The 71,709-nt window shown below is 47.3% G+C and overlaps 3 protein-coding genes, 1 long non-coding RNA gene and 3 other non-coding genes across 8 annotated transcripts; 3 read left to right on the forward strand and 4 right to left on the reverse strand.

Moving 5' to 3' along the window:
- Positions 1-7,140: 7,140 nt before the first annotated feature.
- On the forward strand, positions 7,141-14,511 carry LOC119182110 (uncharacterized). The gene is made up of 4 exons (XM_075886957.1): positions 7,141-7,297; positions 10,859-11,076; positions 12,330-12,613; positions 13,813-14,511. Exons 1-4 carry the CDS (start codon positions 7,252-7,254, stop codon positions 14,240-14,242), a joined length of 978 nt encoding a protein of 325 aa, XP_075743072.1. The 5' UTR covers positions 7,141-7,251; the 3' UTR covers positions 14,243-14,511.
- Positions 9,828-24,208, reverse strand: LOC142796422 (uncharacterized). 2 transcript variants are annotated; one of them, XR_012893830.1, is made up of 3 exons: positions 23,947-24,208; positions 13,798-14,222; positions 9,828-10,106 (listed from the first exon to the last, which is right to left on the reverse strand). It is a non-coding gene; the product is annotated as an uncharacterized LOC142796422 (long non-coding RNA). The 2 variants fall into 2 exon arrangements; XR_012893829.1 differs by lacking the exon at positions 9,828-10,106 and having other exon boundaries at positions 13,346-14,222.
- On the reverse strand, positions 18,650-18,731 carry TRNAL-AAG (transfer RNA leucine (anticodon AAG)). Its single transcript has one exon. It is a non-coding gene; the product is annotated as a tRNA-Leu (tRNA).
- TRNAL-AAG (transfer RNA leucine (anticodon AAG)) lies at positions 21,381-21,462 on the reverse strand. The gene has a single exon. It is a non-coding gene; the product is annotated as a tRNA-Leu (tRNA).
- Positions 24,209-52,188: 27,980 nt separating the features above from the next.
- On the reverse strand, positions 52,189-52,270 carry TRNAL-UAG (transfer RNA leucine (anticodon UAG)). The gene has a single exon. It is a non-coding gene; the product is annotated as a tRNA-Leu (tRNA).
- A 5,895-nt stretch (positions 52,271-58,165) lies between these two features.
- Positions 58,166-59,878, forward strand: LOC119185893 (sperm-specific sodium:proton exchanger). Its single transcript, XM_037434739.2, has one exon. The coding sequence runs from the start codon at positions 58,166-58,168 to the stop codon at positions 59,876-59,878; it is 1,713 nt and encodes a 570-aa protein (XP_037290636.2).
- A 9,230-nt stretch (positions 59,879-69,108) lies between these two features.
- Positions 69,109-70,696, forward strand: bora (aurora kinase A activator-like protein bora). The gene has a single exon (XM_075884222.1). It carries the CDS (start codon positions 69,427-69,429, stop codon positions 70,423-70,425), a length of 999 nt encoding a protein of 332 aa, XP_075740337.1. The 5' UTR covers positions 69,109-69,426; the 3' UTR covers positions 70,426-70,696.
- Positions 70,697-71,709: the final 1,013 nt, after the last annotated feature.

Genomic DNA, 71,709 nt, shown 5'->3' on the forward strand with positions numbered 1-71,709 from the left:
TTTTCTGCCATTCTCATGTCCCGACATGTCTGCCCTCTTTTGCTGTCTGCCGCGCTGGGAAGGGCGGAGTGACGTTTAACTCCCTCACCCGGTAGCGGATGTTGACTGTGGCGCCGCGCGGGGAGCCTCCCGAGAGGTTTTCGCGCGCTGCGTCGGGAGCGGGGAGTACAGTCCGGGACTTCAAACGGTGAGCCACGCATTCTTTTCCGTCCGTCGAGTCCCGTCGCTCGGGGCTCGTCGGACTTCGCTGACGGCGCCTCGCGCCCGATGCGAACGCTCACCTTTTGTTGCCCCGCTGCGTACTCACGGCCGAAGGGCAGTACGGTGTCCTAGTGCGTGGCCTAGCTACGCCGACCCGTCTCCCTTCGAAGCCAACGCGAGCGCCTTTGCCCTCGCTCGAGCAACCGGGCCCCTTTGTCCCGGTGTCTCCGTGGATCACCTTTACCGCGGAGATGTGCTCGTGGCACCCTGTGTAGTACTTTGTGCCCGTGGCGTGGATAAGCCTACTTGCTTTCCCGTCGCGCCTTTTTGCAACGGGCTGTACTGCGTTTGGTGTTGCCACAATAAAGTGTTGCGACTTGAGCAGTATCGTGTTTCCCGCCACGGCGACGGTTAACGCGTGCCCTGCGGCTCGCTAAGACCGGACCCACGCTGGTGGCCGTACTCCTTCGGGATACGTGTACACCACACTGGCGCCCAACGCGGTATCAAAAGCTCTAGCTTTTGATTGCTCTTAGCGAGTCAGTTCGCCTGCGCGATTCGGGCTCGTCGCAACATGGCTGCTTCGCGGGACTTTTGTCCGCTGTCCCTTTTTAGCGGATGCCGCGTTGCACACGGAGGCCATTGCCTCTATTGATGGGAACCCTTCTGCACCCGTCTGTGTCGGCACCCCCTATTGCGGTGACGACACGAGGCGCCTAGCCGCTCCCTTTGGAGATGGCGCGTCGCTTCGGAATGGGCCTCTTGCCCTACCCGAACGTTACGCACAAGCGCCTCCGACGCCCGTCCGTGTCGGCACCCCCTATTGCGGTGACGACACGAGGCGCCTAGCCGCTCCCTTTGGAGATGGCGCGTCGCTTCGGAATGGGCCTCTTGCCCTACCCGAACGTTACGCACAAGCGCCTCCGACGCCCGTCCGTGTCGGCACCCCCTATTGCGGTGACGACACGAGGCGCCTAGCCGCTCCCTTTGGAGATGGCGCGTCGCTTCGGAATGGGCCTCTTGCCCTACCCGAACGTTATGTCTGCTTCGTGGCATGCCGCGTTGCACCAAGAGGCCACCGCCTCTATCGACGGGCGCCCTTCGGCGCTCGCCTGTGTCGTCACCCCTTTTTGTGGTGAATACACTCCTACGTGGTAGCTGACGCGCTATCTCGTGCCCCTTGTTGTCTGCCGAGAACCTGGATTTCGGTGCGACGGCCGCTCGCGGTGCCTTAGCACATGCAAGCGTCGGGGGCGAAACAGCAGCTTCGCCGCCATTCGGCGAGAAGGGTGAGTCCCCATGCGGACAAACCTTAGCTGCTAACCAGGTAAGCGGCGCACCGCGAAGCGGCCGAGCGGGGGAGCTTTCCGAAGGCCACGAGGCCGAGAGTGAACCCGTAACGCCGACTCACGCGGCGGTTGCTGCGGTCCTGAGTGGGCGCGATACCAGACTCCCCCATTTGGGAGAATGGGAATTGCTTTCGGCAGCGAAGAGCTACTGAAGGCTCAGCAGAGGGATCCGTTTCGAGTCTCGGAGGGACGGAGCGCCGTATACGCTGCTTGCTTTGCGGCGGGCGCCGTTAAACCGTCTTGACGAGGCGCGGAGCGCCGTTACGCTGCTTGTTCTGCGGCGGGCGCGATTAGGGGGCTGAAACAGCGTGTGTCGCTGAGTCCCCGGCGGATTCATTTTGCTGGACCATGACGGGCTCCTGCTGAAATATATAGCCACTGACGACGAGTCCATAGACCCGTTTGAGGTGGTTATGCCCAAAAAGTCTGAGAGCCGCACTGTTGCGATCCTCTCACGACGAACCCATGGCCGGTCACCTGAGTGGCTCGAAAGTTTTTGCAAACTGAGCAATGTTGTGACCTGGCCCGGCACGAAGCGTGGCTTTTATCGCTATTCCGTGCCTGCCACGTCTGACAAACGGTTGAGCCAAGGGTTGGAAAGCCGCCCGGTCTTATGAACCGATTGTCAGTGAGCGTCCGTGGCGCGTACTAGCTGAAAGATCCCCTTTGGGAAAACTCAGCCGTGCCCACATCGCAGACCTGAAGCCCTTTGTCATGGTCTGACGAGCTTGCGCCAGTGCCCTGCGGCACTTCGCGCAAGCAACGGGCACACCCGGAGCGGCGGACCGCATTCGGACCCCGCACCGGTATAATCTGAGGAAGCGGTCACCTTTGTGATTTCGCGCCGGACGGCGGACTTCTCCGCAACCGAAGGCCCTCAGTTTACTGTCTAGCCTCAGTATAGGTTAGCTTCTTTACGGCCTTTTCTCGTAAAGAAGTTGACCCCGCCCTGTCTGCTGCCAGTGTTTCTTTTTTTTTTTGAAGTGTTCATGTGTATTTTATGTTTTTGTCTAATATTAAGTGTTATTTGTGTTTTATGTTGTTGCCAGATGTTAAGTGTCGTTCTTGCGCTGTTTAGTTTTTGTCGTGTTCGTTTCGTCTACCGCGAAGGGAGCTGTGCGTGACCTTGAGTGTCGGTGCTTGCCGGGAGGGAGAGAGACGAAGGGCTTTGCGCCTACGCTCGCGCAGCTGTCGGCGGTGTGTGTGCGTGTGTAAGTGCGTGACGCTTCAGTGCGAGCCCGCGAAGAGTGCGTGATGGCTTCCCCCCATCGATGCGGACGCTGGAGGTGCTGGGGGGTCATTGACCCATTGACATCAGACTGTCTGGCTGTGCTCTGCTCTCGGCCGCCGTCGAAGAAGCCCTGCTGCCGTTCCCACCATGGCTCCTGCGCGTGGCCAGCTGAAAGCAGCTATATGCTGCTGGCCAACGCCAGGGCGCCTCGCAGCCAATTCGGGTTCGGCCTCCCTGACCACTGGAGAGGCCCGGCTTCCCGCAACGTCCAGCTCCGTCATCGAGCCAGAAATGCGGGGCGGCCCCGAACAACCGAAGCGGCTTTCGTCGGACTCGCGGCTTATCAAGAGCAGCAACGAGCCATCAGTGAGCCCCCTTCCGGTACCTCTGACCTCGCACTCGGGCATCGCACCCAGCGGACACTGTCACGCCTTTCCGCACCTCCGCGCAGTGGACGCTATCCCCCTTCAGCACCACGAACACTACTGCCACGTTTCTGTGCTCCCTTCCGCAGTTATTTGTATAGTGCCATGTGGTTACTTCGTTATTTATGGTTTGTTTCTCATCTGTGATCTTTTTTTAGCAGCAGTAACAGGGCTGGACTGAGGTTAGCTGTCGCTCATAGCAGTGTCATTTTAACTGCATGGGTGACGTCCGGCTGCCTTTTGCGGACCGGTAAAGGGCAAATTTAGGAGAGGGGGATGTGGGAATTGAGGCTAGCCCGCTGCCTTTGCGCGGGCTTTGCCGCCTTTTCTGCCGTTCTCATGTCCCGACATGTCTGCCCTCCTTCGCTGTCTGCCGTGGTGGGAGAGCGGAGTGACGTTTAACTCCCTCACCCGGTAGCGGATGTTGACGGTGGCGCCGCGCGCGGGGACTCCCAAGAGAGGTTTTCGCGCGCTGCGTCGGGGGCGGTCAGATACTCTCCGGGACAGCAAACGGTGAGCCACGCTATCTTTTCGTCCGTCGACTCCCGTCAGTCGGGGGCTCGTCGGACTTCGCTGACGGCGCCTCGCGCCCAAGGCGAACGCTCACCCGCTGTTTGCCCCGCTGCGTACGCACGGCCGAAGGGCGGTACGGTGTCCTAGTGCGTGGCCTCGCTACGCCGACCCGTCTCCCTTCGAAGCCAACGCGAGCGCCTTTGCCCTCGCTCGAGCAACCGGGCCTTTGCTCCGGTGTCTCCGTGGATCGGCTTTACCGCGGAGACGTGCTCGTGGCACCCCTGTGTAGTACTTTGTGCCCGTGGCGTGGATAAGCCTACTTGCTTTCCCGCCGCGCCTATTTGCAACGGGCTGTACTGCGTTTGGTGTTGCCACAATAAAGTGTTGCGACTTGAGCAGTATCGTGTTTCCCGCCACGGCGACGGTTGACGCGTGCCCTGCGGCTCGCTAAGACCGGACCCACGCTGGTGGCCGTACTCCTTCGGGATACGTGTACACCACAATGGTCAGGTGGCAGTGACGGCAAGCGCCACACGTGAGACTGAAGGCCTTTTTGCATGTCCTTGCGATCTGGTTGCGAGTACCGCAGCGAAAACAGCAGTTGTTATTCCGTAGCCTTACTCACTTTTCATCCGCTGACAGATTCGTAGTGCACGACATAATGCTGTGCTCTTGGCTGTTGCAAAGTGGTCAGACTTGATTGATCGATGCAGTGAAACCAGTAATAGCTGAACCTGATTGAATGAATTCCGTGCCGTCTGGGCTTTCTGTCGCCATGCTATCTTCACCTTCGTAGAAGCGGTGACGTGGCTGCTGGTGACCTGCCTTCCGCACTTCTACTTGGATGCGAAGAAATGTCAACAGGTTCTTCGCTCGGCGCAGGCTGTGTTCGGAAGTCGCCGTCCTATTATTGACGCAGTAATCCTCTTTCATCCTCTGTTGGTACATGATAGCAAGATCGTCCGGCAAGCAGCGCATCATGATCCGATTCAGAATACCAATGCATTGATCCGGAGACACGCCGAGGCCTTCTGACGGGCTCACTCAGAACAGCACATTGTCGTGAAGTATGCGAAGTTTAGCAACTTCTTACAACCTCTTCACAGGAGTCAATGCCAAAAGATTATCCATGTGCTCATTGATGAGGAGATCTCGCCGTCCGTACCGATCCGTGAGCGTTTTAATAGAGATGTCATAATTCTGTTCGGCTGACCGGATTCCTTTGATCGACCGTTTAGCGCTGCCAGTTAAGTACGTAAGCAAATAATTGAATTTTCGCGTGCGTGGTAGGTCGAGGTTTTGGTGGATCGTGGCGTCGTAAAGATCCCAAAAGGCCTTTCAGTCGCGCAGGTTGCCGTCGAAGATAGGTATCTATAACCTGGGCAGTACAACCGATCTGTGACGTGTCCGGCACATCGACGAATCTCGGGAGGTCTGTGTTACTCGATCCTGATCCGAAACTTGCAGCATGCGTCGTCGTAGCTTGCTGACAACCTTGCAACCAGTACTTCACGCGCGCGATGGCGTAGCTGATCTTGTCGCTATATTCCTGCGCCGTTCCGATTTCGCAGTCAACATCATCTTCAACTGTTAGCGGAAGAATTGCGTCGTTCAGTATTGACAATATAAGCTCCTTGTCCTTGAGGTAGTCAAGATGTACTTGAACTTCCGAGAGGTCATGATCCCTTTGCTGCAGAAGATCCGTCAGCTGGGTTAGGGCTCGCATGACGCCAGCCCTGAGTGCACCTCACTTCCTCCGCAGCTCTTCCGAGTTCGCCATGTCCGTGACGTGAAGGCGTTTCTCGAGGGGCAGTCCGGGGTTTCGTGGCACCAAATGTTACGAAACGACTGGCTCCCAAACCGTAAGAGGAAACGTGACTTTGTTCGGTGGTCATGGCGAACTATCTGTTTTGCCGTCCCTCGCCAGCTCTGTGTCCTCGGCTTTCGCTTCTTCCCTTCCGGTGTCACGTGTTCGAGTTGATCCGTCCGGGCTCATTTTTTACAACAAACGACGGAAAATGGCAGTTGTAGAAGGAACGAACAGACCTGAGGCTGTGGGCTTGCTCTCATGTGTTTCGACAGGGCTGCAGAACAGACAATGATAAGCAGTGGGAGGCTGTAGTGTTTAGCTCGAATTCTGAAGAGTATATCTGAGCAGTCAAGCAAGTCGGCAACGCCACCATGGCCCAAAAGCTACTGGCTGCCACTTAGGAGTGGACTCCGTCCCTAAAGAACTGGATCAAATAAGGTTATTCATCTATCTGTGTGTTTTTACGTCCTTTATTCTAACGTTACCCAACACAAAGTTCAAATATGAAGCCTGCATCTCTTAAAACAGGTGAAAGGTAAATCAAAGGCTACAACGTATACGAAATGCACTTCGATAAACTCCAGCTTGTGATTAACAAGAGGCTCGCACGTTTCAATTTTGCTGAGTAGCCTCCTGCCCGGAGTTTTTGGGTGGTGAGTTTCGCTAGCGTATGTATCGGGTATTTCCTTTAGTAGACCATGGAATTTTTATAACAATCCTGTGAAAACAAGGCTCGGGTCGTGTTCGCACACGAATTCCACCTAAATTTAAAAAGTTCTATGCCCTGGCTAGAACGACAAAGCTGCGAGTAGTTACCAATATTTGTCAATCAGCTTCTAAATCTTCGATTTGAAAGAAGTTATTTGCATTAAAAAGTAGATGTGAATGACAATACTTATGGCATAGAGATAGAGAAAACATTCATTGTATAAAGGCTTGTGATTGGTGGAGAGAGGATTCCTTATATCAGAAACTTTTCCACCTGGACTACCTGCCAGACTCGAACAGCAATTATGGCACACCCTCAGTTTACAATAGGGAAGTTTTCATGTTATTCGAGATATTTATCGCCAAATTATCACAGCAATATCGCAACAAATCACGTTTTGTATACATGGAAAAAGACCCCTCTGTTACGTGTATACTGAACTACCGTTAACCAACAAAGTGACAGCACCCTGAGGGAATTGGATTTAAATATCTGTAGTGTTAAGAAAACATGATGTGCAGGTAACATTCACTCATACAAGCAGAGACGTGTGTACAAGTGCATAGTTCCGTCGGAGACTAGCTTGCAATAAACTCCTGACTACGCCCCGACAATTGATAATGTAACTTGGCTGTTCCAAAGCGATTTACCTCACTTGTCACACTCTGAAAGTGCGCGCCTTGGTAATTTTTCCTAACCAGACGTACGCGCTGCCGCGCGTTAGCACATAGCGCCGGCACTCTACCTATGGGGAGGGAGAAGGTGCACGGCTACTCGAAGCTGCGCGCCTTCTCTTAGGTAGAGGGCCCGGCACCGCGTCAGAAAGGCACGCGCTGGCGTGCTGCAGCGCCTACGTGTGGTCAGGCGTTTTACACTTTAGGGGACCAACGTGTTCTGTGACGCCTCTCTTGCAGGTATGGTTAGTCCTCCTCGCCACAATTCCGGTGGTGTCCGCGGCTCTCGCGTTCGTCGAGAAGCGAAGACCTCGCACTGGCGGCCGCTTCGTGTGGGAAATGTATGAGAATGCGTGGGACATCTTGCGTTCTTTTACCTACGAAGGTGTGTATGCACGTACCTTAGAATTCGGAAATTGGGGAGCTTTCTTGGCCCTCAAGGGTTATAATGCTTCATGTCTGAAGGCATATCTTCACGCATACGCACCCGGTCCCCGCGTGGTTGTTAAAGGGCCCGTAAACCACCCAGAGGTTGAAATTAAGTTGTTGTGGAGAAATTGAGCACGAGTGCTCGCCGAACACGGAGCCGTGAGAATTCGTTTGAAACGGTGCAGTAATAGCGACGTTAGACGCGTTTGATTATCAAAACCGTGAGGACCACACCTTTCACTCTCTCCTGCGCTTCCCTCCACTAGTAACCTCTCCCACGCCGCTTCACCCTCTCACCGAGCGCCCCTCCCAACCTCGCGTGGCATACGTCATCGTTAACGCGCTGCTTGAAACACCATCTACTTCCGGTTCCCGTGACTCCATCACATGCATGCTTGTTGAGGAACCGTGGCTGCTGTAGTCGTACTGTTATGAAACCTGCGCTGCGCACATGCCTTCGAAAGATTGCCAACGCGGTGGACCCGTCACGTGTTTTACGCGCGCAGGCAACACAAGGAACAACAACCAGCAGAGCGGACAGCTGCTTGCAGACTGGAAAGCTTCGGGAGGCGGGGTCCATCAACACAGCCCAGTGATATAAACAGATATAGAAAAAAAACACGTCCGATTGACCTACATCCCATATCTCTCACGTCGTGCGTGGGCAAAGTGGCTGAGCACGTCATCCTCAACAAGGTTGGACGTTACCTCGAAGATAACGACTGCATCCCGCATCACATGATTGGCTTCCGACCAGGCTTTCCTCTCAAGAGGCCATGTTACTCCTAAAGCATCAAATTCTAGACGGCGCAAACACTCGGGACACTCATGCAATATTTGGTCTCGATTCAGAAAAGGCCTTCGATACAATAACGCACTCGTCAATCTTGAAAGCGATCACAGCCCTCGGCCTAGGTCATCGATTTTACTACTTTATCCGCTCTTTTCTCACTCGACGCAGAGCCGTCCTCCACGTAGGAGATCTAGTGTCGAAAGAAGTGGAGCTCAGACAGCGGGGCACTCCTCAGGGATCCGTCCTTTCGCCCACGCTCTTCAACCTCGTGATGATCGGGCTTTCCGAACGACTTTCGAAAATCGGCGGGCTAAATCACACTATCTATGCGGATGATGTAACGATATGGTGCTCCGCAGGGTCGCATGGCTTCATTGAGTCCGCCTTGAAAGAGGCTGTCGACACCGCCGAGTCTTACCTTGACCATACCGGTCTCAGGTGCTCACCTGCGAAGTGAAAGCTGTTGATATATTTGCCCAAACGCCGGGGTGCCAATCCCAAAGGGTGGAAACCACCGGCGGAACGCAATACCACCCTCCACACCAGAGATGGTCGTACTGTACCTAGGTTAGACACCATCAAGGTCCTCGGCATGATGATAGAGTACCGCGGAACCAACACCCAAGCAGTACACAAGCTCAGGACTAAGACTGAGAATGCCATACGAATCGCACGTAGAGTAGCCAACAGGCACCATGGCCTCAAAGAAGACAACCTGCTGCGTCTAGTACATGCGTTTGTTTTGTGACATTTTACCCATGTTGCCGCTATACACAAATGGCTACGTGCTGAGCGCGATCAACCCAATGCGCTTATTCGCAAGGTGGTCAAACGAGCCCTTGGCCTCCCTATCACCAATCCAACGTACAAACACCTCGAGCTTGGCGTACTTAAAACGCTAGAAGAGATCACCGAAGCTCAGGAACCGACTCATCACCACCAAGGCGGGCCGCCATATTCTGCGCGAGCTCGGCTTCTTCTCCTCGAGGGCCAGGGACCCCCCTAGTTGACTCTAATTCCCCGTCGAATCCGTGACCTTATCACGATCACTCCCATTCCACGAAATGTACACCCCGAACACTACAGAGGCAGGCCCCTTGCGCGGGCGACCGCCATTCTCAAGCGCATAGACATGGAAGCGGACAACGTCTCGTTCGAGGACGCCGCTGCCTATCGCAACAACCAAGCCTTCGCCCCGGTCGCAGTATCATCCGCGCAGCAGACTCTTAACTCTGCCACAATCCTCACCCGAAACCCCGAAGTAGCGGAGCAAGTTGCTATAGCTATTGCTATGCTCGACAGCAAACGGTAATTCATCTATAGCGACTCCAGGCCGGCCATCAAAGCCTTCGAACGCGGAGTCATCTCCGACCAGGCGTTACGTATCCTGCGCAAAGCGGACCGGAGTGTCCTGAAGCACCACACTGTCATCTGGTTCCCCGCCCATCTCGGCCAGGTCCCGGGTGCCCTATCCAACCTCAACGAGATCGCCCATGATGCAGCGCGCGCACTTACCGACCGCACTGCCACAGGGCAACCCCTTCTTGCTGGGTTAGATACCAATCGGGATGCACCAATCACGTACAACGAAATTACAAAGCACTTTTATCTTGGACGCCGCATTTTTCCACCCCCACATCCGAAACTTAACCGACCGCAGGCATTAACCCTACGCCTATTACAGACACACACGTACCCAAACCTTGCCACGCTTCACGTTTATTATCCCGATGCATACCCCAGCGACACATGCCCATCACGTGCACACACAGCGACACTCGCACACATGCTCAGGGAGTGTAGAACAACTCCTCCCAATTCTACCTCAAGCAAGTGGGAGAGGTCCCTCAGGAGCTCACTTCTCGCCGACCAGCAATGGGCCGTCCAGCAGGCCAACGAAGCCGCCGCCAGGTACTCCGTGTTGGTCCCTACGTGGGAGACGCCCGCTACGCGCTAAGCGCGTCCTGCAAGACTGAAATAAAGTTTTTTTTTCATTCCATTCCATTCCGATTGTCTTATTCGAGTGAACAATAGAGCGTGTGGCTTCTACGCGTGAGACTGTAGTTTATAAGATGTACTATATAGTTAATGTACCTTAAAGGGGACACTCAAACGCTTTTTTCCAAGTAACCATGTAACGAATTCACTGGAAAAGGTTATCGCTTCACGAATTCAACGCCGCAAAAATTTTAAGAATCCGTCCAGTCTGAGTGGAGTCAAAAAGGTTTCTCGCATGCTGCAATTGCAATTTCTCTTCTGTCGTCCCAACGAGTGCGCTGGAATCTAAGCAGGGAGGGATGGCAGGGCGACAGAAAAACGTCACACGCGCCTCGTGGCCTTGAGCACTTTTTCTTCTTTTTTTTTTTGAATGCGCCGCTTTTATGGTGTGATCGCGCTCACACGCGTGGACAAGTCGCAGCATCCCGCGGCGATCTCTGTAACGAGCGATCGCGCCATGGTTAAATCAGCCAATGGCTGGTAGAGGGTTAATACGTGTGATTTTTGGGATTATTTTGCCATTTGTCGAGAGAAGATAAAGCACTTTTTAGCTGACTTTGGTAATTTATTGTGAATTCCAGGCCGCGTGTTGTGGTATATTATTTGGCTCGAGTGATGTAACGAGCCTCTACTACCGAAAGGCAGCGTGTTTTCTGACCATGCAGAAAACGTGTTGCAGGGCCCCTTTAAATGAGTCAACCTGAAAGAAGCTTGGTTACAACACAGGACACACGGCAAAGACGACAAGCCACTGTGGTCGTCTCCTCTACTCGATCTGGTGGCTGACCGTTCTCGTGCTGACCAATGGTTTTGCGGGACAACTCAAAGCCAGCATGGCCATCAAGACAGAGCCACCGCGGTTTCGTTCTGCCGACGAAGTAGTGTACCGACCAGCCATAAGACCTATGGTGTGGAGACACACCGTGTACGAAACTTACATACGGGTGAGTTCATCTAACCTCCCGTACCACCTGTATCACCGCTTCAGTTATACGAAAGCTTCTCTTAAACGTATACTGTCAGTACTATAAAATGGCATTCTCTGAATGCTATAATGCTATTTTAACTTTAAGCGATGCCATTCAAGAATCTCCAGTGATTGCGTATTATTTCAATAATTTAGATTCCAATGACCTCCCCACCCTTCAAAAATTATAATACAACCTGCTGCGAGCCGAGTCCATCTAATAGCACATGGACTTGTTTGCAAGCTTCCAGCGGTTGCGTATATGTTGGCTTCTTGGGTATGTGATGATTGACCGTGTAATAATGTTGCCTTTCTTCTTATATGTACAACATTGTCTTGGTTCAGCACTTTATCAGCCTTTCTTTTTTTTTCGTAAACTTCATACGCCTAACATTGTGCGTGCCTTTAGGTTCTCGGGAAAAATGGGTAACCCCGAAGGCAACGAGAAAACTCGCCTTAACACTTGAGATTACGGCTAGATTCTAATACAAGGCATAGGCGTGAAGGGACGGCAGAAAATACGTGGAGAGATGAGATTATAAAGCTCGTATAGGCGTAACGTGGCAGCAGAAAGTACAGGACGGTGTCGGTAAGCAGGACATGGGATAGACCTCTGCCCTGCAGTGGGCGTAGTCAGGTTCATGATGAAAATGGTGACTCAAGTTAGCAAAATTTGGATAACAGTCAAGCTGCAAAAAAAGGGGGGGGGGGTGGGGGGGGTCTCTGATCGTTCATTTATTCCAAGGTTCGGATGCTGTTATCGAGGAAGAAAATATATCTCCGTGGAAGATGCCAAAAAATAAGCGTCATTTTTTGTTGTCGTTAGTGTGTACGTTGGCTTGACATGCATCGTAGTAAAGAAGAATGGCGATTTGGGCGATTCGTGCTCGCGCTGCAGCCCTTATTACTATGCATCGTAGTGCAGGCAATAAGATTTTCGCTATGTGTACACGGTTTGTCAGAAGAAGGTGTACTTTGAAGTAAGTATTTGCGATGACTAGACACATCTCTAAGCGCACATTGTATTTTTAAAGCCAACGTGAAAAGCGTAGAAAAGTACTTGGACTTGTTTAGAGTAGATTAATCAAGCTGTATGGACTGTAATCACCATTGTCTACATTCGTTCATTAGTGCCCACCTGGCGTAGGTGCATGACGTGCCTCTATTTCCCTGGCAACACGTACGCGCCTTTAGGTGACAACTTGCTTTGCCCTTGTTGCTGGCTCGCAGACATCCGAGAGACCATCACTGCGAGACCTGACCCGCCAGGTACATAGACACGATGGTTTCGTGCCCATCGCCGACATGTACTCCCCAACAGCCATGGAACAACTGTACAGCGGCCGTGCGGTCATCGTGAGCGACCATTATGTCACCATGCACATGTTGGCCAAGCAGTGCCGATTGAGCGGAGGCAAGCTGTACGTGGCGCCGGAGGTACTCTTCTCTCGCTTCTTCACGGTGGCTCACTCGAAGCGCTTACCTCCCGGACTGGAGCGCAGGATCCACGCTAAGTACGTATTCGCTCTCGTTCTGTAGGTATTCATGAGCGTAATTGGGCATCTCTCTCTTTATCTGCTCCTTGGTTTCGCAGGATAACGCACGTGTTACCACTAGACGAAAGCGACGCCCGAATGAATCAGAACATCATCGAATGTATTGGAATTTTCTAATCTGATCGCATACACATCCAAAATGAATAGACATATTCTACTCTAAAACCAACATGCATGATCATTATTATGCACCAGTAGTGTAACTTGATGACCTGCGCGCGCGCGCGCGCGTGTGTGTGTGTGTGTGTGTGTGTGTGTGCGTGTGTGTGTGTGTGTGTGTGTGTGTTTTGTAGGCCAATACCCCGATACTATTATGAGGCCCGCCGTTGCGGTGGACTCCGAAATAGTTTTTCGGCACGCCGGGTTTTTTATAGCACACCTGCATCCAAGCACGCCAGTGTTCTCCAGTTTACGATGATGCATTCGTAAAAGCCCACACATTCCTCCCGCAGTTCTTAGTTCGACGGCCATGCTCCGCAGTGTCGCTGTATTGTTCATATTGGTTTCCTGTCACAAGCTCGTCCTATAGTTTACCCGCAGAATTCGTTCTCGTCACAAACACAGGATATTTAGTGGAGGCACGAAATATCCACAGCGGCATTGGCGTTTCCATACAAGCTCGCTCTTGGTTCGCATACTGTGACGCCGTATTATCTTAATCGGTAGCAGCGAAATGCATAACCTTCAGAGTTGAGGTGGGTTTTCCAAAGCTCTTTTTATACAACGAGGCCAAAATGTGAAATGTTTAAGACATGATACTTACAACAAAGTTAATTGAATCTCAACATCTGCCTTATAATTATCCTTTTATATGATGCAGCAATGACTGTGTAGTTATACAAAAATATTTTACCAGCCTAAAAAAATTTCCTTTTTTATCAGCTTATTTCCTAGGTAAGAATCCTTCCCACTGCTTAATTTCTTCAGTATTTGATTTTGTTTGTTTTTGTTTTCGCTTTTTGTTTAGGCTGCTTCTGTTTCTACAATGCGCTCATTGATGTTTCATTCCTTATCAATGATCTATATAATTTCTTCTGATCATTCGTGACCCATTTCGTTCTCCCCGTCTCCAAACCCCGATTCCATCGCCTACGTCCTGTCTGCTGTGGGTTTTCTTATCAAACAATACTAACAGCCCTCACTCTCTGTGCCAGCAGAATTACATCCATCATGGAGTCCGGCCTGAACCTCAAGTGGGAGGGCGACGGCATGCAGGAGTGGTTCCACTGCCAGGCCATGCAGCAGGCGGGCAGCTCGCAGGCCGGCGAGCTGTCGTTCAAGGTGCTCCGTTACGACGACATGGCGGCCATCTTCTCCCTCTGGGCGATCATGGCGGCCCTCTCGCTCACCGTCTTTCTGCTCGAGCTGTGCTTGCGCAAGACTTCGGCACAGCGCCACCGCAGGCTGCCCCGCATGAACGCCAGGCGGATCGCGCGCCTCACGAGACAAGACGCGGCGAGGATCGCTGCGCCTCCCGAAAGCAAGAAAGAAGAAAATTTAGCCGGACGCACGCGAGCACGTCGTGTTTCCGATCGTGTGATTTATGAGGGCGCTCCAGTCAGGAGTTCTGAAAGAGAAACGCAATAATAAATATAGATTTTCAAGTAATGGTAGGCTAGAATTACCGAATTCAGAAACAGGCGTACTAGTTCGCAGAGAGCACTCAATGTAACTCGTTGTAGTTCTGTTTAGCACAAAATAAAGAACAATGTACCGGATGCACCACGCATAAAAACCAGTTAGCTTGGAGAAGTCAAGTGCGTTAGTAAAACTCACAACAACCGGGCCCTGCCCACCCAGATGCCAGTGATTTACTGCTGAAATAAGTGATACAATAAAAGCACGTACTAAGTGAACTGCTATCTTGAAATTTTCTAATGATAGCTCTTGTGACCTAGGGGTTGGCATGCGTCTCATTCACAGTGGTATTTTTTCGCTCACTAACTCAGCAAGATTCAATGCGCAAGTAGTCTTATTCAGTACATTGCACAGAAAAAAAAAGCAATAGAGTGATGCCATATCAAAGTCAAGTTTTCATTACGCGAATGTAGAATGAATTAGGAAAGGAAATACACAGAAAAAGGATAGTTTGGAAACGAATGGAAACGCGCATCCCGCTATTTGGAGTATTTTATTTGTCGTAGGGCATACTAGCCCCAATAGAAAGATTAATAATAATAAAGTAATTTATTTAGCGAACGAAAGTGATGCGCAATTAAAACACTTGAGTATATTTTCAATAGTATTATGATTATGTCTCGATCGTTACAATATTTTTGTTTTCTTTTCAATTTTTAAGAATTGGCTTGCTGACAGAAATATAATTACACTAATCAGACATGGTTTTTGCGATGAGCCACCTTGAGCACGTGATGGCAGTAGTACAGATTGACAAGAGCCGAAAACCGCGCATGACGCTTGAACTAAGGCATTTTTTTGGTGGAAAGCATGGTCGCTGGTTCGATTCCCAGCATCGACGTCCGCACTGCGGCTACGTTGGAAGGCTATTTCACTGACGTACATTGGGTGGTCATAATTAATTCGGTGCATCCATTATACAGCCTCTCTGAAAGGCAGCACATGCCGTAGTATATCACATTTTGTACTATTTTTTTCGATTTACTTCTTTTTTTATGACTTTGCTATTTTTATATATAGCCTTTTATTTACTATGCTCTAGTGCTTTGATTTTTTATTCTTTTATTTTTTCTTCTTTTCCTATAGCCCACTTAGGTCACAAACATTCGCTGCACACATTTGCAGAACCTCTCAAAATTAAAAAACAAATAATATACAAAACTCCAAATCTTAGCTTTAATGAAGACGATATTGTTGTTGTAAAAGTGCATATACAACACTAGACGCCATAAGCCAAACCCCCCTCAATTTATGTCATCATTTACAAGTTAGCCGCTGTTGATCATGTGCAACCAACCACGTTAGCTGCTCTCATACGACCAAGCGAGTAAAAATTTATCACACATGTGAAAAGCCCACTATATGCTAGTCGCGTCTCGCAATAAAGTTTTACCCAACCAACTAAGCAACCCATTGCCGAATGGGCCTAAAAGAATTTTAGGCAGAGAACATTTTCTTATAAGCGGACATGTACTCTCTCTCTCTATCTCTATCTCTCTGTTTTTCACTTGCTTTGTCCTAAAGGCAGCAAGAAAATAGCAACTTTGTGATACGAAAAGGCCCAAGATATTTCTTAAGAATTAATGACATATCGAACGACATTTCACCGGGTATATTTCTTTTCTGCACGTATACATTTCTTCATGCGGGCTCCATAATCCTCAATCATTCACCCGTTCATATAATGTTCCGCTTTCTAGAGCATCGTGTGAGGGGGAGGAGGGAGGTGTTACTGTAAATACAGGTCTAATAAAGTTACGCAAGACATAATAAAATTTAATACTTAGGGAACGTAACGTAAATAAATATTAAAGACTGAACAACAATATTCGAGGGACACGAACGAGGACAGAAACGTGCGTGTGTAACTACACTTATGTGCAAAACAAAATTATGTAGAAATACACCTTATACAATAATATATTAGTAAACAAACGTTGTTCAACTTCATACAGCGAAAACTAGTTTCAATGGAACATAAAGATAGCATGAATCTATATCACACAGCACTTATTGTACGAAAACTCTAATAAGAAAATAAGAAAGTTAGCTTGTTTCTAAAAACTATTTAACCACGTATATTACCAATCAAACCAGGAACACCAAAATTGGACATCACGTAGAAAATACGTCTTGTTATTAGAACGGCTTGTGAAGTGACGTGGTCTTACATGAAGCATTGCAGTGTGAAGGTGACTGTGTATAAGTGTTTAAGCTGACAGCCTTAGATGCCTTCATCAAAACCGAAGACTAGCTGTCGTCGTCGCACCATAGATGCACAAAATTATCACTTTGCGATGTCGCCGTGCAACGGAAATTTTTGTGACGCCACTACGATGTCACATAAGATGACGTCACAGTGACGCTGCTGCGATGTCACAGAATACTAACTCATAGTAAGGTCAACATAACGTCACATAATATGACGTCACATTGACGCCACTGCAATGTCACAGAAGATAAAGTCATAGCGAGGTTACTGTTACGTGACGTAGGATGACGTCCTAGGGATTACGTCATTACGTGACATCGTTGCTTGGTCGTAATTGGGCTGGCCGATCACGGATTCCATGCAGAACCAGCTGTGGGGCAGAAATTTCGCAGCGCCTGCGACACGGGTGGAAGGCCGAAGACACATTCGACGCAGAGAGCTTTCGGAGGGAACCGAAAGAAGGCCAACATATAATAAACTGAACGGACAAGAAGCAGATGGATGTCGACTTTCGTACAGCTTCAAACTTCGAGAGATTTGGTAACCAGTGCGTATTTAGGAGAACACAAGAAGAATGCGTCTTGTAGCTGAGGGTACACGAGGTTTCGGTAGGATAGCTTGAGAGTAGGTCCAGGCGTCCTCGGAAGATTATGACCGAGATAGCTCAGGTTTTCAGTCTTACCCTTCACATTTGTACAGTCGTGTGCTGCGATGCAAAAACGTCCGCCATGGTTCGAGTTAAAACAGCAACAGGTAATTATACTCATTACTCAAAGTACGGAGTTGTATGCATCATATAAGCCATCATTTTCAGTGTGAACAATATTAGTTTAATCATTCGGGGAGCACTTTGTGATGTATCCGATATATCCGACCTTGTCATCCGGAATACTTAAACAGGCGGATACTGATTCCACGATGAACTCGATTACGGAAGAACAAATAAAAAAATGTGATTGCCATTTCACTATCCACTTCGCAGCACCTGCAGTGAGGACCGGTTTGAAAAATAACCGTATTTAACCTTTATGTCTGCCGCTCTCGAGGTCCTCGACTGATATTGAACAAGTAAAGGGCCTGAAAACCTCAGAGGTAATTCGATTAATATATTTTTACCATTTGTGTTTTGTTACATTTTACATCATGTGCAATCGAGATAGTTCAGCACTCTTCTGCCCGGCACTGAAATTGAACAATTAGCAGCGGCTGAAACTTTGGTAAAAGGCGATGGCTCCCCTCCTTGCTTCACATGATGGCACACACGCTATAGAATAATGGCGGTCGCCGATGGTAGGGAGGGCTTGTAGTCACTGACTTATAAAAGGCAGTGGCATAGCCAGAGGGCGTCAACACAAAGCTTGTGCCCCCCTCAAAAAAGAAAATGACTGCCTAGGCCCCTGCCTTTACAGCTCCATAATCTTTTACGGCTCACTTTTGATTGTTAGATTAGAAAAACAGCGCAGAGAAGACGAGGACCCGGAAACACAGCGCACATACGAGCGCTGAGTTTCTGGGCCCTCATTTTTTTTGCGCGGTTTTTTCCACCTAACAATGTACCCACTCGCTCACATCAAAGTCCTGCTTGAGACCACTTTTCACATATGTATAGGCATAACCTACTCTCTACTTCTAGTTGTAGCTGTAAACCCCGAATTGTTTGGGGACCGTGTCACGGCCTCTTTGTGGAATGGGTGCAGATGTGGTTTCGATGCAACAGCAACCCATCCGCAGACTCACGCCTCATGAATTCAGTACATTGGTGTATTCATCTATGAAGAAGAGACTGGTGACTACATATCCACAAAAAAGTGTGAAAATAAAAGTGAGGCAAACGGCAGAAGTAATGGAACGGGACATTTTAGTGTTACAGAGCCTAAAATTTTGTTCTGTACTGCAGAAAGCAAGAATGGTACCACGCAGCGCTGGCACTCACGACTGCATTTATGCACTTGGAGGCGCACGTTTGATCGGTGGTAAACGAGGGGGAGGAGGGGTCGGAAGTCAGTAAAAGATCTGTGGGAATAATTGTAGCCTGTCCACGGAGGGATGTCGTTAAACATATGTAAATTTCGTTCTCCGGACAACTCACGTCTAAGTGATTTACGCTACGAAAAAGGAAACATTGACAGAGTAAAAAAGAGTTGTGGCAGCTGTGGGATTCAAACCCACGCCCCCGAAGAGACTGGTGCCTTAAACCAGCGCCTTGGACCGCTCGGCCACGCTACCGATGGCGGAGATGCTGCCGCACTTTTAATTATTGCATCGATCTTCCCGTTTTGAATACATGCTTTACTTTTTCCCTCGCCTTGTTTCAGGCCTTGAGAAGCAACGTACATACTTCGCAGCTCTCCGCACGCAGCCGTTGAATAACAAAAAACATATTTCAACAAGCCTACTAAAGCGTGTTTAGTCCGGCCGCGGTGGTCGCATAGGGGGGATTTAGTTGCATAGGTAATGGCGTGACATGAGAATAAAACAAAAGAAAGAAAGAAACAATTCGCTCCACAACAATAACCCTACGAATAATCGCTTCCTCTCCCCTGATCCCCCTCAATTTTTTTTTCTCGCTGCAGCACTTTCGGCTTCATGTCTCTCCTTTGTTGTTAATCCTTTTTTGTTATGATTATTTTTCACCTCTCTGAATTGTGTACATAGGAAATACAACGACGCAGATGAAATAAGCCGGGAACCAACTGACAACTGCCACCTGAAGGGGCAATGCACTTCTTGGCGCTTTCATCAAGGGTAGACATGGTTACGAAGAAAGAAGAGGGATAAAAAGAGGAACGAAAAAAGAAATAACACAGACATGAGCACAACTATAGCCACGGCAACGCTGCTCCATACATAGGCGCCGAGTCACATACGGGAAAGCGGTGATTGGAAATGTGCGCAATGTCTTTCCTTTCTTTATCCTTATTTTTCTTTCGAGGAGGTTGAACAATATTACGAAAAATAGTTCTGTCGTAAAGTCTGTGCTGTTTTTAAACAACCTAGTAAATTCAAAACACCTAAAACAGGCACACTGAAATCGGGAACATCACCATAAGTTGAATGCGCCATGCAATGACACTTATACATGACCACGAAAGCCCCTGTCACATGTCGCAACCTGTCCGAATAAATATGGTGTATATATGTGACGCCAATATCTTAAAATTACCTCATACAAACTAGCTTAGCAACATGGCTTTTTTGCAGATATATCTATATTGGCGTTATATCTTGCTTTTATTAAACTTTATATCGCATTCACTCCACCGATGTTTACATATTTATGCAGTTCAGGCTTTTATAAACTTTCCTCGAATTGTGTATTCCTGTTTCCGCTACCTTGCTTATTGATAGTGTTTTTTGTTGTATATTTTCCTCAGAAACGCACTGCAAGCCCCTTGAGTGCATTTCAAGAACAATAGCTTAAATATACTATAAAACCAAAATTTTCTATAATCATAATTATGGAAGCATCTGAACGCATTGGCCCTGTTTGCATTGTTACTCAAAAAAGTTTTTTTATTGCTGTTACGGTGAATATTATATGCATTGCCATGAAAAAAAAAGTACTTTGCCAGCGGTGGGATTCGAACCCACGCCCCCGAAGAGACTGATGCCTTAAAGCAGCGCCTTAGACCGCTCGGCCACGCTACCGACAGTTCTCGCAAGAAATAACGCTTTGTTATCAGTATGAATGCCCAAACGTCTTTTCCTTTCGAGCTAATGTTTTGTTGCTTTGGGTATTTTTTTTTCATTGTTATAGATAAATAAAATTCAGACAATGAATTTATATATTTCTGTAAACACTTTTTATAAGTCGCTATCACAAAGATTATTAAGTCATCGGGGCCCTAATACGATGGATAGATAGATAGATAGATTTGATTGATTGATTGATTGATTGATTGATTGATTGATCGATTGATTGATTGATTGATTGATATGTTGGGTTTACCGTCCCAAAACGACCATATGATAAAGAGAGACGCCGTAATGGAGGGCTCCGGAAATTTCGACCACCTAGGGTTCTTTAACGTGCACCCAAATCTGAGCACCCGGGCCTACAACATTTCCGTCTCCATCGGAAATGCAGCCGCCGCACCCAGGATTCAATCCCGCGACCTGCGGATCAGCAGCCGAGTATACCTTAGCCATTAGACCACCGCGGTGGGGCAGATAGATAGATAGATAGATAGATAGATAGATAGATAGATAGATAGATAGATAGATAGATAGATAGATAGATAGATAGACAGATAGACAGATAGATAGATAGATAGATAGATAGATAGATAGATAGATAGATAGATAGATAGATAGATAGATAGATAGATAGATAGATAGATAGATAGATTATAAACCTTTAATGATACTCGAGTATTTGACACTCGTAATCGGAGTTTGTTGGCAGGAGCCCCTCTTCCGCAAATTGTCCTAAAAGCAAGGACCTATATTAATGTTGTACTTTCTTATTATATTATTGTTATTATTATTTTATATTATTATTATTATTATTATTATTATTATTATTATTATTATTATTATTATTATTATTATTATTATTATTATTATTATTATTATTATTATTATTATTATTCATCAGGTGGCTCATTCCTCATCAATATATTTGTTTGTTGACAACGTGCTCCTCACAGCGGCAAAGGGTCGCTTTTCATTTTAATTCTTTGTTTCGGTGTGTCGATGAGAGCAAACGACTGAAAAGTTGCAATGGCATTATACTTATGGTAGCGGCCGTGAAAAAAAGACGCCAGTTTAGATAATATCCACGGTGTCCTGCGCACTACTGAAAACGCGGTGAAAGCAAAAATTTTAGATATTACCTGAAGTTGAAAATAAAATGAGATAACAGTAAAAAATCTTTGGCAGCGGTGGGATTCGAACCCACGCCCCCGAAGAGACTGGTGCCTTAAACCAGCGCCTTAGACCGCTCGGCCACGCTACCGACAACTTTGCCGTGCTAATCACGTAATCGGGTTCTATCTGCATGTAGTCGATAGGCGACCTACTTTATTTCCAGCTGTGAGCCATGCTCCCTCTTCGGCTGCCGCCTGGATTTAACGAGGTTGAATAGCGTTTCGGCTGAGGGCGGCGTTAAACAATGCACAACGTGTATTATCTTGTTAAACAGAACTCGTGCACATTATGCCTAAGGAAAGGTAGCCACCTCGCAAAGGACAGCGGATATGTCTGTGCGAACGATGAAACGACATATATAACAACAAGGTGTCTGTTTTTCCGCGAACAGTTTTCTAACGAAAGTCCTAAACTCTATAAACTCCTATAAACTATAAGCCATCAAAATTAGACAAAAACCATTGCTAATCACTGGTCGATTAAAAGTAAATAAATAAATAAATGTCAAAATAAGTAAATAACCTGCGCACTGCAATTATGGCTTTGCATTTACTGGTAATCAAGCTTACCGCTATGGATGTGGCCATTTCCTCGAGTTCTGCTTTCCCTTTTGTTGCTTACTCTGCTCTCAATATATTTTTGTTCCCTTCAACGTACTGCTTTATCGAAACTTTTTAGTCATTCAGCCTTTTGCTTTAGCAAGTAAAGCTGCTCTGACATGCTTTCACCGCCAAAAGCAACGCTGACCACCAGAAGGTTCTATCCCTTCATTCGGCGTTCGCATACAATGGAGTGCTGACAGAGAAAATTGGTGCCGTATAAATACATTGGATGGGCCGTAAAGGCTCAGCAATAGATAAATCAATGGCACGCCTGATAAATGAAAGCCACTCCACCACCACGACAAGTGCGATCACATCGACACAGTTGGTACTTAACTGGAACCATCTCTATCGCCAATGGCTCGGACCATGCTCCAGCTAATCAAGTGTTTTATGCCTCTAAAACATAAGTAGTGGGCATCAACCTCTGAACAATGCTTCCGTTTTGGCGGAACGTTTTCCAAGGTCATTTCATACTTAGTTTACACTGAACACACGGTCTCTCCGCATTCGAAAGCGTAACTAGGCATTTTCTTTCTTTCATTTGAAGTAACTTGTGAGATAGGCGGCTAACGGGCCCGGGTTAAAACATAGGGTATGCTCACCAACCTCGCAATCGCTTGAAATGGTGAAAAGTGGCACGGCTCAAGGAAGGACACAAAAATACAATGAAAAGATTACATCAACTCTTGATGTTATGTAACATTCAACAGAACATCTGTGTAGTGGTCTTGATGATGATCATTATTGGCATGCTCTTCAAAACGACATCCGAAACGGAATGGCTGTTACCTAAAATCACGATTACTTCATTTGTTTTCTGAGTACCTTTTTTTCTTCGTAGAATCAATTGTCTTTCTAACACACTGCTATATACGACATAGTGGCCTTTGTTATACTTATTTCATGCCTGCTAATATGCGTTGTATAGTGCGCGCAATCAGGCGGCAACCAGACCAAGCGTATACGCTTTCATGAACGAGTCAAGGCCATGCCACCCCGCATGACGCGTGCCACTTATCGGGCATGCTGCTGCAGACAACTAGTTCTCAGCAGCTAGGTATCTCGTACCGTTGACCTCTGAGAGATTAAAAAAAAAAACGCATGCTCAGAGCCAAGGTCTTTTGTTATGCCCAACGTAATACAAATCTCGAATGCTCTCGAGAAACAGCCAATAGCTTCAGCCAGTGATCCTGAATGCGTCTTGCTGTGTCCTGAGCCCTGTAAACTTCTACCGGCCATTGCGTAAATAGGCTGCCGTGGGAAGTGGCTCATCATAATTGTGGAGAAATGTCAGAGTGTCAATTTCTAACTGTCTTTTCACTGTGCTTCTCAAGTCCAATAGAGTAACAGCTTAAACTGAAGAACAGCGCATGCTTGCCTTCATACCTCAAACGCTGAGGTGAAGCTTGCTTGCCTCAGCTGTTAAATTCTGCGCAAGATATAGTTACGCGTATAGTTAAGTAATTGCTGCGTTTAATTTTGTGATGAAAGTAAATCAGGCCCAAGTTGTCATGCTGGAGCTGATTATCAAGGCATACTTGTCACTGGGGCTATCTGCGTTGAATGTTAGATCTTTGAGAAGTATGTCAAAAAAAAAAAAAATTCCAGGACAGCAGTGTTTTCTTTTTCTTGCTTGCAGAAATTTCGAGTCACCTTCTGTGTACAAGCTGTGTACAAGCCCCTCCCCCTCGGTTATCATTGATCGTCAATCAACCCAATCACTGCTAACAAAGCGCAGAAGACAGTAAAATGTTTACTAATTATTGCCACAGCAAACAATTTTCATGCCCGACAGACAAGAAAGAAAATCATGCAATTTGAGTGCGTCGCCTTTCTTGCTCGCATATTCGACACAAGATATCAAGGTGACGCGAATGGTGATATAGATTAGTGTGGACCTTGTCACATAAACACCCACATTCATTTTACAGGATGGTGACGGCATATATAGCCTCTAGCATGCATACTCATCTATGTAGGTTGGTGAGACTCGAGCGAGAGCAAACCGCAGTCCTCCACGTTTTCGGAATCGTTGTCGGAATCGCGTTATCGGAAGGAGCCAAGAGACGTTTTCGAACGATGATGATAACGTGAAGCACGTGTAAGCATGACAGACAGACACGCCGCACTCGCCTATACTTGAGGGACAATATTGTGCACAAACTACTTCTCTGTTTAAGGCCGGCATGGCATATATACGAGACTGTTTATAAGTCTCTGCCACCCGAACGTGCACCTGCAAGCTTTTTGCGTTGTACAAAGTCACTCGCGCTTTTATCTTGGGAGAGAAGACCCATGCCACGTTCTTTGTGGAACGAAGTTGGTATTCGCACGTTTCTTTTTTTTTTCAGTAAACCTAAAGCTGCGAGCGAGAAAGTGTCATGATTGTCCTTTCTCTGAGTCATCTGTACTTGTTTGAGGGCCTTTTTACAACAATAATAATACACATTAGTCAGCCCAAACGTCCACTTTATGGTTGATAAGTTAAAGCGCTGAGGTAACAGACTCTCCAGATTCCTACGTTGGTTCTCAGACAAAACGATGAACGCTCACTGGCGCAGTGTGCATTCATTCTTCACACCGTGGCACACTATGATTGTTTACACTCGCAGCTGCAGCGACAGCTGTGGAGATATTCGCGCCAGCCACACTGACCTACATATGCGACGAATGTCATGTGAGGGCGACAGTTTCTTTGTCCATGGAAAATCGCTCTTAACCCAGGCAGGGGCTACTTGTCTGTGAGTGTTTCTGTAGGTGCTGGAAGTATGTACTTGAGCCTGTTTTCGCTACCGAAGAAGCAGTGACGCACTAAAGTACAAGAGTAATAAGCGAAAGAACACTATAAAAGAAAGACCGTTACATCGGTATTATTAATAAATCTATTGACGTGGTGAAGAATCGTGTTGAGTTCGGCCAGGGCCAGCTGTTAATAATGTAGTAATTAAACTAAAATATAAAAATAGCCGTTACACTGTATTATTTCATAACCATTTCGATGGTGAGCTTACCAGAGATCATCTTTATTTTTAAGAAATACATCTTCTTTCCATTGAGATTTATAGTAAACTGCTCCCGTTTAAAACGCTGGCTTCTGTTAGCTGTGACTTCAACTACACAACAGAGAATAACAAAACACTCATTTAATACAGAAAAATTATAGCAGCGGTGGAAGCCACGCCTCTGAAGAGACTAATGCCTAAAACAAGCGCCTGAGACCACTCTGCCACGCTACCGGCACACTGAAATACACTGCTGCCTTTGCTGTGCATCGACAGCTACACAACAAAAACAAACGCCGTATTTTCTTATTAGATACTCGTTGCAAAAGTTGTCTTGCGATTCCGTAAATTCAGCCAAAAAACACTTCACCAATACCAATTTCTGGAAGCCTAAAGAACAGCTCAAGCTGATCCACAGAGTTTGCCAGATGATAACGGCAACGCAGTGAAGGTGGAGCCCCCTGGATTGCGGGCGTCACTTTCACAGAGAAATTTGTTTGCAAAAATAAAGTTTTTCGTGCTTTCATTTCCGTAGACCTATACAATAAAAATCAAGAGTCACTTCGCTTAAAAGGTGATTCCAGTTGGCGTAGCGTCGTAACTAGTAGCACGAAACTGTAAGAAGAAGAAAAAAAAATAGAGAAGGGCGAAAATGGAGAGTGGTGGACCTTCTTTAGGTGTGTGTGAACAGCGAAGTCTAAAAATGAATTGCATATTGTTATGCCAGCGAGTCCTCGTCCAACGTCCGTGCCTCGGAAAAAGGCAATCTGGGTCAAGGCCAGCCCGCAGTCCGCCTGGCGCGATCAACTCGACGGAGTGAACACGCGCGGCGCCTCCCTGGCCCACGTGCATTGAGTCAGCTGCGCGCGTGACAGCGAGCCGGCGTCCGCGTGTCTGGTGGTCTGACGCATGGCGCGGCGACCCCCATTGGCGGAATCTGCCCTGACGACCAGCGGCGCTTCTGATTGGACATTTTGGTTGGACCCGGTGTAAATAAAAGAAGCCCTGCGGCGCGTCGCGATCGGAGGTCCTAGGAGAGGAGTCCCCGTGTCGGAGAGCCGACATGTGTGTGAGTCAGCGGTCTTAGGCGAAAGGCTGATCTATGTGTTAGAGAGGAGAGCTCGGCTCTTCGAGTCTCTGTCGGCCCCAGTGCCAAAATTGTAACGCCTCTGTATATATGCTGTACATAAACCTTGTTTAACTCACCGTCGTCTGTTCCGCTCGTCTTATCAGCTCTGCGCAGAAGCAGTCGCGAGCTGAGAAACATACGCTACCAAACGGCTGGTGACCTTCCCGGCGGAGTTGAAAGCAGTGGCGCCTTCGGGGCCGTGTTGGCGTCGCCGTCTTTCGCAACAGTGGTTGGCAGCTGCGGGATCGGCCGGCGTCAGCGACATCGATGCGGTGAGTGCCTGATGTTTTCCCCTCAGTTCACCAGACTACTCTAGCTCAGGTTGTAGTAGTTTAGAGAAGGGCTGTGTGAATCATTAGAGTGAGCTTTGATCGTTTCAAGCAAAGTCGAAGTGCTTTGAAACCAAAGTTAATGCGGAGGGGGTAAACACGGGAGAGTGAAAAATTGCTTGCGCGTCTTGCTAGTTGACTTATAGTGGGTACGGCAAGTAAATTGTTAACAGGGGCAAACAGCAAGAGGCTAGTGTGAACGATGGAGAACCTTAAAGTGAAGGAACTCATCGAAATTTGTGAGGAACTCGGCATTACTTTGGGCCGCGCGAAACGAAAGCAAGCGATCCTGGATATCATGAAGGATGAGGGAGTGTCGGCTGAGGAAGTCGATGAGGCCTGGGTGGATATTAAAGCACGCCGAGAGGAGGCTGAAAGGCGAGAAGTAGAACGTCGCGAGCGCGAGGAGGCCGAGAGACAGGAGCGCCTTGAGATGAAACGACTAGAATTGGCAATCCTACAGTGTTCGCAGGCGCCTAGCGTAGCTTCCCCGACGATTCAGGTCAGCGGTTTTAGAATTCGGGACCAACTGCCACCGTTCGTAGTAGGCGAGGACATGGCGAAGTACCTCGTCAAGTTTGAACACGTCTGTGAGCGAAACGCTTTGGAGCGGCCTCTTTGGGCGCGGAACCTGCTAGCTCTTCTTCCCGGCGAAGTGTCCGACGCGATAACTTGCTTGTCGAGGGAAGCGTTTGAGAGCTATGACGAGGTTAAGGAAGTGCTTTTGAGACGTTATAAGTTGTCACCCGAGGCTTTCAGGCAAAGGTTCCGGTATGCTAAAAAGGGGAATGAGTCACACGTTGACTTCGCGTTTCGTCTTAAAGCCGATTTGATTGAATGGCTCAAGGGCGAAGGTGTTTATGACGACCGCGATAAAGTGGTGGAATGCGTTGCATTGGAGCAATTCTACCGCTGCATCGAGGAGGATGTCAAACTTTGGCTGCAGGACAAACTTGGTGAAGTACAGCTAAACAAGGCAGCAGAGTTAGCTGAGGAGTATTATACTCGCCGAAAGTTGCATAGCAGGGCAGTGCGCGTTGAAAAGGATGAAAGAAAAGAGGGCTTTTCAAAGAAACCGGATCAACGGAAACCCGCTCCGCACCGTAATTTCAAAAAGGACCCGTCTCTTACGAAGGACAGTGTAGGGGAAGGGCAAACAGAAGCGGAGAAATCGAGTGAGGTTTCTACCACACAGGCATTAGAACCGGAAAACAAACGGAAGCCGCTAATCTGCTACAACTGTAAAAAGGAAGGGCACATCGCGAGAAACTGTCAGGAAAAGTTTGCCTTCGCAACGATCCGAGAATCAGAAAAAAACATTCGGTTGTTGAAGCCGTATCTCCAAGAAATTAGGGTCAATGAGAAAACGTGCCGAGCACTTAGAGACTCAGCGGCAACCATGGACGTTGTCCATCCTTCATTGGTGTCTCCGGATGACTTCACAGGAGAATGCGCGTGGATTAGGCAAGTCGCCGAGGTGCAGAGTGTTCGCTTACCAATCGCCACGGTTGTCATTGAAGGCCCGTTCGGTAAGCTTCGCACCGAAGCAGCTGTGTCTGCCGCGCTAAATGATCGTTTTCCTTATCTTTTCTCCAACAACTCGGAGCAGCTTCTCAAAGAGCAGGGCAAATCGTTCTTCCCCAACTTAGCGTGCATGGCTCTCACGCGATCGCAAGCGCGAAAGCTTTCGCGGAAGCTTGACCTGGTTCCATGCGGTGAACTCTCAAGTGACCTTGTCGGCGGGTCGACGGAACCCCAGAAAGGAAAGTTTCCGCATGAGTCATGTGAGCAGTCACGCGAGCGGCCCGTCGCCGAACCTAGCTGCGCGGTTTCCGGAGAAAGGGGAGACGACATGGCGCCATTGAGTCAGAGCGAGAGGGTTGCAACGCTCTCGCCTGTAGCGGAAAGTTGGAGCGAGCTGCCGAGAGTTGATCGAGAGACGCTCATTCGAGAGCAGAGTGAGGATCTCTCGATTGAAGCGCTAGTGGAAAGCCAAATTGAAGCGCTAGTGGAAAGCCAGAAAAACGCGGCAAAAGTGCTGTCGAAGGAGCACTACGAGAAATCGGGGAAGAAGCGCGCTTTTGAAGTTGATAATCAGGTAATGCGGCTGCAGCCATCCAAAAGGAACAAGCTTGAGGTTGATTGGGAAGGGCCCGCAAAAGTAGTATCGAAGCTTTCTGATACCAATTGTGAAGAGAAATTAGGAAGGCGGCCGAACAAAATTTATCACAGTAACTTGAAAGCAGTCGTAAATTTACTCTTAAGTGCTTCAGAGGAAGAGGAAGCAGAAATTTTTAGTTCTAGTGAGGTAATCGAAAGGAGATCGAAAGTAATCTGGGAACAGCTGAACCTAGAGCCTAGCTTAAGTGACGGAGGACCTGAGAAAGAGGACCTGAGAAAGATTGGTTCCGAGTTTGGAGACGTGTTTTCGGACCGCCCCGGAAACACGAGGATGATCGAACACGATATCGAGCTAAGCGGTGAGGAGTCAATCCGTAGCAAGCCGTACCGTTGTTCCCCTGTGGAACGTCGCAAGTGTGAGCCGCTCTTGGTGCCGCATAGGTATCGTCGCCTAAAAGTGGCCGGTTACTGAGATGGAGCATGTTGCTCCACAGCGCAACTTTGACGTTCGCTATCAAAACAAAAAAAAAAAATAAAGGAAAGGTAAACGCTAATGCAGGTGCATTGAGCAGTGCGTTCCAGTTAGTACCTTCTCAACCTTTCGGTTTCTGGCTGGCGATTTGGGGCAAAATTTTGACCTCATCACGACCTGGGCTGAGCGCTCTCGTTTAGAGTGATCTCAAGGGGCCAACTTCGTGGTATTCTAATTCGTTACGTTGTTGTACGTGGGAAAAAAAATAATTGGGTTGTCATTTTAAGAGTCTTGTGTCCCACATGTGCCTCTTGATGTAGAGGGAACAAAATTCCGATAGACACGTAGATAGGTATATGTTGTACTATACTTTGTCTGGTGTTCTGTCGGGTGACCGAAGGCACTTGCGTGTGTCGTGTGTTGTCTGTTGTCGATCCGTTCTTGGCAAGTTGCAGAACCATCGACAAGTGCTGAAACCGAAGGTGGTCAGAAGAGACGAGTGAAGCTGGTCGACAAGTTGTGGCGACAAGCCAGTGGAGCTGGGATCCGTCGTCAAAAATGGGACGTGTTCCCGGAACAGTCTGGAGCTGTATTCTCCCCATGGCCCTGGAGGCGAACCTGGAGGGACCTGGCGAACGAGCGCACCTGACATCCGAGCCCCGTGGAAGCAGCTCGTCTTTCCGGTGCATTGTCTGGCGGCGGGGGTGCGGTTATGCCAGCGAGTCCTCGTCAAACGTCCGTGCCTCGGAAAAAGGCAATCTGGGTCAAGGCCAGCCCGCAGTCCGCCTGGCGCGATCAACTCGACGGAGTGAACACGCGCGGCGCCTCCCTGGCCCACGTGCATTGAGTCAGCTGCGCGCGTGACAGCGAGCCGGCGTCCGCGTGTCTGGTGGTCTGACGCATGGCGCGGCGACCCCCATTGGCGGAATCTGCCCTGACGACCAGCGGCGCTTCTGATTGGACATTTTGGTTGGACCCGGTGTAAATAAAAGAAGCCCTGCGGCGCGTCGCGATCGGAGGTCCTAGGAGAGGAGTCCCCGTGTCGGAGAGCCGACATGTGTGTGAGTCAGCGGTCTTAGGCGAAAGGCTGATCTATGTGTTAGAGAGGAGAGCTCGGCTCTTCGAGTCTCTGTCGGCCCCAGTGCCGAAATTGTAACGCCTCTGTATATATGCTGTACATAAACCTTGTTTAACTCACCGTCGTCTCGTCCGCTCGTCTTATCAGCTCTGCGCAGAAGCAGTCGCGAGCTGAGAAACATACGCTACCAAACGGCTGGTGACCTTCCCGGCGGAGTTGAAAGCAGTGGCGCCTTCGGGGCCGTGTTGGCGTCGCCGTCTTTCGCAACAATATGTAGATAAGAGAGCCCATGCGAAATCGAACACGAATACGTGTAGAAAACTGTGATGAAGCAACCATCTTCAAAATAGGGCCCAAAATTATGCAACTTATGTCCAAAAAAAAAAACTTCACAAACTTTGGTAAAGGGCCATTACCATTACGCTGAACCAACAAAAAAAAATCATGATTGGGTAAATTGAGGTGCCCCGCCATGGTGGTCAAGTGGCTAAGGTATTCGGCTGCTGACCCGCAGGTCACGGGATCAAATCACGGCTGCGGCGGCTGCATTTCCGATGGAGGCGGAAATGTTGTAGGCCCGTGTACTCAAATGTGGGTGCACGTTAAAAAACCCCAGGTAGTCGAAATTTCCGGAGCCCTCCACTACGGCGTCTCTCATATTCATATGGTGGTTTTTGGACGTTAAACACCACAAATTGAAATCATGCCTAAATTGAGGTAAGTTCGAACACAGGAATGATAAAACCTTAAAGGTATCTTCAATTGTATTGTGAATGCGGAAGTTATGTCAGCATGCGAAGTGGTACGTTGTCATCGGCTTCCAAGTACTGCTAAAGCATTATGTTTAATTTCGTAAATTAAGTTCATGGAGCTCTAACAGTAAACAGAATTTATTGTTCAGTCACTGATATCCTGCATGAATAGCTACAACAAGCACTGATGTCTGCAATGAGCCTTAATTTCGAAATATATCCCAATATTTATTCTCCAAAACGTTTATTTTTACATGGCAGAGAAAACGCAATCACATTCAAAAGTAATCAGTCATTCGCATTTGCTTACGTTTCTTACGTCACGACTCTATGAGTATCATTCGCAGGTTGCCCAAGAGGTACAGCGCCGCGTAAAGTGCCTTGTAGAGGTTCTTAAAGAAAAAAGGAAGAAATAAGCATAGTGCCGTTACTGTCTCTCTCCATGGAGGACCCCTCCACAGCACCACGGAGGGGATGGGGGAATGGGAATGAAAGGGACAGAAAAAAAAGGTAAGGGTTGAACGTCTGAATTTTCCCCTGAGAATTGAAAATTTACTTCGCTGTGTCGGCTACTGCTTTGTGTTTTGCACATATACAGTAAATTTAGTTTGATTTCGCTTTGCAAAATAGTGTGATCACTCCGGGGTGACTACGGGGGGGGGGGGGGGAGGCGATGCAAAAAGAGGCTTCTGGTAAGATGTAACCCCTCTTAATATTGACGCTTTCGAATAATAAATAGTTTCCAGCCCCCGTATAAAAGTAGACTGGGCTGTGCCAGGACAACGGTGTCTGTTCAAATTACCTTTAAGTTTGAAGTAACCGAGTTCGGGATAACGAGCTTTTAGTGCATTTATCATTAAAACAAAAAAAGACAGCGGTCTTTTTTTGTTTTACAAAAACAGACAAAAAAAGAATCGCTGTCTTGCCGGTGGCAAGTTATAATTTCATCCACTTCTCCTTCTTCACATTTACATCACAATTACGCTTCCCGTCCCATTAACCTGGGGGCGAATACGGTGGAGCCGGCACAAACAAATACAAACAAATGCTTCGTATGTACATTGTAAGCCACGGCTTACTGTTTTCTCTTTTTTTGTATCGCGCCCCGCCGTGGTGGTATAGTGGCTAAGGTACTCGTCGGCTGACCCGCAGGTCATAGGATCGAATCTCGGCTGCGGCGGCCAAGTTTTCTATGCAGGCAAAAATGCGTAGGCCCGTGTGCTCAGACTGGGGAGCACTTTAAAAAACCCCACGTAGTCATTATTTTCGGAGTCCTTTACTGTGTTGTCTCTAATAACCATATAGTGATTTTGGGACGTGAAACCCCACATATCAATTGATCTGAAGGCACAGCTGAAGAAATATTCGCTTCATAATGCGCTGGCTTGCAAGTGTGTACAACAAATGTTACGCTCGTGATAGTTTTCTTGTCTGCGGACAGCTGCTCACAACCCTGGCAGTGGTTGCATGCATGTGAGTGCTACTGTAGTAATCGCAGGCCTGTCCACCAGCCTGCAGCAACTACTGAAAAAGCAGTGATGCACTAATTGTCAACATTGATTACATGAAGCAAAAAAAAAGGTGGAACGAAAACTGTTACATCGTAGTTACAGATATTTCCACCACGATCAAGCTATATCCGGCAACAGGAAGCAATGAAAATCAATAACGTAATGATCGAACTGCGAAATCACGAAATACAGTTAGCCTTTTTCATTTCACGACCGTTTTCTGGTAAACTTAACACGTGCCAGACTTTCTTTTTTTTTCATTCTTACGATTACACCCTGGTTTCATCGCACAAGGTAATAAATTGCTCTTTTTTATGCATACCCACTTCTCTCAGCTGTGGCTTGCACAGTGCTCCGAAAAATGATGCAACACAGAAGTTTACTCTGGCAGCGGTGGGATTCAAACCCACGGCCCCGAAGAAACTTGTGCCTCAAACCAGCGCCTTAGACTACTCGGCCACGCCACCGACACAAAGCAATGCACTTTCGTTTTCATTGTGCTTGAAGTGCCATAACGGAAACGGTTGCGTAATGTATTTATCAGTAAGGCCAAACCATTTAATAAGAAAGAGAGAAAGAAAGCATCAATGCAGAGGCTCCTCGGCATCACTTATCTGAGCTATACGACTTCTTATAGAACTGTTCGTGGCACATTCTTTAGTCAAGCTTTTGCACCGTGGAAAGTTATTCGTGTTGTTCTCTTGGGCCAGAAAAACAGTACCACGTGCTTTATGAAAAAACATCATATTTGATTTTTTTTTAGTAACCATAAAGTTGCGAACTGGCAACGACATTGTCCTTCCTCTCGTTCGAATGTAAATGCCTGAGTGTCTTTTTCCTCCAGAATAAATCTGTTCCGCTATCCCAATCGCGGGCCGTACCCAGGATTTTTTTTTTCAGAAGGTTTTTATGTGTAGAAACCGCAGCGAATTTTGGCAACTGGTGTTCAATGTGAAGTTGTGTAAATAGTTTATATCATTAGAAAAATGAAAATTTCGGAGGGGGGATGGCGGGGGGGTCAGACACCCTTCAGCACCCGTCTTGTTACAGGCTGGTCCCGTACGTGTGTCTTGTAAATGAAAAGCTACATTGGCGAGGTTATAAACGTGCATATTTCCACGTTAGTTGCTGGCCAGAACGATGAAAACACACTTGCTTGCTCTTCATTCTCACTTCGTGTTGCGACGCTGTAACCACTTATCAATCACAGCTGCCGCTACAGCTCTAGAGCTATTCGCATCGAACCATACTTGGCCTGTGTATGCAATGAATGTCATGCGTGGGCGAGTTTTCTCGATCGTGCAAAGTTTTTCGCTACCAGAACAACAGCTACATGCCTGTGATTGTTCGTGTACTGCTCGAAAATATTTGACTACTTGAGGCAGTAATCATTTGTGTGAAGCACTGATTGCTAAAATTGATAACTTCAATCAAAAATAACAAAGAGGAAACTCTTACATAGCGATTACGACTTCAAGGTATTGGGGAGGCGGAAAAGCGTCTTCAGAGCGGTAACGGACACCTTCTGATAATGTATTAAGCCAGCTCCAATATCAGCAAATATATTTAGCCTCTAATTATTCCTGACCGCTTTGCTAGTAAGTTCACCAGATGTCAATTCATTTTTTATCGATTGAATCTTCGTTTTCATTGATTTTCATAGCGAGTTTCCCTCATTTGAAGCACTTACCCTAGTCGGTTGTGGCTAGTTGAGCGCCACAAACAATCTTAAATACCTTGAAAGCGGCATGAAATTCTGTCTGGCAGTGGTGGGATTCGAACCCACGCCCCCGAAGAGACTGGTGCCTAAAACCAGCGCCTTAGACCTCTCATCCACCCTACTGACGGGATGGCCCTTTCAGTTTAGGCTCCACAATACTTCACGGAAAATTTATACACTGCCATTGATAACAAGCGCTATGTTTGTTTTCTGCTTAGATGCTCTTTGGACACGTTGCTTTAAAATGCTAGTATAGAATGAAGCAAGAAGCAGTTTGCAGCTTACTATTCTCGTAAACATATATGCGTAAAATGGAAGAGAGAGAGAGAGAAGAAAGAATATCAGAAGGGTAGGGAGGTTAACAAGACTAAGTCCAGTTTGCTACCCTACATGGGTGCGATGGGAGTGAGGGAGAAAAAGAGAGAGGGGGGAGGAGATACACATTGCACATAACCCTCACACCGCACATACAGTTCAGGTTTCACAGGCGGTCGCACAGTGACGTTGCCCTCAAGAATTGTAGAAGGACACGTGTGGCTTTCTGGGCTGAAGTACGTGAGGGCCACGCCAGGCCCGTGGCATGTTGCGAGCTTTGCGTCCACACCGTGAGGCATCGCCACCATCCAAACGACTACAGCGCGCCGCCGACGACGGCAAACGAACGCCCTCTATGGCTTTTTTTTTGACAATTTTATTCGTAAGATTAGTGAACGGTAAGTATAAAAAACCGTTTTTTCATTTATTTTAGGCATTCAGAAGTGCATTCAGGGTGCGAAAACCTGGAAAATCGAAAAGTGACGCAATACACTTCGTACAACCTAAATACCAGAACATCGCCTTGTGAGTGAAAAGAACTAAGGCGCGTTTCTCGGGGGTAATTTTCAGCCCACAAGCTCGCAGATACTTCGACGTTGTTGACGCTGCTTTTTGAAGCCTTGCCCGTACGCTACGTGCCCTTGAATCAAATCCACAACAACGACATTCATTCAGTACACTGGCTCTTCAACAAGGCCGCCTTCAAGTTGACATTGCCGAAGATTTCTGCGCGAGGATTGCGGTTGATGTGGTCACCATGAGTGATAAGGTTCTCAGCGATGCTCCTGTAGCGTGTGTCCCTGAACTAAATATTTTTTTCTCACTTGAAAAACTGGACACGGCCTAAGCTACTAGCAGGCGTCCATCGTCACCTGGGCCGGATGGCATCACGGATGCTGCGTTATGCCATCTTGGAGGATGGGGCCGGGACCTGCAACTAAAATGCTGCAACCAGTCATAGACTGACGGCGCCATTCCTGATGGTGGAAATCCCACCACTTGTTACCGATCCTCAAGCCTAGAAAATCGCTGCTTGACCTCGTGTGAAATAAAATGTACAACACTTGAGAAGTTTTCGTTCACGTCACGTCATATCTCGATTGATAGATATGTGGGGTTTAACGTCCCAAAACCACCATATGATTATGAGAGACGCCGTAGTGGAGGGCTCCGGAAATTTTGACCACCTGGGGTTCTTTAACGTGCACCCAAATCTGAGCACACGGGCCTACAACATTTCCGCCTCCATCGGAAATGCAGCCGCCGCTGCCGGGATTCGAACCCACGACCTGCGGGTCAGCAGCCGAGTACCTTAGCCACTAGACCACCGCGGCGGGGCTCACGTCATATCTCGTTACATGAAACAGCGTTGCATAACCACGCTACCGATAAAAAGAAACGCTGTGCCTTTTCTGTTGTTCCTCGAATGGCATTTCCCGGTGGATAAAAGTCGATGCCAAGGAAAACAGGTTAACTGTTTGTTGTGTAGTGAAGAAGATGAATGCTACTCAGAAGGGCAGGGGGTATGACTCAGTCGGTGAAGAAGACGACGTTTGGTTGGCTGGGGACTCAGGCTGGTTCCGCCATTACCACTTGACGTGTCGTGACCGATGTCCTGTTTTATAAAAGAGTGCAACTCTAAAACGCCTCATTATAATTGGTGGAGGTGCTGGGTAACGCCTAATCCTGGAACTGCGAAACCGTACGTTGCCTCCAGTTGCTACGATGTCCACGGACGATGATCAGCAGGCGGCCGCCTCGGCTCCAACTACTGCAGCTCCTGTCTGTCTTGGCTCCTTTCGGCAACGCGATCCACCTACCTTCAGTGGAACCGATGACAAAGACGCGGAAGACTGGCTCGACGAATACGACCGGGTGAGCAAGCACAACAAGTGGGACGATGCACACAAGCTCACTGTCGTCCAATTTTATTTGACCGACGTCGCCAGTCTGTGGTACCGCAATCACGAGAGAGACCTCCCCACCTGGTCGGCCTTCCGAACGGCGTTTGCGGACTTGTTTGGCCGTCCAGCACTTCGCAAACTACGGGCCGAACAGCGCTTGCGTACCAGGGCTCAGCAGATTGGTGAGCATTACACCAGTTATATCGAAGATGTGGTCGACCTTTGCCGGCGTGTCAACTCAGCCATGACAGAAGCCGAGAAGATCAAACACATCTTGAAAGGCGTGACTGACGACGCATTTCGGATGCTTGTCGCCAAAAGCCCGCAAACGGTAGCGGAAGTGATCCAACTGTGTCAGAGCTATGATGAGCTCTGGAAACAGCGTGACACCACTCGTCGTGCTACCGCGCCATGTGCAACCATCTCCGCTTTAACGTCGGCTGGCTCTATAGATCACACCACTTTGCTTCTCGAGATCAAGCAATTTGTACGAGAGGAGGTCGCACGCCAGTTGTCCCTCGTGCCTTATACCTCCGAAAGTGCCCCATCTACTTTAGCGCCATCAATACAGCGAGTAGTCCAGGAGCAAGTGTCCGAGGCGCTACCAACAGCTCACGCACCACCTGTGGCTGCTCCATTGACCTATGCCGAAGCACTGAACGGAACCCGACGTCCACCTGTCGCGAACGGCCACGTTTCTTTGTCGGGAACGCCTACGTCCACGCGTCCCTTTGTCGTACCGACTGAGCCTATGTACCAGGCTGCCCGTCCTATCTCCCGACCACCACCTCGACGCTTTCAGAACCCTTGGCGCACTCAAGACAACCGCCCCATATGCTTCGCCTGTGGAATTGCGGGTCACGTGGCACGATTTTGTCGACGGCGTGAGTTTTTCCTGCGTGACGACGTCAGGCCCAACAATTATGATTTACCCCCACGACCGGAGCCGGCTGTGTATGGCGAGACTACCACCATGGACACATTTTCACCGCGCCGGAACTTCAACAGACACCGGTCGCCTTCACCTCAACGCCGTTCCCTTTCCCCTATGCTCCGTCGACCTCGCCCTGTCCCTGAGGAAAACTAGGAGCCGCGGTTCCGGGGGCAAGAACTGCGGATCTTTCGAACTCCACAAGACCTTGTTTTTCGCCGTCCAACGTCGTTGCTGTCTCCATTGAAGGTATACCTGTTTTTGCATTGGTCGATACTGGCGCCGCAGTGTCCGTAATGACTGAAAAACTTTGCCGTCGACTATAAAAAGTCACAATGCCTCTACACGACTTCGTTTTAAGCACTGCGAGCGAGCAACGAATTCGCCCTTTTGCTGCATGCACAGCACGTGTCGTTATTGCTGACAATATATATGTCGTCGAGTTCGTAGTGCTCCCGCAGTGTTCCCATGACATTATATTAGGCTGGGACTTTCTCTGCACTCATCATGCCGTCATCGACTGTGCTCGCGCGGAAGTGGAGTTCGCGCCGTTATGCGACGCTGCTTCACTCGACTCGCCCCTTTCACCTGCAAAAGTTTTCGTTGCCGCCGACACTTCGATACCCCCGTTCTCGTCCGCCCTAGTTCCGCTTTCCTGTGACGTCTCTAGTGGCTCATCTGTTCTTTTTACGCCTTCTGTAACCGCTGTTCGCCGCAAGTGCTTCCTGATTCCTTTCGCCGTTCTGAATATTCACGATGGATCAAGTGCAATTTATGTATCAAATCCGTTTCCCTCGCCTTCCAAGTTACTGTGCGGAGAGTGCCTGGACTTTGCCGATGACATTGATCCCTCGAGTGCACGTGTAGTTCCTGACCACTCGACTACGCTACCTATTGATGCTGTTAATTGCTGCGCGTCATCCTCTTCCCCATCATTCACCGACGCAATTTCGCGCTGCATCGACCCCAACCTTACGGCCCAGCAGCGCACCGACATCATCGCCCTCCTCGAGCGCTTCCGTGCCAGCTTCGACCACCAGCAACTGACTTTGGGCCGTGCTTTCACTGTATCTCACGAAATCGACACTGGCCTTCACGCTCCTTTACGTCAGCGTCCGTATCGGGTATCGGCATCTGAGCGTCGCATAATCGCGGAACAAGTTGACGACATGTTGAAGCGAGGTGTTATTGAGCCCTCTAACAGCCCGTGGGCCTCCCCAGTTGTTCTAGTCAAGAAAAAGGATGGCTCAATAAGATTCTGCGTCGACTACCGCCGGTTGAATAAGATCACGCGCAAAGATGTTTACCCGCTACCTCGCATAGACGATGCCCTTGACTGCTTACAAGGCGCGGAGTTCTTCTCGTCACTAGATCTGCGTTCAGGTTATTGGCAGGTTCCCATGGCTGAGGCTGATCGCCCCAAGACGGCTTTTGTTACCCCTGATGGCTTATATGAATTTAACGTCATGCCATTTGGGCTCTGCAATGCACCTGCCACTTTCGAGCGCATGATCGACAACATCCTCCGTGGCCTGAAATGGCAGACATGTCTGTGCTATTTAGATGATGTTGTAATATTTTCAAGCGACTTTTCAACGCACCTTCAACGGCTCGAGACAGTGCTTACTTGCCTCACCGCCGCCGGTCTACAGCTCAACTTGAAGAAGTGCTGCTTCGGCGCTCGACAACTCCTAATTTTGGGCCATGTTGTATCTAGAGATGGCATTCTTCCGGATCCGACGAAACTCCGTGCCGTCGCCGAATTTCCCAAGCCGAAGACCTTAAAAGAACGTCGCAGCTTCCTCGGTTTATGTTCATATTTTCGTCGTTTTATTCGCAACTTCGCCTCCATCATATCGCCCTTGACTGACCTTCTTGCCGGCAACAAAGACCTTTCTAGTTGGTCGTCAGCTTGTGACGACGCATTTGCCACACTCCGCCACCTTCTTACGTCACCTCCTATACTGCGACATTTTGATCCTCTTGCCCCGACGGAAATACACACGGATGCTAGCGGAGTTGGCCTCGGTGCTGTGCTCGCCCAGCGTAAACCTGGATTTGATGAGTACGTCGTCTCTTACGCCAGCCGTGCACTCACAAAAGCAGAAGCCAACTATTCAGTCACCGAAAAAGAGTGTCTAGCCATCATATGGGCCATAGGCAAGTTTCGACCATATCTTTACGGGCGCCCATTCAGCGTGGTTACAGATCATCATGCATTATGTTGGCTCTCCTCGTTAAAAGATCCCACCAGCCGGCTTGCCCGTTGGGCGCTTCGGCTACAAGAGTACGACATCCACGTCGTTTACCGATCTGGCCGAAAACATTCCGACGCAGACGCGTTGTCCCGATCACCTCTACGATGTAGTGACAAGCCGCCGTCTTCGCCTGCCCCCGACGTATCTGCACTTAGTGTCAGTGACATGCGACAGGAGCAACGAAAAGATCCTTGGATCGCTTCACTTATCAACTTGTTGAATCGAACTCCCTCGCAAAATATCCCTAGAGGTATGCGCCGTCAAATACAGCACTTCCTTATCAGAGATGGTTTGCTATACAGACGTAATTATCTCTCCGAAGGACGCCAATGGCTTCTAGTCATTCCCAGAAGTCTCCGCTCAGACATATGCGCCTCCTTTCACGCCGACCCACAATGCGCCCATGCTGGAGTGTTAAAAACCTACACCCGCCTGTCCCACCGCTACTACTGGCGTGGAATGTATCGCTTCGTCCGTCGCTACGTACGTTCCTGTCTCGCTTGTCAACGCCAGAAGAATCCCACTCCAACTTCTCCAGCTCCACTACAACCCTTACCTTGTCCTGCCCGACCGTTTGACCGTGTTGGTATTGATCTGTACGGACCTCTTCCGATTACAACGGCTGGAAATCGCTGGGTAATCGTCGCTATCGATCACCTTACGCGCTACGCAGAAACTTCACCACTCTCTTCTGCGTCAGCCAGCGACGTCGGTCGTTTCATACTGCATCAGATCATTTTACGTCACGGTGCACCACGTGAACTCCTGAGTGACCGAGGGCGTGTGTTTTTGTCGGACGCTGTCGAATCCCTTCTCAAGGAATGCCAAGTCATTCATCGCACCACCACCGCGTATCATCCTCAAACAAATGGCATTACAGAAAGATTCAACCGTACATTAGGAGATATGCTGTCGATGTACGTCGCAACCGATCACACCAATTGGGACAGTATTCTCCCTTTTGTAACCTACGCGCATAATACTGCAGTCCAGACAATCACTGGTTTCTCGCCATATTTCCTCCTTTATGGTCGCGAGCCCTCTTGCACGCTAGGCACCATCCTTCCTTACCACCCGGATGTTGCTGAGTCGACGACGATGTCACAAGCTGCTAAATACGCGGAAGAGTGTCGTCAGCTTGCCCGCTCCTTCACAAGTGCTGAACAGCAACGCCAGAAACACCACCGCGATAGCCCGACGCCTCCGGCTTCTTATGCATCGGATGAACTTGTCTGGCTTCGCATCCCTTCAACAAGCCCTGGTCTCTCAACGAAACTGATGTACAAGTATGACGGACCTTACCGTGTGGTTAAACAAACTTCACCCGTCAATTACATCGTAGAGCCGCTTGAACAGCCCCATGATCAACGACGCCGTGGACGTGAGACCGTCCACATAGACCGCCTAAAACCGTATTACGATCCCTCTATTGTCTCCTGCCCATGAGTCGCCAGGATGGCTCTTTTCCGGAGGGGAGGAAAATGTAGTGAAGAAGATGAATGCTACTCAGAAGGGCAGGGGGTATGACTCAGTCGGTGAAGAAGACGACGTTTGGTTGGCTGGGGACTCAGGCTGGTTCCGCCATTACCACTTGACGTGTCGTGACCGATCTCCTGTTTTATAAAAGAGTGCAACTCTAAAACGCCTCATTATAGTTGTCCCAATAGATGCTCGTAGAACACTTCGCTTTACAATGCGATGTATACAGTATAGGCTGGTTAATTATGATTTCACGTGACCTAAAAAAGCTGCCCGCTTTGAACAAATGCCGAATTATCGAAAGTATTTTTCTCGTGCAAAACACTTGCCGCTGTCAGCAGAGCCTTCTGTAACGCTACAATATATAATAAAATGAGCGCATACACCAAAAAAAAAGTACTTCAGCAGCGGTAGGATTCGAACCCATGCCTCCGAAGAGACTGGTGCCTTAAAAGCACCTTAGACCGCTCGGCCGTGCTATCTGTTGTGCCACTGACGCGGCTTTGCGGATAAAAAACATAACACTGCAACCAAGTCATGGGCAATATTTCTTTTTGAATTCAAATACTCGTGGCATATTTTCTCTTAGAATGTTGTACAATAAAAGCCCGGTAATTTATATTTCACGGGGTCTTATAAATTCATGTCCTAATTCATAAAATAAAGCCGAATCGTCCAAGCTATTATGAAAACAATAAACATATGTCTGTTAAATCAATGCGCATTTGCTTTCTCGAGGAATATGTAAATGCTGTATTTACTTTGCATAAAAGCAGTGTGTAAATGTCATGATTTCCTCAGTTGTCCCTTTGTTCACTATATAAACGGGGCGAGATTCCTGTATCTAAATCTGAAACGTGCTCTGAATGCACACCTTAATGCGTACCAAACCAATCACGACCGCGCCTTTTCTGAAAAGCCGTTTTGGATGTCCGCAAACAGCCTTCCTTTCCTCTGCTCTGTACATTTGCGGTGCTTCTCAGCTTCGACAGTTCAAATTACGTGCGTCGCGGCCAAATATGACGTGTGAACTGGATGTGGTAAAACTGTTCTATCTTAAACCATGAGCCAACTTGCCCTGCTACAAGCATTATTGAACTGAGCGAGAGTCTGATATCACTGAGCAATGTATATACGTTGGAATTATCACATTTCATGAATTAGCGAGTGTCACATGAACACGCTCTTACTGGATATGCATTGAAGCGAAAAGCATTTCATAGCTTCCCATTCTCGTGAACAGATCAGGGGCGTAGCGAGAATTTTTTTTGTAGAGAGGAGGGAGGGGGAGGGGAGAAGGTGTTGAATCATACTTTATTCAATGTTCGCACGTGCGTTTGTATGTGTGCGTTTATATATACGCAAGCAAGCAAAATTTGAAACCTTCAAGAGGGTTCGTGTCACGTCGAGGGGCACATGAAAACTCTCATGTGCGTTCGTTTCACGTGAAAACACTTCTAGTTGCACCGCTCACTGAGCTGAGTGTGTGATAATATTTATCACTACAACAGAAAAGACCACTGCGATGAAGCAGCTCCTCCGTGTCGATTAAGAGTTTGTTATCACTATATCTAAGATACAGTCGCATGAGCCCGGGTGAAGCGATAGCAATAAGGAAAGTAATTCGAGTTTTTCTATTGAGCGAGGAGAATACTTCGTGCTCCATGAGAAGCATTATAATTGAATGTTATTTTTTTCTAATAACCGTGAAGTGGCGAGCTAGCACTCTCGTTGTTCATTTTGTCCTTCGTCCGTATTTTTCTGAGCACCTTTTTTCCACAAAGATAAGTACCGACTATGCCAAACGCCCCTTTTCTTGTAAGTTGTAATGGCGAAATTATGACACTGCAGATTCCTACTTTGGTTCCTAGCCAAAACGATAAAGAAACACAAGCGTGTTATGCACACACTATAGCGGCCGCCACAGCTCCGGAGCTATATTTAGCGTCACGTCACACTATAGGTCGATGTACGCGACGAATGTCTAGTGCGGGCGAATGTTTCCTGATTTGGGGAAAGTTGGTCGTTACCCAGAACACCCACACGCTTGTAAGTGTTCCTGTAGTCCCCGGTAATATACCCTTCAGCCGGTAGTCCTTCCTAATAATGGGACGCACTATTTGCCAAGATTGAAAACTTCTAATGAACAGTAAAGTGAGAGAAAATCTTTTGCATAGGGATTAACGAGTCAAGCTGTAAGGATGGTGAAGACGCGTGTTTTTTTTTTTTTTTTCGTATTGGGCAGCTGTGAATAACGTAATAAGCGAACCACAAAATCAATCACTATAGTTAGCCTCTACTATTTTATAACCGTTTTCTTAATAAATTGACCAGACGTCATTGCTTTTTCTACCAAATAAATCCTCTTCCTAATTGAGCTTCATAGCCCACTGCTCTCTTTTATAACACTGGTTAACATCGGCTGTGGCTTGTATAACGCTACCCTAATTCTTAAAACTTACGTATGCAGCAAAAAAAAGTCACAGCTTAGTCAGAAAGGCGAAGCATTGAACACCATAGCAACAAATTGGAAGGTCACGCGCAGAAGGGCAAGCAGATTGAAACGTGCCCCGCGTTTCTTCTGCACAAATAACGCACAAAGCGTACTCACAGGTACAGATTAACGCGAATAAGCGTCTCTGTTGTGACTTCGCTGTGTCTTAAAAGCACGCCCTTTTCGCAAACGGAGGCGGTGCAACAATTGCACCAACCTTTTCGCACCCCGTAACTACAACAGATACGTTCCAGTGCAAGCCGAACGCAGGCAGAGAGGCATGATCCTCCGCACCGGCAGATAAGGGCGCGCGAGAGGTCATTTATTCCTTTTCTCTGCCCGGGCCAAAGCAAACGCGTGAGAGATGAGAGCCGCTACCCGCTCATTGCGCCATCTTGCTGATAATGCTGAAAACATGATAGTTCCCCCCACCCCTCAAGATGCCCGCCAACAGCGGAAGTGGCAGATATAAATCGCTCTCCGTTCGATCTTTGAAGGGGCACTCTTCGGTGGCTCAGTGGTTAACGCTTCGCGTTGCACGACGACGCGGAGGGGCTACGTTTGATTCCGCGCAATGGAGTCTTGTTTTTTATTTTTTTTCTTGCATTTTCATATATATATATATATATATATATATATATATATATATATATATATATATATGAGATATAACAGACAGTAATGCCAAGGAATGTACAGGGGAAGTTATTAACATTAATGGAATGTAAATAAGAAGAAAGAAAAGTGGATGAAAAAATTACCAACTGTAAGCCTGCTTACAGTTGGTAATTTTTTCATCCACTTTTCTTTCTTCTTATTTACATTCCATTAATGTTAATAACTTCCCCTGTACATTCCTTGGCATTACTGTCTGTTATATCTCATTATTATTGTGTTAAAAACACGGAAAAACGAGCCCTTAGGTATACACTTCTTTCCCTTATATATATATATATATATATATATATATATATATATATATATATATATATATATATATATATACGGTGCATGACATCGACGTGTACGCCGACAACGGTGGCGAAATCCAGCCGAGAGTGTCCTTATATTTGCTATCACATTAAAATAAATCTGGCAGTGGTGGGATTCAAAGCCACGCCCCAGAAGAGACTGGTGCCAGAAACCAGTGCTTTAGACCGCTCAGCCACGCTACCCACACAAGGATCAGCTCTTCCGCTTCCATTGTCACTCAACGGCGCTTCGCGGAAAATTTATACAATGCCAAAAAAAAAAACAGGCCCCTGTTAGTTTCCTGTTCAGGCGCTGGTTTTCTTGCTGTACTATATAAACAGCGAAGCAAAAAGCAGTGCACAGTTTTCTAGTCTCGGATAAATATGTGCGTGGAATCGAAAGGCATCGCGCTTGAGAGGTTTTCGCAGATGCAACTGCATATCTCGTAGTATGTAACAGTAAGAATCATAAATAAATACATGAAAAGAAGGGAAGCGATGTGTCTTCTATGATGACCACCAGTGGTCTTTAACAAGAGCATCTTGTTTGAGAGGGAGGTAAAAAGAGCTTCAATGAAAGGAGGTTTATCAGTTAATGCATATTGGCAACACCTTTCGTTCAGACCCATGTTTTCCCAGTACATTGGCGTATACAATAATCGTTTCATCATACAAACTTGATGGTTAACTGATATTAAATTTTTAACTCAATAACTTCCCACGGATTCATAAATTTTATTTTAGACACATGGGACAGAAGTGTTTTCAAAAACGTACTATTGTCATGTTATTCATGTTTGTATGCGTGCGGGCGTGCTTGAGTGCATGCGTGTGTTCATCCGTGTGCGCGCAAAACGTTTTCTGGTTGCACCACTGACTATGTGTAGGATAATGATTATCAATAAAACATATAAAATATGCTGCGATGTAGTGGCTCCTTCATGTTATTCATAATGCGCCCCATTCAATCTCTTGTACTGTGCAAGAAACAAGTGTAAATGCAAAAGCTTGTTGTTATTCGACAGACACATTATTATTATTCAGAACAAACAGACCATCATTCCAAATAAAATATAGGGATGTTATAAGGAGTACTTCAAATTTAAACGTGAAAACTAAAAAGAGATGGAAAGGTAACCCTGGAAACTAATTCACGTTTTTGTCTTGGGCGAAAAAAACTACACCACGTGTTTCATGAAGAACCGAATGTTTTTTTCAACACCCGTAACGTTAATGAAAAAAAAAGCAAGCTAGAATCAGCATTTTTCCGAGTATCATTTTTCCCCAAGGTAAGTAAGTACCAGCCACCCCAAACGTCCGTCTTCATCATGATTAAGCATTGCTCATTCGACAACTGAATAAATGTACCAGTTTACTAATTTATTTTGTCTATGTTATCTTGCACATTTCTACGTGTATGTCTTTTTCTGTTTTTTTTTTTCTTTTGACGGCACATATTTCAGGTATCGAAGTCGCCTTATACGTAATAAGATGCATACATTCTTCCACTCCACGCATTTAATATTAGTATATATAATATAATGGTTACAGTGTAGTTGTGTACTGCTGTGAATATTGATATAACTGATGGTAATATAGTTGTTTAAGAATACTTACCCCCGTATTCAAGAACGCCCCTTCACTCATCGCTCCAACTCCACTTGAGAAAGCCGATGGGAGTGCCATCTCTAGGCAGGGCAAGTCACTGGATATGAGTGATAATTTGCAGCTATTCTAGTGTAGCGCAGCGCCATTTTCAGCCGAGCAGTGGCGCAGTGCTCAACTATGTCAAGTAAAGGGTTAAAGTCGAGTCGAGGAGCGTTTGTGAATACGAAGGTTAAAGTGTGGCACGCCGTTATCGCTTTCGTTATGACTTTATTTTGCGTAGTATGTACGTATCTCTTCATATCGGCGTGCAAAAAAAGCAGTATGCTGCGTTGCATCGCCTGATGGATTTCGGGGCAAAATAATCTGATAATCATGTGACGGTTCGTCTCCGTCCTTGGTACTACAGTGTCTAGAAATATACTGCCTAGTGTGCTGAGCGCGTGCATTCCGTACGAGAGAGAGTGGCCCCACATGTGATGACTGCACTCAGATGCCACAAGTGGCGCTGCCACATTCGACGTCACCGCATGATCATCGCTCCAGGTCACCTCAGCCCCGTCGCTATTCGTCACCCCGCCCTACTGGATGCCTTTACACGGAAATCCGGGCGACGCAACTCCCGGAGGTGACGCTGCATTGGACTTCCGACCTGAAAACCCTCTGCTGACCCTGACTACGGACCAGAACATGCTTTCTGGAGAAGTGGGTTGCCCGCCTATTACAGCCCTCATTGTCACCGGTGCGCCTATTTCAATTATAGGCTCCGATTTCTTCGCACGGTTAAATATGGTCCTTACGCCACCCAAGTCCCTATTTGTGCGTGTCACTAGTGGAGCAACTCCGGCTGTGCTCCGAATGTGCTCCGCATGTGCGAGATTCGCCGACTACCAGACGTCTATTCTATTTCATGTTCTCACTCATTGTCCTCATACCGTCAACCTCGGATTCGATTTCTTGTCTGACCACTCTGCTGCAATTGACTGCTCTGCCAGCGTCGTGCAACTTGACTTGCCTACGGCCGCCGACGTGTCGTAGATGGCTCAGAACAAGCTTTCGTGCGCTGAGTTTGTTCGCCTCCCACCACAAGCCCTAACTTGTGTTACTGTTGAACCATATTCCTGTCTGCTGAATGAGGCTTACGCTGTCTTTCTGTCGCCCGGTGTTTTACTAGCCCGGAACGTCTCCTGTCCGTACACCGTCTTAACTGTTACAGCGAACAAGGTGTGCCTTTTTCTTCTGAACTTGGGGCTCAAACCTTAAGTCCTACCACGAGGCATTGTTATCGCCACTCTGTCACCATCGAACGAGTGCATGATCTCATCGGTGTCGCCTAAACTGTCCGCAGTCGTGTCCGATAACCAAATACTGCTGACGCAGCCATATATTCTACACTGCACAACAACGTAACCAAGGTGATTGCCTCAGAGCTGTCGCCGTCTGAAGTCAAAAACCTCAGTGGTAACCTTACGACCTATTCAGACACATTTGACTTGGACATTAGGCCCTCTGGTCAAACCTCGCAAGTCAATCAATACATAAAACTTTTAATGCATCTCCAATTCACAAGCGTTGCAGCCGAGTGTCACCACCAGAGCGCCTAGTTATCCAACAGAACATGCTCACAAAAGGCATCCGTGAGCCTTTTTCGGTTAAGTGGGCGTCCCCTGTGGTCTTAGTTAAAAATAAAGACAATACCTGGCGTTTCTGCGTGGACTATTGGCATTTAAACATGGTCACCAAAAGGGAGGTCTACCCGATTCCTTGTATCGATGATGTCCTGGACTGTATTTATAATGCAAACTACTTTTCTTCAATAAAACTACGCTATGGCCACAGGAAAATCTTCGTATATGACTTTGACCGCGAGTATACCGCCTTCGTAACGCCTGACGGTCTCTAACCAATTCATACTCAAACCGTTCAGCTTGAGCGATGCGCCGGCCTCATTCGAACGGATGATGGACGCACTTTTGCACGGCTTTTAATGATCTATCCGTCCTTGTTATCTGGACGACGTCATTTGTGTTTGCCCCAGCCTGTAAATCTCACCTCGAGTGACTTTCATGCATTCTTTCAGCGTTTCGTGTGGCCGAGCTACAACTTAATTCTTCGAAATGTCACTTTGGGCATTGCCAAATTGCTATGCGATGGCATCTAGTTGACGAATCTGCCACCCACCCTGATGCCGACAGAGTTCCCGCTGTCCTCCAATTTGCCTAACCCACTTGTACCATGGGCGTTCGACGTTTTGTGGACGATTGCTCATATTTCCCAAGATTCATAAAAAACTTCGCAGAGATTACACGCCCCTTCCCTAATCCCCTAAGGAATGTGCCATTTCAGTAGGGTTCTCATCAAGCAACGGATTTTTGCAAGCTTATAACACTTTTGGCCATACCACCCATTCTCATTCATTTCGACCTGTCCACTACAACTGAGGTCCGCAATGATGCTTGTCGATACGGTATTGGCGCGTTGTTAGTCCAGCGTCAATATGGTCATGATCGATTTCTTGCATATGTCGGTCGGCTTCGTTCTCCTGCCGAACACAAATACTCTATTACTGAGCACAAGTGTCTGACACTCGTATGGACCGTTGGTAAGTTGCACCCCTATTTATTTGCTGAGCTTTAACTGTTATCACAAACCATCACGCTCTACGCTGGCTTCCAGCCCTCAAGGATTCTTAGTCGTGGGGCTCTGCGCCTCCAGGAATACACCTACGCTGTGGTTTACAAGTCGAGCCGTTTACACCAAGAAGCCGACTGCCTCTCTCGGTACCCACACTCCCGATCTCGTAACGGTTGACACGCCTATATATTTCTTCACTCTCCGCTTTCGGTAACAAAGGCAATGAGTAATCGCGTGACGCGTCCATACGAAATTTATTAAACCACCTGAATACTGAATCAATGGGAGTTTGCTTCGACGTCGTCATTGTCGGTACCTTATATCGCAGGAACATACACACCGTGGGACAGGAACTACTCGTAGCACCCACTGATGTGCACTCAACCATACTTCAGCAACTACATGATGTCCCAACAGCCGACCACCTTGGTGCTGCAGAACGTACGACCATGTCCACCAACGCTTTTTCTGGCCCGGCCTCTGACGTTCCGTGCAAGGTTATGTTGCTTCTTGCCAATCGTGCCAACGCCGCGAAATTCCAGCTGCACACACTGCCAGGCTCCTTCAACTGATCGACATACCTGCTGATATTTCTTTCGTGTTCGCCTCGACCTGCTGGGCCCTTTTCTCTCTTTCTAACAGTGGTAACTGGTGGGTCGCCATCGCTGCAGATTGTTCCACCCGGTTTCTCATTACTAGGCCTCTCCCGAGCAGCTGCGCTACAGACAGCGCCGACTTTTTGTACACGATGTCATCTTACAACACTGCGCTCCTCGTCAACTTGTCACGGACCGTGGTCACTACTTTTTATCTAAGGTGATCGATGACCTACGTCGTTCTTGTGCAAACAAGCACAAGCTTACGTCGGCCTATCGTTCCTAAACGAACGGCCTCACAGAACGTTTGAATCGCACGCTCATTGACGTGCTCGCCATGTACGTCCCGACAAATCAACGTGGCTAGACCATTGCGCTATATACCCTTTGTCACTTTCGCTTAGAATAGCTTGCGCAGCGACACTGCGGGATATTCTGCTTTCTACCTTTTGTATCGAAGAGAACTGACCTTGCCATTCAACACGCTTTTACCAAACCCTGCCCACCTGTCCATCCACGGTATATGCTAGCCACACTATTAGCACAGCCCAATGGGCCATCAGATTGCCCGTCGGTGCCTTTCGGACACGAAGCTCCGTCAGAAACCTAGTCTTGACAGTCTCTGCCGGATCGACCGCTTCAATCCGGTTCACCTCGTTTTTCGGTGGTCTCTGTCTCGGTGTGTCGGCCTGGCCTAAAAGCTTCTGTCAAAGCACTCCGGGTCTTCTCATATGCTGCGGCAGGTGACTGATGTTACTTACGATAAAGATCCTCTAAACCCTTCAGTGCTCTCCTCATCTTCACACATCATCCACGTCACTCGCCTGAAGCTGTACCTTTTGTCCAACACTTGCCAAGAAGTGCCGCGTCGGCGCTTTTGCCGCTGGAGGTCAATGTTGCGGTGTTGGCGCTATGACAATGCTGTGGTGTGCGAAGAAGAGGATGACGACATGTTGGTGTTCGAAAAATGCAACAGTCGCCATCTTGATTTATGAACTATTTTCATACCACAAAGTAGTAAATATATGGGCAACATTACATACGCAAGCAAAATTTTAAAATTTCAGGATGGGTTGGAACTCCCAAATACCCTCCACTCTCCCTTGGGCTATGTCACTGAAGCCCATATATGTGAAATCAAAAAAGTATCTCACTTGAAAGGTTCGAGTTGACAATGTAATGCCTTATTTCGTAGCATGAAGCATTGCTGAGGAGAAACAAAGAAAAGGAAGAAATGCGGAGTGATAGGAACTTTATGATGACAACGAATTGTCACATTCAGATAATCGTTTACTGAAAATTCCAATCTTACGTTGTGACTGCTTGAAGAAATTGGCAGTGTGCCCCAGAATATATAGTTTCTAGACACTCTATGCCACAATTGGCGTGTGCTGCAGGGTCTCCAGCCCACGCCTATGGTGTTCATATAGGGTGGCCCCCTCTGTCCCTATAGTGAGCACACCGGTGTGTTTTAACTATATCGAGTACAAAGATGTCAAAAAAATAGGAGGGGGGGGGCAGTAAGCGTTTGTAACATGGTGCATAATGTTTCCCCTACATTGTTGTAGTGTCCAGTCACGTGCTTCTCTTTGCTTAGATTTTATTATAAATTCATATTAAATTTCGTCACTCGAGAATTACCCACATACTTACCAAAGTTCAAATGAGAAATCTCTAGGCATATTTAAGAGAGATGTAACCAAACTGTATACAACTACGTGTGTGTGTGTGTGTGTGCGCGCGCGCGCGCGCGCGTGTGTGTGTGTGTGTGTGTGTGTGTGTGTGTGTGTGTGTGTGTGTGTGTGTGTGTGTGTGTGTGTGTGTGTGTGTTACTGAACACGTAAAAGAATTACTGGTTGCACCACTGGCCGTGTGTGAGATCATATTTTTTTCATTTTTTTGTTACGACAGAAAATACCGCTGCGATTCACCAGTGTTCCAAGTCATTTATAACTATGATATGGCTGTTTCTAAACCTCAGTCGCATGAACCCGGTCAAGGTTTTGCGCAATCAAACGCAATTCCAGTTTTCTTGTCTTGGTCGAGAACGATATCACGTGCTTCATAAAAAACGTTATCTTTCTTTTTTTTTAACAACCACGAAGCGGCAAGCCAGCTTTAGTATTGTCTTTTCTCTCTTTTACTCGTATTTGTCTTAGCACCTTCTTCCTTTAACATAAGTAAGTAGCCTCTATCGCAAACGTGCGTCTTCTTAATGATAGGTTTTAATGGCAAGATTATATAGACACTACAATTTCCTACGTTGGTTCCTGGCCGAAACAATAGGAACACACTTGCGTGATGTGCATGCTCTTTTCATGACCTGACGTCTATTTACCACTCGCATACATGTGCAGCTGCAGCTGTGGAGCTATTTCAATTTACGCCACACTAGGCCTGTGGGGGTAGCAAATATCTTGCGCGGGCGAATATTCTTTCTTTCGAGGAAAGTTGTTCGCAACTCAGGCAACCGCTACATGTCTGTGGGTGTCCTCGTAGCACTCAAAAATATTTCACAACTGAATTCTGCCAGTAGTCACTCCTGGAGAATCAATCACTCACTAACTGCCAAGATTGATAATTTCTAGTGAAAAGTAAAGTGAGGGAAAAGTTTTACATAGCTATGATTGGTTCAAGTGGTTGGGGAGGCGAAAAAGCGTGTTCCCTGTGGTAATGGGCATCTGCGAATAACGTAGTAAGTGAAACCTGCAATCAAAGTATATGCGTCTAATATTTATTAACGGTGTGGCTAGTAAGCTTACCAGACATCATATTCTACCAAATATTGTTTTCATTGGGCTTCGTTGCGGATTTCTATCTTTCATACCACTGGCTATCAACAGATGTTGCTCCATTGCACTAAGATAAATAATAAAACCCTTTAACGCAATCAAAAAAAAATATATCCTGGCAGCGGTGGGATTCGAACCCACGCCCCCGAAGAGACTGGTGCCTAAAACCAGCGCCTTAGACCGCTCGGCCACGCTACCGTCACGTCGTGCTGTACGGCTGCTTCTATTGTGACTCCACGGCGCTTCGCGGAAAATGTATACAATGCCTACGAAAACAGGCGCTCTGTTGGTTTTCTGATTAGGTACTCGTTGGACACGTTTTTAATGTGGACATTAGAGCGAAAAGCAGTTGACAGCTTCCCATTCTCGTGAATAGATGTGCATGCAATGAAAAAGCATGATGCTTGCGAGGTTTTTGTTGACGTTACGTCATATCTCGTAGCATGAAAGAGGGAAGGAGATAGAAACAGAAGAAAAAATATGTAAGAGACGGATCTTTTATGATGGCAACAGTATGACTCTTCTCGATAAAATTTTGTTTGGTAGGGACAGAAAAACAAGTTTAATAAATTTAGAAAAAGCAATGCTTTTATACGCTATGAACATTCAAAATACCCCTAAAACCTTCCCTCGTAAGTTTTTATGGCTGGGTGTGCATTAAAAATACAGGTGTGATGAAAAGCTCCGGAGCTCTGTCCCATCTAATACTGTGCAAGGGCGACCTGGGAAGGTTTAAAGAAACTGCGAAGTTTTTGTGTTATTTTGAAATGTAGAATTCGTGGATGACTGGAAAGAGGGATCAATGTGGCCAGGAGCAGCCGAGTAGGAAGGAGCTGAAGAGTGAAGATGATGTTTAAAAGTACTGTTCACAGCTCCTCAAAAATAGGGCTACGAAAACTGCCTGCCCACCAAGCTTCTTCCCTTCCCCTCTTTCAATATTCTCATTCCTCTTTTTTCATAACATAATGTTTGCTGCCTGCTGGCCCAGTGCATGACAAGCTTTTAATTACATATATTTAAGACGCGAGGGAAACAGCGCCTCTGTATCGTTCGTAAAGCTGATAAGGCACAATGGCGAGATTACGAACACTGTAGTTCTTACGTTGGATCTTTGCCAAGACGTTCAAACGTGCACTCGTGTGTGTTCGACCCCGGCCGCGGCGGTCGCATTTCAATGTAGCAGAAATGTATAGGCTCGTGTACTGCGCCATAGTGTTCTAGTACACTCTAACGGGGCGACGTTAGTGCCCTTTGAAGAACACCAGAAGGTCGATATTTGCGGAGCCCTAAACAACGACGTCCCTTCATAATCATATCGCCGTTTTGTGAATTAAAACCCTGAATATTATATGATAGCACTCCGGTAGTGTGCATTCACCCTCATTTCGTCTCCACGCCTTGACAATTAACCACTCGCAGCCGCAGATATTCAGCTGTGGGGGCATACTCGCGTCACTTCCAAATCGTAAAACACCTGCACGCCTGCTTGCGCACGACATTTTGCGCGTGCGACGAATGTCATGCATGCGCGGGCGGCAATATTCTCATTCTTGGAGTTGCGCAAAACAAAAGGCAAAAACTATACACGTATGACAGTGTTTCAGTGGTCCCCGAAAACATGGGCACCCAATATTGAGACCAGTTGTCACTTCTGGAGAAGTGCGATGCGATTATTGAGACGATAGACAACTTCAAGCAAAAGAAAAAAAAACACAGGATACCTAGGCAAACAAAGTTACATCTTTACTTCACAACTACCCAAATATTATTCTTTTTTTTTTGAGATAGCAGGAAATTAGGAACAATATAAAGGCGTAAAAATCAGACGTAATTTTTTTCTGAATAAAATTCTTTTTTTTTTGTTCATTTTCACAATAAGTTGCTCTCTTTGTGCACAAAATTCTGCCAGTTGAGGCTTGCTTGTACAGCACTACAAGTAATGATGAAACGGCAAGGTTGTAGCTAAAAACGTTACACTGGCAGCGGTGGGACTCAAACCCACGCCTACGAGGAAACTGGTACCGAAAAATAGCGCCTTAAACCACTCGGTCACGCTACCGACACAAAGTGCCGCTTTGCCGACCTCGTGCGTCGCGTGGTGCTGCGCTGTAGATCTACACCGTCAATGTAAACAGGCTCACTGTTTCTCACTATATGTTCGTTGCACACGTTGCCGTATACAATGCTATATATACGTCCAAGCGGAAAGCAGTTCTCAGCTTCATTTTTGCGTAAAGCAACGTGGAATCAAAAGGCACTTGAAAGATTCCGATGGGCGTTGCTCGAGGCGTTGGCCCTATGGGGGTAACGTGATGTCTTTTAACATGTAGCAGTCAGAACAAGAAGAACAGATAAGAAAAGAAGAGAACGAGAGGGTTCCTTATGATGTGAACTGATCGCGCTGGCTTTCAGTGCGATTGCGTCAACAAATACACACAGAGCGACGTCACACTAAGCAATACTGGTACTTATTGTTGTCAGTACATTGGAGTGCAGCAGTTTCCTTCAGGTTAAATTTTTTGTGCATTTACATTAAATTTTGTAACTGAAGAAGAACCTATCAATATACATAAAATTACCATCTCTTTTAGTCACCTTTCCGATGCATCTACTCTAGCTATTTTTGTGATATACAAATTGTGTGATAAATTTGTGTGTGCCTTTGTGGCTGATGAAAACCCTTCAAATGTGAAAACACCACGCAACTGAACTGCTACTTGCATCAGAGAGCGCCTCTCTCAGACATTCTTGCTAAAGAAGCAGGCTGTATTCAGGCAAAAAACGGGGAAAGAAGGAGCGATCACGCGAGTGTTCTTTGTATGCCACGCCACAGCAATACCACGGAGTCGCTTTGGTGTGAGAATGAAATAAGCTTTGGCAGCTCTTGTAGCGGTGTCGATAGAGTGGTAGAATGATTACGCTTTTTTCAACCACCACAACTTTCATCTCAAGGCCAAATTGACAAAGTGTTTGTCATAACAGAACCCCGGTATTACGTTATCATTTGGATCAGTTGGCTGGGAAACAGATCGCGATAGTGGCGTAGAATGGAGTGAAATGACTCCTACCTTGAGCGGTGGACAACAGGCAAAGCCGTTCCATCTCACACTTTTCGTGCTTAACAAAACTTACATGAACCTTGCCGCAGAATGTTAAAGTAGCGGACACACTCCCTGTCTGTTTGATCATACGTTCTGGTCGTGCCCAAACCAAAGGCCTTCAGATGTAAACAGTTAGGAAGACTGGAGTTGGCGCATATCGAACAATAGCCTTCAAGGAAGACTCCCTTCCGTCCAGAGTGCTTCTGTAATTATGTAAGCCTTTAACCTACCGGTGCCTACGCGAGCGGAGCTACCGACTTCACCTGGAGCTTTGCCCTTGGGATAAGTTGGGCTCATGTCAGGTCAACGCCAGTGTTGATCACTGCTTTGGCTATATGTTCACTCTTACCACAATGTGAAAAGCATATGCTCGGTATATGCTCCTGTGACTCAGCAAGATATAGTCAAGAGTTGCTCGAATACGGTGTCAACCACAAACGTAAATTGCCATCGGACATAATAACTTGAGATTATCCTAATGACCTCATTCTTACTAAAAAAGGCACACACGCTGCTGCACCCTTAAGGCCAGGTAGTGGGTGCCTAGCAAATTCGGAAAGATTACACTAACTGTTTGAAGTACGCACAAGGCAAAGAACATCGCTATCGCGTTCAACTCCTGAAGTAGAAACTTGAGGGTCCACCAATTTTTCATGTGCGCATCACCGCACAGTAAGTAACATGCACTGCAGATTGGTAAAACTGACATCTGTTTTCTAAAGTGAGTGTCGACGCTACGTCGTATAATATGATACCTTTGGGTGTCACTAAATTCGACGTGCTTGGTAAGCCAATGATCAATCTCATAGCCTGAGGAGTCGACAGCAGGAGGGTCCTATGAATCTCTCTCAGCTTCAAATTGTTCCTTCTTCAAATATTTGCAGCAAAATGGAGAGTGGGGATAGTTGGGCTCGTGATGTTCAGATATTTTTTGTGATTCGTCTCTGCGCTGTTCCGCTACGAATTGCTCAAAAAGGCACATTTCTCAAATACTTCTCCCCCTTCCGAAAAAGTTCCCCGCTATACACGTGCCCTCGACATACGCATGGCCATTCAAAATGCACGAAGAAGTCCGTCAAACTCACAAACTTAACTCGAAAAGTAAAAATACTGCACAATTCCCTAGGGAGAGAGAGAGAGAATAGATTGAGAGAAAAGGAGGGATGTCAATCAGGACTGTAGCATTCGGTTCGCCACCCTGCTCAAAGAGGAGGGGGAATGAAGAAGAAAGATGGCGAGAAAAGGCCTATACTTGTCCAATGCTCCGCGTGACACCGACTACCAGAATGGGTATATGAACGACTTTTTCAGGGGCGAAGCCCCTTATGGCGTGGTTTGTGTGTCCCCCGTTTGTTGTGCGTAACCACCGGTGGCGCATACCTGAGAGAGGTGGTATTTGCCATAGGGGATAGATGGGTGGGTATGTGCCACCACGGAAGTAGAGAGGCGATCGCGCGACTACGATCGCGATGAAAATGTGCGAGATGGTGGTACTTAGAGTGTTTACTAGATGAACGAATGGACGGATGCATGGACGACAGACAGGCAAGCAGACGGCTGGACGAATGGACGGACGGATGGACGGCTGGCAGCATGGAGGCACAGACGGACGGATGAACGCACGCATGGACGCAAGAACAGACGGACTAATGCAAAATGAACGCACTAATGGACGGAACCAAGAACGAACAGACAGATGGAAGCAAAGACGGACTGACGGACGCTTCGCCTCACTCATCATCAATCACTCCATGGATATGCTGCGATTTTTTACATACATTTCCAGGGATTTTTTTTACCAGCTGAAAAGAGTACTCATCTCGCACGTTGCTGAAAAAAGATCAGCCTGAAGTTTCTAACCCTGCCTGTTATTTCTCATTTATACTTTTGCAAATAATTAGTGAGCCCGAGATGCATGATTCAAGCTGAAATAACCGTGAATCGGAGGTGGAGCAGAGCGAATGGGCGCACAAAAATAAACTAGCTGCTTTTATAACAACTGGAGGTTTGTATGCGCAAGGTTTATTTCAGCATTATACTACCGATTAGAATAAATTTAGCCCCACTGATAATGGTTGGTAAGGTGTGTGTCCAGGCGAATAACTATCACTCTCTCAACGAGTTCATGTTGGCGGCGCTTCGGCTTTCCTTTAACTTTAAAAACGCTGTCCGCTTTTTTTATTTGTACTCGATAATAATTTCTAATCCTTCCTTGATATATTCTTCTTTCATCTGAAAATTCAAGAACATCAGCTTTTGAATGACAAGTATTTTTACTATTTCCACTACTATTAAGTGTCGTGGGTCCTCATTAAAAGCACAAATATTATTTTTGTGGACAAAACTCAGGCCTTGTATATGCCCGAACAAAAAATACGGCTTTTGAAAGAGTCTGTACACAGTTAGGCCAGCAAAAGCAACACAGAAGGTATGATGATAATGATGATGCGCCTTCAGCTTGGCTGGCACTCGCCCACAATGTGGGATCGGCAAGAACCGGGCGGCAGGATCATCAAGCGTCTTAGTTATAAGTCAGGCATTCACACTCAGGTAGTCTCGTAGCGGTAAATAATAATAACAATAGACTAACAAGGTAATCATTTTCTTGCCACTATGAACGCACACACGGCAGAGTAAACCTCCCTGTGGCTATAACCTAATGTAATCCCTCCGAAAGATAAAATTACTTCCACGTTTATTTTTAAACCTAGCTTCTCAATCGGTTCGACCAGGTATCTTTTCCATTGATAAGCATATCGTTGACAGGATAAAACGAAATGATGTATTGATTCTGATTCCTTGCAAAAGAGACATAATGGAGATGCTGGGAGTCCAGCATCTCTGTTATATGTCAGTACACGACATGGCAGAGAATGAAGAAGACACCCTCGGACGCACGGGTCACGCGAGCACGGTTCACGCGGAGGCCTTCATCGCGATCTCCAGGCCTCATTCTTGGTCGTAGCCAGTCTACAGACGCAGATGTGCAGAGATGAATTCGCTGATTGGCAAGCAAGGCGACGTTGAGTTCAACCTGCGCGACAGGCAGGTGAGCGTGATCATCCTCCTGCTTGTGGCCATCGTAGCCGGCGTGTGTCGCGCGCTGCGACGCTTCTTCAACATACCCGTCGTTGCCGTGGTTGTGGCGCTGGGCTTTGGCGCAGGCCGCCTTGTCAGCGGCTACGACTCGAAGGAGAAAATCCTTCCGGTTACTGACCAGCAAATCCGCGAGCTGTTGTTCCTCTACCTGCCCGTGCTCACGTTTACCGGCTCGATCAACCTGCGCAGCCACCTGTTCAGGCAGTGCTTCTGGCAGTACGTGCTGCTCGGATTCGGTGGTATGCTCTTTAGCACCATGCTCTTCATGCTGTACATGTCGGGTATGCGCGAAGCCGAAAAACAGCACCTGGCCGAGACGGTGCTCATCAGCTTGCTCACCTGCTGTCCAGAGCTTATGTTCGTGTCTGACATGAACGCGCTGTCGTCTGCCCGCTCGCACATACTCGAGACCATCATCATGGGAGATCCGCTCATCGGAGCCACCGTTCTCTGGATGGCCTACCGGTTCAGCACGCTGCCGGAGAAGTTGACTATTTACGCTTTCCTAAGGACAGTCACGTCTACGCTGTTCATCGGGCCGTTAGTGGGCAAAGCGCTGGGACACGCACTCGCGATGGTTATGATAGCGTTGGCACAAGACCTTCCCGTCTCCTTCATGGTGAGTGCTATCAGTGATATAGCAACATGGGCCTTCGCCGAGCAGTTTATGCACGGTGCTGGCATCAGCACCATCCTCTCGATGGGTCTCACCACTAGCTCCCATGCAGATGCCACTGTGTACAATCCGATATCGATCAGAAAGTTCTGGATGCTCATCAGGTACGGCTACGAAATCGTCATCATGTTCCTGTCTGCTTATCGGATAGGCCGAGACTCGCGAGAGTTTCTGTCGTGGCACGAGATAATGAGCCCAGTAAACGCGTACGTTGCCAAGATCGGTGTCCGGTTTGTCACCATCATCGTGTTTTATCCGCTGTTGGCATCAGTGGGTTATAGCCTGAGTTGGCAGCAGTGCTTGATTGTGGCCTGGGCGAACTTCAAGGGCGCCATGATGATCGCCCTGGACTTGACCAGAGCTTTTCCGACCATCAACCTCAAGCACGCCCTCCAGGAACAATTTGTTCGTCTGGGCACGCTCTTCCTTGTGCAAGTCCTGAATACCACTACACTGCCAAAGCTAATGTCGATGCTCGGGCTGCTGGCACTGACGGACGTGGAAAGGGCCAACATGAACATGGTCATAATCACGCTTCGAAACACAGCGAGTTCATCAACTAACTTTCAGCGACGAGACAAGAAGTTCTCGGGTGCCGACTGGAAGTGGGTTCAGATGCACACGTGTATCGAAAACCCTTATGAAGACGTTGACGAAGACGACCACGCTGAGCAGACGGACACATACTTGCCGGCACTCGCCTACAGGAATGCTACTGCAAGGAAGGCCAGCTGTTCCATCCTTCGGCTTCAGAAGGTTTGTTGCAACAAGCAATGCGAGGATGGCATGATTCACAGCAAAACTAAGAGCAAGATACTGGCCGCCCTGCAGTATGCTATGGAGAAGGAAGTCTGCCTGGATTACACCATGATGAAGCCTTTCGTTACCGTCCCCGGTTGGATCTATGGGCTTAAGGACTTGGTGCAATGATTCGCAGGTAAGGAAGCCATCGAGAAGTGCCAATACAAATCAAGACGTTCCACCCGCTCACGTACGGAAGATGACGAAGAGGACATAGAGCACGTTAGCCTCCTATCAGCCATGCTCAAGGAAGGCTGGTACCATGTGCTAGTCGGATTCGTTGCTTTGGGCTTCGTCTTGCTGCTCAGTGGCCTGGCTTTGTTTACAATCAAAAAGCGCTCGGATACGTCCCAGTATGAGCTACTCCTGTCGATCACCACGTCAGTGCAAGCAGCTTACATTCTGCTCTACTCGATAGAGATGGTCATCCTGGTGTACACCCTTGGCATGCTGCGCATGGGCAAGAATATTTGGAAGCAGCTTGATGTTATCATGTACTTCCTGGTCGTGATCGAGTTCTTCCTAATCAGCATGACCTCCGTGAGCAGCGGCACCAAGCCTGACGCCACTTACACCAGCGTCCTGCAGATAAGCTTCATCACAGTAATCTAGTGTCGGATCATGAAGACGCTGCAGAAACGCGTCGTGCTATTCCTGTGGATATGGGACATGCTGGATGGGCTGCTGAACCGAAAACTGTTCTACGCGTATGACCTTAGCTGGGCCTACGTCACAGCTGAGCACGAGGTGATGAGCAAGGTATCCCGTTTCGTCGCCATACCCCAGTTGGCGGCTTCCATACGCGAGAATAGTGGCTTGAACAAGCTGCACACGCTCAAAAACGTTGTGGACATCCAGCAGCGCTACCCCAATATCGAAGTGGCAACCAAGACTCGCCAGGCAGCTAGAAAGATCCTTAACAAGGCGTTCGACGGCCTCAGGGAGCTAAACGAAGGGGGTTTACTGGACGACAAGCAGTTCAGCCTGCTCTTCTCCAACCTGTCGTGGATGATCCAGCACGCCGATGGCATGCCCACCAACGTGACCGTGGGCAACACAGCATTCAACACGATGCTTAGCGTGCCATGGCTCTCGCGCGACGTCGTGCCACAGCTGCTCAATTGCTTCTACCAATATCTGAAGGAAGGTGAGCTACTGGTGGAAAAGAACAACATGCACGACTGTGTCTTCATTATCTGCTCGGGTATCGTCCGGGTGAGCGGCTGCAACAAGGAGCCCTGGGCGAACCCCGTGCAGCTCGCCAACTCGGACTCGACGCATTTCTACTTCTGCGAAGGAGCCTTCCAGGACTACCTCGTGGCGCCGGACAGTCTCGGCCTGTTGGGCTTCCTGACGTCGAGACCGTCGGTGTGCCAGTGTGCGTGCGAGACGGACGTCGAAATGTGCTGCATCCCTATGGAGGAGATGACAACGCTGGTCGAGCAGCTCCCGGAGGCGCCGAACCTCGTCTACCGCATGTGGTTCAGCGTCGCCATTCGCATCGGGCTTGCCGTGCTCGTGAACCAAAAGCGGTACCAGGTAGGTCTGTAGCTTTGATAGATTCAAAATTTCAAAATTCATATTAACGCCTTAGAACTAACAACAGCGTGCGCTGTTCTTCAGGTGCATTTTTCGGTACGAAAATTCACCTGGCGTTAACGCAACAAGAGATAGACGTTGCTTGCGCTGTTGTGTAACCAATTTTACGAACAACGTAGGTATCGGCAGTGATGTACTGGCAATAAGTCAAAGTCGCGTTGCTAGTTGGGTGAGAACATTACCGTGTCAACTTGGCACGATTCGGTGTAGTGAAAAACAAACGTTTGCACTGCCGATCTCACCTCCGGGTTCTTCAAGAAAGTGTTCTTGCCTTTCTATAATCCATACTTATGACCTACTTAAAGAGTGTACCTCTAATAAGATGTTAGTTTCTAACTCCTGTAGAGTCTATCATGAAGTTAACGGAATATCTGGAGGTTCTGAAAAGTGTTATTAGACTGTAAAAGCTAACAACTGTCAGCAAATAAGTTCAATTGTGTATTGTAGAAACGTATTACGTATCTGTGTTCAATGATTGCGGCAGCGCTCCACTGACGACCGTTTAAAGGGCCGTGCAGCAATTTTGGGACAGCTTTATATAGCAAGAGAACGCGAGTAGCAATGAATGCCGTGACGAGTGCGAGAATAATGGTACGAATTTCCGCCCGGGGACTCAAGTGCAATTGTCGTGAAGTCATCACGTCATGATGTCAAAATACCGTCACAAGTTCTTACGATTTGTGACGTAATAAGGACGTCTTCACATTGCGTTGGCTTTTTGCACCACAACATTTTGACGCCGAAGACGACTTCACGTTTGTGAGCGCTCCAAGGCTACTAACGCATGTCGCACGTCGGCCTACTTAAAATCTCAAACATGAAGCTCACATACATATCAATAACGCCCCCCCACCTTCATGACTGCCTTTTATTGGCATGCTTTAAATTTCCTAATAGGAAAGTTCATGAGCTACACAAATATGACTTGTCTCAAGTAGCTTCTGGAGGAACCCCATTCGTCCAATATGCTTTGAAACATAACCGTACAACGGAAACTCTGTATTTCATAACTGGGGTTGAGATTTGAGGTGTTGTGGACATCGATATCTACTTGTTTCTGATGTCAAACTCCTTCAAAAATAAGCTATTTATTGTATGTGAGAAATACTTTCGAATGGGAACGTTAGCTGACATTTTGTTTAAAATGTGAGCTTAACGGTACCTTCGAGAACTTCATACAACAAACGATGTTTTACATTGCCTCCATAATCAGCATACCTTAAACCAAGTGACGATAGTATGTGATTAAGTCATCAGGTGACGTCACGTCATGCGACTTCATAGTGACTACATCATTAAGTCATGAGTATTGTCAATCTGCGACTTTTTCGACGACGTATATGGTGACGTCGTGATCAGATAGCGAGTACTTGTTGACGCTGCCACTCGTGTTGACGCCGCCAGTACAGATGGTGAATTTTTGCGTTTCATGACGCATCGAAGAATTTTGACAATTAAAAACAAAACTGGTGGCACTGCGGACTCACGCATGTGCTTCTCCCGCTCGGCAGGAGTGGACGCACGACAAGCTGAAGCGCTTCCTGGAGAACGGCATCATGCCCAACTTGTATTACGCAACCGACTACTCGCTCGACGAGGCCGTGCTGGACGTAATCCTGGTCCAGGGCGTTGTCCAGTGCTCCAAGACGCACGAGCTCTACACAGGGCCCTCGTACATCCCCAGCACGGTGCGCGAGATGACGCTGCCGGGCATCCCTTCCGACAGGGCCCGGCCCATAATGCTCATCACCACCGTGATGCGCTACCACCTGCCGAGCGACCTGGACTGGTTCCACCAGCCGCTCACGCACTACGACTCCAAGAAGCAGCGCGCCATCTCCATGGCGGTCGTCAAAACCGGCTAAACTATGTGGCCCGCTCAAAGGCACGACATATGTGCCGCCTTCTCGCCATCGAAACAACCACCACATGGCGATGCAGTAATCTTTGAAAATAGCTACACAGACTGCTGTGCCATTTAACTTCAGTATAGTTATAGGTTTTGTTTTGCACACTAAGCGTTTTTCGAAGAATGATTTTCTTTTCACCAAGTTACATATACAATTTTTATATATTTATTTCGTTTATATAATTATTTCGTCGTAGTTTTCATAATCATCCACCTAGGGTAGAATTTGCTATCGAAACGTATTTGCCACAGAGACTTGCTTTTACAGCAGCATGGGACCGATTACGATTGGACTCAAAATGCTTGGTACTTATGAAGTGAAGGACGCTGAACTGAAGCACTTAGGATTTCTTTAATTATTGTTTCTGAATCGCGCATTTAGCGCTGTGTGCGTCTTCCCATCGTACGGCGACGACACTCACGCCTGCTTTAGGGCTCTTGAAGGTGCTGTGGAAATTTGGGAACGGGGTTGCTACAGAACACGCTGACAGTATGCAGTCATTGCAGTAGACTGCTCTGGCTCATTGCTCGAGGAGGATGCACTGAAGTTCGTGCTCTTAAGTGGCGGTTGCAAAGCCATCTGTAGCGTGTTCAGCAATCAGAAATTTGAATTCGTAATTCTGTGATTATTGTACGAAAGAGAACTTTTGCCACATATGGCATTTAAATGTTCTTTATCGCAGGCCTTAGATCAGCATATGCGATCGCTTGGCCGTTTCCTGTTCTTCGTGTACTATATACAAGAGCTTGGATGTGGGTCTCTCAATAGCTGTGTAATATGAACCGGCACAAGAAGACATGGCAGCTTTATTACAGAGCTGTAGCTCATTCCTAACGCTCATTCTAAGCCGCGACCACGGACGTTCATATCAAGCGCACATTACGTGGGATCTCCACCGTGCTATCTCGCGCGAGTAAACTTTTGAGAAACGCGGCAGTAGCGGTTGATCGCTAAGCACCCCCGTTATGCTTGCGTTTGAGCTCCCAAAACAGTTCAGTGAATGACAATATTTATTGCTGCATGGAATGCTACATCGCTTTTAGAATATAAGGGAATAAATTGATTGATATGTGGGGTTTAACGTCCCAAAACCACAATTTGATTATGAGAGACGCCGTAGTGGAGGGCTCCGGAATTTTCGACCACCTGGGGTTCTTTAACGTGCACCGAAATCTGTATAAGGGAATAAAGATCGCAGCGACATGGGTCCTCATCCAGTCCTCTGTCTAGCCTGGCTTTCCCATTCCCAATCGGGATCAACGAAGTGTGTTGGTATGCCGCGACGGCCTGGCACCCATACTGACCCTACTCTGTGTGAATTTTAAGGGCGAGAGCGGTCTGTTCGACCCCGCACCTCTACCCAGATATATGCGACAAATGAAAAAACTGGGATTCTAGAACCACTGGGATTCTAGAATCGCCTCCGCGAGTGCTTGTTGCACAGCTCTGCCCTTGCGACAAACTTTGGGCTGTCCAGGCGCGGGCCGAGGAAACCGCGAGGAGCCGAAAACTCCTAACAATGGCCGTCATCTAGGTGAGACCTTTTGCACATACCACTAACTTTCAGGACATTCCAGTAAAGTTGTTTTTGTGTATGTACTAATGTTAATGCCTCTCAGAAGACTCGGCACGAGAAAGCGAAATTAAAGATGTAGTACCGTCCACTGTCCGTCCCTCTAACCGCAAGTGATTGTTAAAACAATCTGCATGCACATCACCTGCAGTGTCTCGATAAAAGCCAGAACTTTCAACCACCAGTTCGCTTATGTATATCTAAGCCATCATAACTCCGTAAGCTACTGAAACATCTGTGCCCTCGGGAAGTGGAGGCGACTTTACATACTGCCAATTCGCCACGTTGGGTGTGAGTCATACTATAGACCTTCGTTATCATCATCCTCGCATACGGACCACGAATCACTTAATATAACGGCCGAATAGTTTACTGAAATTTTTTGAAGGGGTAGCAACTTTGCGAAGAGCTCTGCTATACGAACATGGCAGTATACGTGCAGTCCACGATGCGATGTGCACGTGACAAGGATACAGTCTCTGAAAAAATAACCACTGCCGATCTACCCGCATGGATGCATCAGCGGCAATCACATTGTCACTTTCATATTGAAGTAAGTGGTCTTCTAACAAGCCTCTAAAATAACAAGAAGATAGGATTTAGGCAGGAGTAGAGAATATATAACCCGTTTCATGGGCATACTGGTCAATTCTTTATCCGTTAAATCAATATCACTTACACTTGAGGGTTACAAATAATCCTGGAGAAACAAAACTTCAGAATCATATGTGCGCAAGACCAAGACTTCATAAGAAAAATGTTCTCTATTCAAAATTTAAACAAACTGCAATCGCTTTTAGGAGATTGTGTACATTCGAAAGTGTGTTTTACGGTTACAACGTGGAATCTTGGGATTCGGGCTTCTTGCCATTAAAAATTGTTTTCAGTAAATTTTGGTACCTCATCAAAACTTTGAACATCCTCTCACTCTAAAGGAACCAGACAATCCATATTGCATGCCACCCACAATTCAGAGTATGAAAACGCAGCAAAATTTTATAGAAGCCGACAAGAAAACATACAATAATTCATAAGCAGATTGTCTCGGCGTACCCCGGAAGGTTGTTGGCCAAGTTTACATGCCAACCACAGCGCGTGTTGCCTACAGTGCGCGTGGCCTTCTTCTTGCACAGTGTGGTTGCCAACTTGGCGTTTCATTGTAAAGTACCCCAGATGTTCAGCACAGCCACCTTTGGCAATAATCATATTTATCATTGCCTATACTGAAAACAGATGCTAACATCAGCCGTCAGAGCAGAAATGATCATGGATCTCTTGGAGCCTGCTTACCAACCCCGAGTCCTAGGAGCAGCGTCAGCTTTTCCAACGGTCATGTGACCTGGCAAGCAGTCACGCTTATAACCACGCCCTATGAGGAATTAAAAGGACTTACACTTCTGCAAATAAAAGGCCGTTCTATCTTTCTCTGCAACCGGGACGTCTGGCATTATATATTATTTATTACCTTGAGCATATATTGCACGATTGTTCTATGTATCTATCCATTGACCAATAAAGCTGATTCATTCTGATTGTTAATGTAACGCTTGAAATATTTGCGGTGAATGTCTGAAAAAGAAGACTTTTCAAGATTGTACACGAAATAGAAATTTAAGGTACCTTTATTCACACGATTTGTTTCGATTATTGCTATTTAAACATACTCCCTATTCGTCGCAGAAGAAGGAGGAGGAGGAAGGATAAAAATTGTGGGATCGCTGAGAGTTGAACGCGGTAGTGATATTCTGTTCCTAGCACGTACTTTAGTACATGAATTTTTTTTTTCAACTTGCTGTGCACCCACTCTATGCACCCACTACGAGGCCTTAAGAGTGCAGTAGCGTGTGTGCCTTTTATAGTGCGTGACTGGCTTAATACGCTGAAGTCATTGTGATAATCCCGTGTTCTAATGGCAATGCACGCTTGTACCACGCATAATTATGACAATATGTCATGCTGCATTGCGAGGTATGCATACATAACGCGTGGTTTTTTAAAGCATGTGTCACTTTAACGGCATTTTCAAGCAGAGGAGGTTAACTTCAATGTATTCAAAAGCAGAAGTGTGGCTGTGTGATAGCACGGCTGGTTTCAACGCAAACGACTCAGGTTCAATCCCCACTCAGACCCAGAATTCTTATTCTTTATACATCTGCATCTTTCTCGACTTTTTGGTCACGCAAGAATGACAGTTCGCTTACAATCAACGGCGTCGACGCAGACGCCGGAATTTCACATCATTCAGAAAAAAAAGGATAGAATGCAATAGGATGGAAAGGTGGGCTAGTTGGTAATTCATGCTGGTTCAGCGAACTGGGAGCGCGGGGGTTAACACAGACCCAAAGCAAAGAGGAGGCACACAGAACGAGCCCTCAACTAAGAACTGGTTTATTCTCACGTTCGAAGCACATATAAGTACACAAGTGTGCGCATGTGAACATGTGTGCATGGAATAAGATGATAGTGTGAGCACCAAGCGTGGCGTTCATTCGAATCACTTGTCTATGAATTATCAATATAGTTAAACTCACAGTCAAGTAGTGATAATGACGGATGGCTTATACACTGGTTCTTATTTCTAGAGATGTGATATGCTTCGGAAACTTCACGCGTGGTTTGAAGCAGATGCCGAAAAAGTACACTTGTTTTTTCAAACAACGGTTGACACTTGCAGGTATTGCAATGTGAAGCTAAAACGGAAACAGGACCCGCCGTATCTAATCGCATCGGTGTGTAAGAGACTTCTGCGGATGATGAGAAACGGTGATAAACGTGCGTGTGTTTCTGCAGAATGCAATAAAGGAAACAAACACGTGGCCGTCATTCCTTACATTCATAAATTGGCGCATGGGCTGAAAAATGTGGGGAACCGGTTATGTGTGCGCGTTGTTTTCTCTGCACCCAATAAATTGGGCCATACATGCGCCATGGTGCATAGATGGGCGCAGGGCGCGTCAAAAAGCAGAGGCTGTTTGCAGAAGCATACAAAACAATTTGTTAAGTGTTCTTTAGGAGTGGTGTATAGCATACCGCTAACGTGCGGTCGCATGTACGTCGGCCAGACCAGGTGATGTTTGAATATATGCCTCAGGGAGCATTTGAGTTCCTTAAAAGGTAGTCCTTTTTCGTTTTAGCTTCACATTGCGATTCATGCAAGTGTCAACGGTCGTTTGGAAAAAAACAAGTGTACTTTTTCGGCATCCGCTTCAAACCACACGTGAAATTTCTGAAGTATATCACATTTCTAGAAATAAGAATCAATGTATCAGCTATCCGTTATTATCACTACTTGACTGTGAGTTTAACTATAATGATATTTCGTAGACAAGTGCTTCGAATGAACGCCACGCTTGCTGCTCACACTATCATTTTATTCCTGTTGACATGCGCACCCTTGTGTACTTATATGTGCTTCGAACGGGAGAATAAACCAGTTGTTAGTTGAGCGCTCCTGCTGTGTGCCTCATCTTTGCTTTGTGTCTGTGTTTACCCCCGCGCTCCCAGTTTGCTGAACCGTCATGAAAAAAGGATAAATGCAGGCAGTTGTGGTTGGGCCTTCAGTCCAGGGCTCCGTTGGCATGAGCGGCTCGATGGGCCTGGTCAAGCAAAACTGTTTGGCTCTCCTAGGATAGCCATCCACCAGATAATTCCATAAAGTATTCTCTCTCTCCCTCTCTCTCTCTCTCTCTCTCTCTCGCTCTGCTTGGCCTCGTTCGCAAGCCACGCCTCCGACTTCCTGAGCAACGTGCGGATGGTTAGTAACGTTCACTGAGCATATACACCTGGTGTCAAACAACTAAGAAACTCTTCGTAAATTTAATTACAATCATTTCACAAGTCACTTCGACTACGTCAACAAAAATGGCGATACGTCAGTTCTCCGCCTTCGTTTCCTCTCTTTTTCCTCCTCTCTCCCTTTCTCCATTTTTATTTCTCTTTTTTTCCTAAATTCTACTGCTGCACACTTCGCTGCTGATCCCATGTGGTGGGTTGTGTCATTCTTCCGGAAATCATCATCATCATTGCCCACTTAGCTCCCTTCCCCCTCTCTGCATTTCTAGGTTGTTATAGATGGCTGTCTTCGAGGAGAAGAAGAAAAGAGGTACCTCACGCCACTTTGCGCATCCGCTCGAACTTCACTTCGCTTCAATATATTAGCTCAATTTAGCTTCCACAACCAATTCTGCAAGGAAAATTCTGGAACTCGGTTAATCCCTGTATTGGGTACGAGCCTTGCTCTAGGGAGAAGAAGAAGAAGAAGAAGAAAAAGGCTGGTTCTTCTCCTTTGGTTCTGTGTTCGAGACGTCTGAACCACATAGATGTGGGCCAGTGGACCTTCAGCTGTCCTGCGTGCTGTCACGTAAACCCTGGTAGCTTAATGCAGCGTTGACGTGAGAGACACCGCTGGTGCTATCAAAAGTGGCGGCAAAACATCCGAGAATACCTGTGAAGCCTACCGCCAACGACCTGTGGAGATGCGAGGCTTTTACTGAAAGCATGCGCCTACCTCCGGCAACGATACCTTGAGATGAACTGGGCTGTTTACGAGCCCCGCTTCAGACGCGGCAGCAGCTCCGCGCGAAAATTTGCCAATAATGAGGGAACTGCATCGTGTTGGCATGGTGGCGACAATGGCCGAATTTCCGCAGTCTCTCTTGCGCAACAGAACCAGCAGCCATGATGTTAGCACCGACGCTAGAGAGGTTCATTTCTCATTCAACGAACGCGAATCGCCTCACAATGTCAGCAGCGTAACAGCGGGTGAGGAGCCGCAGTCTAGACACGGCATACATTGCCGCAGCAGCAATAGCATCTGCAGCAACAACAACTGCTACAAGAGAACCAACCCCTTTGAAGTGCCCTCAGAACAGCTCAGTCAACGACTCTGTTCACCATCAATGTTTCGTTCCAGAAGCCCTGAACAGCCGTCATCATCACGCTCGTTCAAATGGTCTATCGAACAGATGGCCGAGCTTTTCCCGGTTAACATTGACGAAGAAGAGCTAAGTTCTGTCCAGCCCGAAGAAAGCTACGACCCGTTTGAGGAGCAGTTGCAGCAGGCCATCGACCTGTTCTTCTCTTCCCAGCAAATCGTCCCGTCGCCATCGAAGCCTCTATTGAGGGTGTGGAGTGCCACTCAAGCGGTCGTTGGTGAAAACAGTGGCATGCAAACGGGACGAGAGCTTAACACAGCCACAGTGTGGAGCCGAAGGACGCCTTCAGAACTCCCAGAGGTTGACCTTTGTACAGTTTTGAGAGACACGGCTGAAAACAGACAACCAGACCGCGAAGAGATCACTAGCCGCAGATCCGTTAAGCGTAGGCTGTTCTCTAACGTTTTTGAAGAAGAAATAAACAACGAGAGTTGGAGCTGTCAACCGCTAAGCCCAACGACCGTCGACTCCATGGAAAGGCCCTCTTCCACGATGCCTCTTCACATGGTCCTGCAGTCGACTCCTATCAGGGATGGCAGTTTCATGCGCATTAGTTGGAATCGGCCTTCTGATTTAGAAGATAGAATCACACGGCTGTCCCCCATATGTGCCATAGGCGGTTCAAGGTCACTGCTCGAGGTGACACCATCGGACCACTAAAGCCTGAAGCTACTCAAGCTTGACGAGAATTTGCGGTTTTCTTGAGGGCTTGTTAGCCTGACGATCCTTGATAGCTACCTCGACGTGCTGGAGCTCAAGGACGGATGTCCTTGCACCTTACTTCAGGTGACACAGCCCTTGCTCTAGCGGACCATGGCAGGGCGAGCCTGAGGCTGTTCTAACCTCATTTAAAAATTTCTTCGACCTCGTCGATAGCGACAAGCGCACTGACACCTTCTTGCTGGTGGTCGAATTTAGTATTTATATTAGAATGTGGCTGATTACTAGGAAGTTCTCGCGCTTGTTTACAACAGCGAATAAAACGTAAATATAAGCGTTAAAGAAAAAAAAATGCGTGAAAGCACTAGAAGCGCTCTGCTTTAGCGACAGCCAAACTGGTCGACACTTAAGCAATTATGGCTGTAGCTATTTAGCTGAGTTAGGCTATTATTTTCCTCCCTCTATTGCTTAGTGTTTAAATGCGAATCATTTCCTAGCCTACGGCAGGCACGTTGAACTTTTTATTCACGTATCTCTCTCTGTAGCAGAATACACCTCGGTCCTTTGGTGACCATCGTCATCTTCGCCTGGGGTAGGTGAAAATTAGTATAGGAAGTTAAGAAACATTAACTAATGTGTGTGACTGGTCAAGACATAAATAACGTGATAATCCCATCACCCATGTCGTCGAATCATCTTCTGTAAGCACCTGTGCCACCTGCTCGCATGCGCGGTATGAGGCTATGCGCCACAGGTGATTCCCAGTTTATTTCTACTCCGGAGTGGCGGCAGCAAACATCGGTTAGATAAATGCGAGAGTGTTAAGAAACGTATCCACGCATCTTCATGAAGTGAATTATGAGGAGTGCGGGTTGAAGCGCTGGGAAATCGTTCGTTGTTACCGACCATCACCGGTGACACTGTCCACCTGGTCTCCATCTCCGGTAGACAACGCTTCTCCATGGCATTTAGCCACCGCTTGCTGCGCCTTCAACTTCGGGGTAGCTTGTTGAATTTCTCGTTTTTTAACTCTTATGGTGCTGTGGCCTTCTATTTTGTTCTTGTTGACAGCGTTTTGTCTTGGTATTGTAAACTTTTTTTTTCGGCCATATGTCCCGCCACGATAAAAGCCCATACATTTAACATCCATCAATCAAAGCTTATGAGAGAGAGAGAGAAAGCATTTGCTAACTGCCCTCCAATAAATGTTTTTTTCTCTTTTTCTCTGCCATTTGCTTTGATTAGTGAACAGTCAAATGGTGTTTTATGGTGTTCTGGCCATTT

This window comes from Rhipicephalus microplus, chromosome 2 (assembly GCF_043290135.1).
Source record: "Rhipicephalus microplus isolate Deutch F79 chromosome 2, USDA_Rmic, whole genome shotgun sequence".
Taxonomy (NCBI): domain Eukaryota; kingdom Metazoa; phylum Arthropoda; class Arachnida; order Ixodida; family Ixodidae; genus Rhipicephalus; species Rhipicephalus microplus.

Excerpts from the sequence above, each read along its gene's own strand:
- bora (XM_075884222.1), top strand. The coding sequence starts at position 69,427 with ATGAGGGAACTGCATCGTGTTGGCATGGTGGCGACAATGGCCGAATTT.
- LOC119182110 (XM_075886957.1), top strand. The coding sequence starts at position 7,252 with ATGTATGAGAATGCGTGGGACATCTTGCGTTCTTTTACCTACGAAG. Across the intron at positions 7,298-10,858 it reads GCGTTCTTTTACCTACGAAG|GACACACGGCAAAGACGACA; the intron begins GTGTGTATGCAC and ends GTTACAACACAG. Across the intron at positions 11,077-12,329 it reads TGTACGAAACTTACATACGG|ACATCCGAGAGACCATCACT; the intron begins GTGAGTTCATCT and ends GCTGGCTCGCAG.
- LOC119185893 (XM_037434739.2), top strand. The coding sequence starts at position 58,166 with ATGAATTCGCTGATTGGCAAGCAAGGCGACGTTGAGTTCAACCTGCGC.